This window comes from Mustela lutreola, chromosome 4 (genome assembly GCF_030435805.1).
Source record: "Mustela lutreola isolate mMusLut2 chromosome 4, mMusLut2.pri, whole genome shotgun sequence".
Taxonomy (NCBI): domain Eukaryota; kingdom Metazoa; phylum Chordata; class Mammalia; order Carnivora; family Mustelidae; genus Mustela; species Mustela lutreola.
Genome location: NC_081293.1, coordinates 99,535,317 through 99,607,405, shown reverse-complemented (window position 1 = coordinate 99,607,405; position 72,089 = coordinate 99,535,317). Strand labels below are relative to the sequence as shown.

Genomic DNA, 72,089 nt, shown 5'->3' with positions numbered 1-72,089 from the left:
CTTAGGACTGTTATTATTGAAGAGTTTTTGATTGTTGTGCTCTGAAAAGGGAAATTTATTTCTTTGAAAAATCTGTTTTATTACTGTTAGGGTGGGAGGGCTGGATTAACATTCCGGAGTGTATCAGGCCTGGAAAGCGAGCGCTCTTCTGACATCTCGGGTTTGTTTTAACCCGAATCGGCCACACGGGGGAGCTCTCGGCCTTTTCTGCTTAGCCCTGCCGTCTGGATGTTAACGGGGTGGGCACCAGAGCCACAGCCACATTTAGACCAAATGGGTAATTCCTCTTCTGGCAGGACCACCAAATCTGGTCATCCGAGGTGGCCTTGTCACTAAAATTAGTGTCAATTTAAAGTTATGTAGGAACACAGTGCAGGCATTTTGTTCCCTTGTGGGAATGGCTTGTGCGTAACTTGTCATCTTTGTAGCCAAAGACAGATTTAAATTTATATAATTAATAATTATATAAATGTATATATATTATTTAAATTTACATAAGTTCCAATGACTTAAAAAAGACAAGACACATGGTTGAGGCTTTCTTTTTATTTGCCAGTTGTCTCAAGTGTGTTGATTCCCTAGCATCTACTAATGGTGATCAATAAGGATTTTGTTATTGTATCATTAGGAATTCATGGGTTTGAACACATTTGATGTGTTTCAACACCTTGCAATTATTCTGCAGTCTTCCAAGTGGGGGCTTATTCGTGTTGACTTCGGAGCCCCTTTGTGATGATCCTAGTCCCTGGTTCCTTTGGTGAGATGGTGTTTACAGACCACAAGCTGGGTGTACCACACATTTTTGGGAAGAGAAGCTATTTTTTCATCTCCTTGCAGTCATAAAGAGAAGGGGACTGGCATCATCAACCACGTGTAGACTTCCTGGTAAGGTCGAGCGACCGCGTGCCTTTTGCTGTCCTTCCATTTCTTTCTTTGTGTAGCTAGCCAATAGCACTGACATGGTGCAGTCAATGAGGGATGGGGGAGGGCTGCTGCTCAGCTCTGCCCAAGACATTGGGTACACTTGTCTCTTCCTGGAAGCTAGGCCAAGTCAGCTGTAGACAGTAGCAGGACATGGTGGGAAGAGCGAGAGCCACTGGGCTCACTAACATGTAAATTCAGATCATGGCCAGCCACTTACTAGCTCTGCATTGTGGCCACGTTGTGTAAGCTCTCTGGATCTCAGTTTCTTAGTCTATAAAATGGCATTAATAGCATCTCTCTAATACATTTTTTATGGGGATTAAAATAGATGATCCTTTCTAGCTTAATGAATTTAACCTGGCAGGAACCTGGACACACATTGTTTAAGGCTTTTTACCTCACACCTCAAATAGTAACTTGGGAATGATTATCTTAGTCTTAAATAGGAATCAGGTACCGTACTCCAAACAAAATCAAGCATAGTGTGGTTGTGAAAGCAAACAAATAATGAAGAAGTCTGGACAAGGAAGCAGGCAAGCCGTGGACTGGTCTGGTGTTAACCATTAGAAAAGTTCTAAAACATTTTCTGTCTTTGAGAAATTTGTTGAGGGGTACCTTCCCATTTCTCATCTCCCCAAAATTAGTGGCAAATGTATACTACACCTTCAATTTATGAAATCAGGCAGGAGTCTATTGCATAAATATTAAGCTAAAAAGGCCATGTCTGAAGGGAAGGGCACCAGAGACCCCCCCAGGTCTCCTAGACTCTCTGACCTGGCACCGTCTCTGTTCTGGTTCAGTGATCTGGGAAGCCACCTTCTTCCACCCCTGCTTTACCTCTGCCCAGGGACAGCAATTCCTTACTTTCCAGTCTTATTCTTCGACCCTATTTCTCATATTCAGAAAAATACCGAGAAATTGGGCTGAGACCATTGCCCAAGTCAATATCTCTATGTGAAATCAAGCCAGTGACTAGCTCTCTTATGCCTTTTGGGTAAAAAAAAAATCATTAGACATAATGCAGATAGAAGTATTCTTGTGTGTTGATGATTCAACGTGCAGAAAATCTCTTCCGAGACTCATTATTATTTATTACAACATCCTTACAATTGTCAGAAGCACTCCCCTCAGTGGCGAGTCCCCACATATGTCCCTATACCCTGCACACATCTGTTCCCTCACTGTATCCTTTGTTCAGTTGACTGAGGGTAAAGACAATTTTTCTCTTAATGTTAAGTGCCGAGGGTAGTGGCTGTTACATGCAAGTTTAGAGATACTTGTTTAATGGCAACCACTAGTTTTAAGATTCCTTCAAAAAGACTTGGTTTCATTTTAAAATACCATTCAAACTACTCAAAATTTAGAAATAGGACAAGAAAATATAAATTATCATCTTGTCACCTATGTAACTATTGTGTGCTTTTTGCCTTCTTTCTCTACATAATGACATTTTAGAAAGTATAGTTTGCACATTTTTTAGAAGGGGGAGGGGCCGTGGGAGAGGGAGAGAGAGAATCCCAAGCAGGGTCCATGCCCAGGACAGAGCCTGATACGGGGCTCGATCCATGACCCTGAGATCATGACCTGAACCGAAATCAAGAGTCGCATGCCCAGCCGACTTAGTCACCCACGTACCCCTAGTGTGCACATTTTCTCTATTATATTTTTCTTAATCTAACATGATGTCATAAGCATTATGTTATTATATAGTATTATAATCATTTAATTCCACTATTTTGAACATTTAGATTGTTTTCATTTTTCTGATATAATAAATAGCACTATAGTAAATATGTGGGTACATAGAATTGTTAAATGAATTTCAAATTAGTTCTCTATGAGAAAGTTAAAGATATGGCATATCTATATAAAAGGATATTAATATTCTTATGGATTGTGATGCCTATTATGCACTTACTCTGAAAAACATGGTATATCATCTTATAACCCTATCACACATAAGCATGACTAACTTTTTATCACACCTTAATGAGACGTGGGTACTTAAAAAATATTAAAAAAATTTTTTTATTTTATAAATAAAAATGTATTTAAAAATACTTTTTATTGGGGCACCTGGGTGGCTCAGTTGGTTCAGGTCATGATCCGGAGTCCTGGGCTCTAGCCCCACATTGGATTCTCTTTTTCAACAGGGAGTCTGCTTCTCCCCCTGCCCCACACCCTGCTCATGTTCTCTCTCACTCTCTCTCTCTCAAATAAAAAAATGCTTTTTATAATAATATCGTGAGAAAAATGAAATTGTGTTTGATTATTGTTGAGGGCAAGCATTTTTCCAAATTTCATTACTATTTGCGTTTCTGTAGGTTATGTGTAGCATAATGAATCTTGACTAGATCTTGGCAATCTGATCCAGTGTTCTTCAAATTTGTTTTTTGCATTTTTCAAATGAAATTTTACACACTCTAATTTCTAGAACAGATACAAATACAAGTTATCTGGTTCGAGTGGGAATGGAGCGTCCCTTGAGCCCTACAACTCAATTTTCCCTCTGTCCATGAGACGGCTCAACAGAACCCTAGTCCTCTGTGAAATGGTCTGCAAACCACCCATTTGCCTCTGGTGGGGTCTCACCCCCTTGGCAGATATCCCTGCTGAATCCCTGTGAGGAATCATAGTGATGGGTAGAGCCACGTCTGTACGTGGTCTGGGAGGGACCAAAGTGTTATGTGGACACCCAAGCGCCATCCACAAAATCCTTGTGGATGTGCGTGCAGGGGTGTGTGCTGGGAATATTTCTGCTGAGAAGGTATGACTTTCTCTAATAGGATAGCCTTCTACATGACTGAGCAGTATACCTAACAGCAGGAGCGAAACATCTCTCTCACAAGTGACACAAATAAAGGACCATAGGGTCTCTTTATGTGCGATCTTCTCAGGAGCTTATTTGCAGATCGTTAAATTCTTAATAGAGGGAGAAAGAAATAATTGATGTGTTCTGGGCTGCTGGTGTTTAAGTAGCGATCAGATATGAAAACAAAGCAGATCTGAAGTTACACTGATGTATGCGTCTGATTTGGGAATTTTGCTTTTTACTGGCCAGGGAGCTAAGGGATGAAACCAGGCAACTCAATATGTAGGAGTTACCAATTAAAAGTTGTCTCTCCAATCCACACGTGTGTGCTGGTTTTGCCTCTGCAGTGCACACTAGTCTCCTGGGGATCTTGTTAGACCGTGTATTCTGATTCAAAGGCTCTGGGCTGGGAGTGGGACATTTTCACTTCTAACGAACTCCCAGTGCTGCCATTGGCGTTGGTTTTCAGACCACACTTCAAGCAGTGAGGGTCTAGGGAACATTTCAACAAATTAGTGAGAGAGTCAAAATTTCCTCCATCTTTCCTCTTTTAGAACAAAAGAGGACTACTTTCCCCCCCCCCCCCCCCCCATACAGAGAATAGCATTCAGAAATTAGAATCACTTGCTCCAGTTAAAGGGAGAGATACCGCTGACCAATTAATCAAGACACCAGCCAAAAACCGACATCCCGGGAAGCCTTTGCGCACCTTGGAACGCTCTCGTGCTCGTCTCCCCGTCCCTTCCGACTTGTTACCTCTTCACCTCGAGGTGGAAGAAAAGCAACTCACAGTCAGCAGATAGGAGCACCTTATGTGCTTCTGGGGTTTCTTGACCTTGGCACCACTGGTGTTTTGGACCAGATCAATAAATCTCAGCTGTGGAAGGACATCGTGTAGGATGTTGAAGAGCCTCTCTGGTCTCGACTCACCAGATGGCAGTCACAGTCCACCGGTACCTCTGCTTCTCCTGCGACATGCTGGCTCCTGACCGTCAAAAATGTCTCCAGGTACTAACAACTGTTGGCTGGGGAATCACCCCTGATTGAGAACCGCTATTTTAGGCTGTGCAGGGCTTGGGAAACAAACAGAAGAAACTCTGGACTAGAGCAAGGAAGAAAGCAACGTTTTTTGATTGCTGATTCTCAACAACAAAGTCAGGGACTGGGCACAGGGAGCCCTGCTTCAGCCTCGGCGGGGAAAGGGCTACCACACTCCGGCTCTTCACTGGCAGGTTCCAAACTTCGCATGCGTGCATCCAGTGGAACCAAATCACTGCTGAACCCTAGTTATAAGGGCGTTCAGGTAATGTGGGGGTTAGATTTCCCCTCTGCAGTGAAGGAAGTCTCTCTAGGCACATGTGGCTTGGACGTAGGGTGTGCGGTTCCACTGGTTCACCTCCCTCCTGAGCCTCAGACTTCTCCATAGTGACCAAGTCCGGAGAAACTGAGCTTTGGCTAAGAGAAAGCCTCATTAAAGCTTTTTATAAATAGGAGGTCTGGGGTTCCTGGTTGGCTCATTTGGCTAAGCGTCTGCCCTCAGCTCAGGTTATGACCCCAGGGTCCTGGGATAGAGCCCTGCACTGTGCTTCTTGCTGGGGAGGGAGGCTGCTTCTCCTTTTCCTCCCCACTTGTGCTCTCTGTCGCTATCTCTCTCTCTCTCAAATAAATAAATAAAATCATTTTACAAAAATAAATAAAATAAACAGCAGGGCAAGTCTCCTGAAAAGCTTTAACATGATTATTTTCTTTTCTACAAAAATAATTACAGCTCAGTAAGATTAGAATTAGTAGAGAACTATAGAAGCCGTCCCTCACCAGGTCCATCTTATGGCTGATTCTCTATGATTACAAGACAGGCAGACGTCCCATCAATAAAATAATCTTCCTCATGAAAGATTAATGGTCATTGTTAATGTTTATAGAATTCTTCTTATGTGCCAGGAGCTTTTAAGAGCTTTTTCCAGATCAACTTAGATAAACCCCATAATAATCCCCAAATTATAACTTTTACAGATAAGAAAGTGAGGCTCTCCCTGAGAACTGAAGTGTTCTACCCAAGGTCACCCAGCCATGCAGTGGTAGGGCTGGAACTCCAAATCATGGAAATCTGGTTGCCAAGTCTGTTTTTGGTAACTAGGATTCAGTTGGACATCATCTCATTTTTTTAAAAAAAGATTTTATTTATTTATTTGACACAGAGAGAGAGATCACAAGTAGGCAGAGAAAAAAGGGGAAGCATATTCCCTGCTGAGCAGAGAGCATGATGTGGGGCTCCATCCCAGGACCCCGAGATCATGACCTGAGCCTAAGGCAGAGGGCCAACCCACTGAGCCACCCAGGTGCCCAGACATCATCTCATTTTTTATAAAGGTTATGTGGTCCTATCAGGGAGAATATGAAAAAAAAATGTAAATGTGTCAAGTTCAAGGTCTTTACATTTGTGAAGAGACATTTAAATAGTTGTATGAAAGAAATCAATGGGAAATCCAGCTAAGTGATACAGCGACATGAATGAAGGTAGCAGATTTTCATACAGAATTCTGTTGGATACAACTTGAACTTGAGAGACGTGGGCTCTCTGTGATGCCAACCCATTCACCATGTTTTGGAGCCCCCGTGGCAATCTGTATGATGGTGGAAGGGAGACTTTTGGTGTCCTTAACTAGACTTTAATCAGCTTCTTGCCTGATAACTCTAGCTTCAAGAACTGCTAGTTATCCCCTAAATTTTGGAGAATGATATAATTAAATTTTAGTTGGTTAGCATGTTTTAACCTCAAAAAGACTGAGATTAAATTTAAAAATATTAACAGAATTAAGATGATTGAGTTAATATTTTTATATTAAGAGAATACGTTTATAAGAGTTGGTCTGTTAGAATAGTAGCCAGCCTTGTTAATAAATTAAAAATGTATGATTGACTAATTTAGGCCTTTAATTTCTAGGTTGAAATTGTTCTAAGATTGTAAGTGATATTAGATCAGTTAAGATTTAAGATTAAGATTAAAGATTTAAAATCATTTAAGATTTAAGTTTAAGATTTAAGGTTTAAGTTTAAGATTTAAATTCCCATTTATAAGTTTAATTTATTAAATACATACTCCTATATTTATACAGTAAGGAAAAGGTTGGGGGCATAGATATTTACAATTGTTACATCTTCTTGTTGGATGGTTTACTTAAGTATGATATAGTGTCCCTTTATATTTCTTCCCACAGTCTTTCATTTAGAATCTGATTTGTCTGATATGAGAATTGCTACCCCAGATTTCTTTTGAGGTCTGATGACACAGTGAATGTTTCTCCATCCCCTCACTTTCTTTCATTTTTAAAATATTTTGTTTATTTATTTGACAGACAGAGATCACAAGAAGGCAGAGAGGCAGGCAGAGAGAGGGGGAAGCAGTCTCCCTGCTGAGCAGAGAGGCTGATGTGGTGCTCGATCCTAGGACCCTGAGACCATGACCTGAGCTGAAGGCAGAGGCTTAACCCACTGAGCTACCCAGGTACCCCTCCATCCCCTCACTTTCAATTCAGAGGTGTCTTTAGGTTCAAAATGAGTCTTTTGTGGACAGCATATGGATGGGTCCTGCTTTTTTATCCAGTCTGAAACCCTGTGTCTCTTTATGGGAGCATTCAGCCCTTTCACATTGAGAGTAACTATTGAAAGTTACGAATTTAGTGCCATCATATTGCCTGTAAAGTCCCTGTTTCTATAGATTGTCTCTCTCTTTTTTTAAAAATTTTTAATTTTTTATAAACATATATTTTTATCCCCAGGGGTACAGGTCTGTGAATCACCAGGTTTACACACTTCACAGCACTCACCAAAGCACATACCCTCCCCAATGTCCATAATCCCACCCCCTTCTCCCAAACCCCCTCCCCCCAGCAACCCTCAATTTGTTTTGTGAGATTAAGAGTCACTTATGGTTTGTCTCCCTCCCAATCCCATCTTGTTTCATTTATTCTTCTCCTACCCACTTAAGCCCCCATGTTGCATCACCACTTCCTCATATCAGGGAGATCATATGATAGTTGTCTTTCTCTGCTTGACTTATTTCGCTTAGCATGATACGCTCTAGTTCCATCCATGTTGTCGCAAATGGCAAGATTTCATTTCTTTTGATGGCTGCATAGTATTCCATTGTGTATATATACCACTTCTTCTTGATCCATTCATCTGTTGATGGACATCTAGGTTCTTTCCATAGTTTGGCTATTGTGGACATTGCTGCTATAAACATTCGGGTGCATGTGCTCCTTTGGATAGCTACGTTTGTATCTTTAGGGTAAATACCCAATAGTGCAATTGCTGGGTCATAGGGCAGTTCTATTTTCAACATTTTGAGGAACCTCCATGCTGTTTTCCAGAGTGGCTGCACCAGCTTGCATTCCCACCAACAGTGTAGGAGGGTTCCCCTTTCTCCGCATCCTCGCCAGCATCTGTCATTTCCTGACTTGTTGATTTTAGCCATTCTGACTGGTGTGAGGTGATATCTCATTGTGGTTTTGATTTGTATTTCCCTGATGCCGAGTGATATGGAGCACTTTTTCATGTGTCTGTTGGCCATCTGGATGTCTTCTTTGCAGAAATGTCTGTTCATGTCCTCTGCCCATTTCTCGATTGGATTATTTGTTCTTTGGGTGTTGAGTTTGCTAAGTTCTTTATAGATTCTGGACACTAGTCCTTTATCTGATATGTCGTTTGCAAATATCTTCTCCCATTCTGTCAGTTGTCTTTTGATTTTGTTAACTGTTTCCTTTGCTGTGCAAAAGCTTTTGATCTTGATGAAATCCCAATAGTTCATTTTTGCCCTTGCTTCCCTTGCCTTTTGAGTTGTTTCTAGGAAGATGTTGCTGTGGCAGAGGTCGAAGAGGTTGCTGCCTGTGTTCTCCTCAAGGATTTTGATGGATTCCTTTCTCACATTGAGGTCCTTCATCCATTCTGAGTCTATTTTTGTGTGTGGTGTAAGGAAATGGTCCAATTTCATTTTTCTGCATGTGGCTGTCCAATTTTCCTGACACCATGCATCGAAGAGGCTATCTCTTTTTCCATTGGACATTCTTTCCTGCTTTGTCGAAGATGAGTTGACCATAGATTTGAGGGTCTATTTCTGGGCTCTCTATTCTGTTCCATTGATCTATTTTGTCTGTTTTTGTGCCAGTACCATGCTGTCATGATGATGACAGCTTTGTAATAGAGCTTGAAGTCCGGAATTGTGATGCCACTAACGTTGGCTTTCTTTTTCAATATCCCTTTGGCTATTCGAGGTCTTCTCTGGTTCCATATAAATTTTAGAATTATTTGTTCCATTTCTTTGAAAAAGATGGATGGTACTTTGATAGGAATTGCATTAAATGTGTAGATTGCTTTAGGTAGCATAGACATTTTCACAATATTTATTCTTCCAATCCAGGAGCATGGAATATTTTTCCATTTCTTTGTGTCTTCCTTAATTTCTTTCATGAGTACTTTATAGTTTTCTGAGTATAGATTCTGTGCCTCTTTGGTTAGGTTTATTCCTAGGTATCTTATGGTTTTGGGTGCAATTGTAAATGGGATGGACTCCTTAATTTCTCTTTCTTCTGTCTTGCTGTTGGTGTAGAGAAATGCAACTGATTTCTGTGCATTGATTTTATATCCTGACACTTTACTGAATTCCTGTATAAGTTCTAGCAGTTTTGGAGTGGAGTCTTTTGGGTTTTCCACATATAGTATCATATCATCTGCGAAGAGTGATAATTTGACTTCTTCTTTGCCAATTTGGATGCCTTTAATTTCCTTTTGTTGTCTGATTGCTGAGGCTAGGACCTCTAGTACTATGTTGAATAGCAGTGGTGATAATGGACATCCCTGCCGTGTTCCTGACCTTAGCGGAAAACTTTCAGTTTTTCTCCATTGAGAATGATATTTGTGGTGGGATTTTCATAGATGGCTTTGATGATATTGAGGTATGTGCCCTCTATCCCTACACTTTGAAGAGTTTTGATCAGGAAGGGATGCTGTACTTTGTCAAATGCTTTTGCAGCATCTATGGAGAGTATCATATGGTTCTTGTTCTTTCTTTTATTGATGTGTTGTATCACATTGACTGATATGTGGATGTTGAACCAACCTTGCAGCTCTGGAATAAATCCCACTTGGTCGTGGTGAATAATCTTTTTAATGTACTGTTGAATTCTATTGGCTAGTATTTTGTTGAGTATTTTCGCATCTGTGTTCATCAAGGATATTGGTCTATAGCTCTCTTTTTTGATGGGATCCTTGTCTGGTTTGGGGATCAAGGTGATGCTGGCCTCATAAAATGAGTTTGGAAGTTTTCCTTCCATTTCAATTTTTTGGAACAGTTTCAGGAGAATAGGAATTAGTTCTTCTTTAAATGTTTCGTAGAATTCCCCCGGGAAGCCGTCTGGCCCTGGGCTTTTGTTTGTTTGAAGATTTTATGACTGTTTCAATCTCCTTACTGGTTATGGGTCTGTTCAGGCTTTCTATTTCTTCCTGGTTCAGTTGTGGTAGTTTATGTGTTTCTAGGAATGCATCCATTTCTTCCAGATTGTCAAATTTATTGGCGTAGAGTTGCTCATAGTATGTTCTTATAATAGTTTGTATTTCTTTGGTGTTAGTTGTGATCTCTCCTCTTTCATTCATGATTTTATTTATTTGGGTCCTTTCTCTTTTCTTTTTGATAAGTCGGGCCAGGGGTTTATCAATTTTATTAATTCTTTCAAAGAACCAGCTCCTAGTTTCATTGATTTGTTTTATTGTTTTTTTGGTTTCTATTTCATTGATTTCTGCTCTGATCTTTATGATTTCTCTTCTCCTGCTGGGCTTAGGGTTTCTTCCTTGTTCTTTCTCCAGCTCCTTTAGGTGTAGGGTTAGGTTGTGTACCTGAGACCTTTCTTGTTTCTTGAGAAAGGCTTGTACCGCTATATATTTTCCTCTCAGGACTGCCTTTGTTGTGTCCCACATATTTTGAACCGTTGTTTTCTTTCTTTCTTTCTTTTTTTAATATTTTTATTTATTTATTTGACAGACAGAGATCACAAGTAGGCAGAAAGGCAGGAAGAGAGAGAGAGGAGGAGGAAGGTGCCCTGCTGAGCAGAGAGCCCGACGTGGGGCTCGATCCCAGAACCCTGAGATGATGACCTGAGCTGAAGGCAGAGGCTTTAACCCACTGAGCCACCCAGGCGCCCCTAAAGGTTGTGTTTTCATTATCATTTGTTTCCATGATCTTTTTCAATTCTTCTTTAATTTCCTGGTTGACCCATTCATTCTTTAGAAGGATGCTATTTAGTCTCCATGTATTTGGGTTCTTTCCAAACTTCCTCTTGTGGTTGAGTTCTAGCTTCAGAGCATTGTGGTCTGAAAATATGCAGGTTATGATTCCAATCTTTTGGTACCATTTGAATCCTGATTTAGGACCGAGGATATGATCTATTCTGGAGAATGTTCCGTGTGTGCTAGAGAAGAATTTGTATTCTGTTGCTTTGGGATGAAATGTTCTGAATATATCTGTGATGTCCATCTGGTCCAAGGTGTCATTTAAGGCCTTTATTTCCTTGTTGATCTTTTGCTTGGATGATCTATCTGTCCATTTCAGTGAGGGGAGTGTTAAAGTCCCCTACTATTATTGTATTATTGTTGATGTGTTTCTTTGATTTTGTTATTAATTGGTTTATATAGTTGGCTGCTCCCACGTTGGGGGCATAGATATTTAAAATTGTTAGATCTTCTTGTTGGACAGACCCTTTGAGTATGATATAGTGTCCTTCCTCATCTCTTATTATAGTCTTTGGCTTAAAATCTAATTGATCTGATATAAGGATTGCCACTCCTGCTTTCTTCTGATGTCCATTAGCATGGTAAATTCTTTTCCACCCCCTCACTTTAAATCTGGAGGTGTCTTCGGGCTTAAAATGAATGTCTTGTAGGCAACATATAGATGGGTTTTGGTTTTTTATCCATTCTGATACCCTGTGTCTTTTGAATGGGACATTGAGCCCATTAACATTCAGGGTAACTATTGAGAGATATGAATTTAGTGCCATTGTATTGCCTGTAAGGTGACTGTTACTGTATATTGTCTCTATTGCTTTCTGATCTACCACTTGTAGGCTCTCTCTTTGCTTAGAGGACCCCTTTCAATATTTCCTGTAGAGCTGGTTTGGTCTTTGCAAATTCTTTCAGTTTTTGTTTGTCCTGGAAGATTTAATCTCTCCTTCTATTTTCAATGATAGCCTAGCTGGATATAGTATTCTTGGTTGCATGTTTTTCTTGTTTAGTGCTCTGAAAATATCATGCCAGCTCTTTCTGGCCTGCCAGGTCTCTGTGGATAAGTCTGCTGCTAATCTAATATTTTTACCATTGTATGTTACAGACTTCTTTTCCCGGGCTGCTTTCAGGATTTTCTCTTTGTCAGTAAGACTTGTAAATTTTACTATTAGGTGACGGGGTGTGGGCCTATTCTTATTGATTTGGAGGGGCGTTCTCTGCACATCCTGAACAGACTTTTAAAAGTCCTGATTTTGTGTGCGGTTGCTCCGCCACTTGCCGGGAGCCGCCCCCTCCCCCCAGGGTCTATCTTCCCGTCGCTTTGGATTCACTTCTCCGCTGGTCCTACCTTTCAGAAAGTGGTTGTTTTTCTGTTTCCAGAATTGCTGTTCTTCTTCTCTTCGATCTGCCGATGGATTTTCAGGTGTTTGCAATCTTTAGATAAGCTATCTAGCTGATCTCCGGCTAGCTGAAGTAGTCTCAGCCTGCTACTTCTCCGCCATCTTGACTCCTCCCCACCTATAGATTGTTTCTTAATTTCTGGTCTTTGTTGCTCTCCAGGAACCTAACTGAGGATTACAGAAGGGAGGAGAGTGGGAGGGTGGGGTAACTGGGTGATGGGTATTAAAGAGAGCACAGGATGCAATGAGCACTGGTTTTGTACACAACCAATGAATCATTGAACACTACATCAGGAACTAAGGATGTTGGCTGATTAAACATAATAAAAAATATTTAAAAAGGGAAGTGTTGTTTGTTCAATGAGACAACTGATTTAAAAGGGACTCACTTGTCTGAAATTCATAAATGCCGATGCACATATTTGAAGTTTAAAAATTAAGTTTGTAACTAAAAGCAAATATGAACCAAAGACCCCTTAAAAGTGATTGTTGAAGTGTTGGTGAGGATGTGGAGAAAAGGGAACTCTCACGTGCTGTTTGTGGGAATGTGAAGTGGTACAAATACTGTGAAAAACAGTGTGGAGGCACCTAAAAAAATTAAAAATATAAATAACATATGACCCAGTAACCCCACTACTGGGTATTTACCGAAAGAAAATGAGAAGACTTGGGACACCTGGGTGGCTCAGTTGGTTAAGCAGCTGCCTTCGGCTCAGGTCATGATCCCAGCGTCCTGGGATTGAGTCCCACATCGGGCTCCTTGCTCGGCAGGGAGCCTGCTTCTCCCTCTGCCTCTGCCTGCCATTCTGTCTGTCTGTGCTTGCTCTCTCTCCCTCTCTCTCTCTGATAAATAAATAAAATCTTAAAAAAAAAAAGAAAATGAGAAGACTTAATAAAAAAGGTATATATACCTTTATGTTATTGCAGCATTATTTATAATCATCAAGAGAAGGAGGCAACCTAACTGTCCATCAGGAGACAAATGGGCAAAGATTGATAACACACATACACACCCACAATGGAATATTACTCATCCATAAAAAATAATGCGATCTTGGCATCTTGTAAAACGTGGATGGACCTAGAGGGTATTATGCTAAGTGAAATAAGTGAGACTGAGAAAGACAAATGCTATATGGCTGTACTTATTGTATGTGGAATCTAAAAAACAAAACAAATGAACAAGCAAACAAAAAATCAGACTTTTTAATACAGAGAGCAAACTGGTAGTTGCCAGAATGCAGGTGTATGGGTGGGGATGGGTGAAACAGATAAAGGGTATGAAGATTACAAGCTTCTTATAAAATAAATAAGTCATGGAGATGAAGAGCACAGCATAGGGAATATAGTCAATAATATTGAAACAGTGTTTTGTGGTGACAGACGGTGACTATTAATGTGGTGAACAGTGAGTAATGTATAGAATGGTTGAATCCATTCAATAATTTTTGTACACCTGAAACTAACAGCATTCTATGTCAATTACACTTCTATAATTTAAAAAAAGGTGATTGTTAAAACTTCTGAGACCTACATAGTGAATAAGATGCATAGGTTGAACTTGAAATTTGAAGGAAGAACTAAATGTTTTGAGTTGGTGACTTTAACAACTTGAATATTGATTTTTAAATACCAAAATCAACCTCTGAATAATCCTCTCTCTCTCAGGCTCTCTTCTTGAAAACTTTATACCCCGACCCCCTACCAGTCCCCGACGAAACCTCAAATGCAAAGTCACTGAAATATCAGCAAAAAGTTTCTCAGGGTAACCAACAGGAAGGCAGATGAATTTAGTAAAGGACAAGACAAACATTCTCTAATTTAGGAGTCCAAGGTTTCGATACGAAAGAGAAAAATCATATGGAATATTTTGATCCGTAAAGTATTTCAACACTTTTGCATTTCATATTCTGTGCTCTTCTTTTAGAAATATCTGAACGCGTTTCACCATTCAAAGATCAAAACAGTGAAGCAACTCTTAATAGCAATTAGGAAGCGAGTATATTTCACAACAGACTCTTCAGTGCTGGCTGCAAGTGCTTTTCAGATTATTTCCTAATCTACTCATGCAAAGCAAGGCCTTCTACTTTGAAAACTTAAGTCTGGAGGATGGGGATAAATCAATATATTACTCATGAAAAATTCAGAGTCCGATTTGATCCATTTGATCCTTTGGCTTACAATAGAATTGTTTTATTATAATTGACCCATATCTATTTTATAAATTCTGTAAACTTCTAACTATAGAGCTGGTTTTCATTACCCAAATTAGCAAATGTGCTCAGTGAAAAAACTGAACAATATAATGAAAATGTCAATATATGAATATTGTTCAGTTATATGAATTACTGTAATTATAGACACACTTGTACCTAGTTCCTCACTGAAATTGTAGGAGCTCATGTCTTTAGTGCATGTGCATTTTGGTTTCTTTTCTAGAATCAGGACTGGCTCTTGGTCCAGCCTTCATAAGAGGTGGGGTGGGCTGGTGCATCAGACGAGGGCTTCATTTTCTTTTTCTTTTTTAAAGATTTACTTATTTATTTATTTGATAGAGACAGGGAGAGAGATCACAAGTAGGCAGAGAGGCAGGCAGAGAGAGAGGGGGAAGCAGGCTCCCTGCAGAACAGAGAGACGGATGTGCGGCTCGATCCCAGGATCCTGAGATCATGACCTAAACCCAAGGCAAAGGCTTAACCCACTGAGCCACACAGGCGCCCCCAGATGAGGGCTTCAGATTCATCATCTTTGAAGGGAGAGGATTTGAGATGATCCAGGAGGGGGTCTTCCACCCATAGGGTATTGCTTTGGGCTTTAAAATCTGATTTGCTGTTCAGAAATAGTTTGGTGGCAAAAGTAGTGGAAAAAATTATAACCACTCCATTTCTGGTCATTTCAGTAGCTCGCATGAAGGGCATTTAGAAGGCACAGGCTTTTCCCAGAGCAAAGCTACTTAGTCCCGGGTAAGATGCCCACCTTGTTTTCTATTTGTGAGATGGCAGGGTTCATCGCTCCTCACACGGTTCAGTGATTGGGAACTTAGCTCACTGGCTGACTCACGGGAAAGAAGTGCCACCACTAGTTGTCATTAACAGAACACCATGTTCCTGCTCAGCAAGACTGTAAGATGACCCAGGGCTCTGGTTGGCCATTTTAAGACCCTCCTTTCTAGAAATCTCCCACTTGCTGTTGTCACCCCTCCCCCAACTCCTCTTTACATTAGATGCCCAATATCTTAAGGCTCATTCCTTCCCTTGTCCCCCCTCCGTCCTCTCTCTCTTAAGAGTCTCATAGTTTTGTCCTTTGCTCTAAGGGACTAAACTAAACTATTTTTAGCTATAGGCCCGTAACAGATTCATCTAGGGTACTTAAGAAATTGAGACACCTCTGCCTCAGCTAACACTTGGGTCAGGTTCTTAATTTTGACAAACACTTGAGCTTTTTTTTTTTGTGCCCCAAACTTTGAGATTTCATTCGGTAGGTATGAAGGATTCACTACTTAAAATATAAAAAACTGCTTAAGAGGGATACATGGCTTTAGGCCAAAAAGAGTGGAGCTTAAATTCTGCATTTCAGGCATTAGGAAGGGTGTTTGAAACATGTGTCCGGACTTTGGAAAATCGCACCCAAGTCATTATTCACCGTTGCTGCCACCTTGCAAAATCGGCCTCACCCGACCAAGCGATTTCTGGCACCTTTCTGCCTCCAGGGCCCATTTCTGAGGTTAGAGTGAGCTCCTGGGGGATGAGTTACTCAGTAATGACACTCTTTCTCGAGAGGCATAATTCAAAATCTTCAGGCAAGGGCAGGGTGTGGAGTAATTACCAAACCGAATCCTAATTTAAAAAAAAATATTTTAGCATGGAGGACATAGGGAGTTAGAGAGGAGAAGGGAGTTGGGGGAAATTGGAAGGGGAAGTGAACCATGAGAGACTATGGACTCTGAAAAACAATCTGAGGATTTTGAAGGGGCGGGGGGCGGGAGGTCCGGGTACCAGGTGGTGGGTGTTATAGAGGGCATGGATTGCATGGAGCACTGGGTGTGGTGCAAAAATAATGAATACTGTTATGCTGAAAATAAATTTTAAAAAAAGAAAAAATATTTTATTTATTTATTTTTGTGTGTATGTTCATCAGGGATATCGGCTTGTAGTTTTCACGTGTTTTGGAGTCCCTCCTATTTTTTGGAAGAGTTTGAGAAGAATTATTTATTTTTCATTAAATGTTTGGTAGATATTCCATGGAATCTATTTGGTCCTGGACTTTTGTTTGTTAGGAGATTCTTTCTTACTGGTTCAGTCTCCTTATTAGTAATCTGTTCAAATGTTGTGTTTCTTCATGATTTAGTCTTGGTAGGTTATACCTTTCTAGGAATTATTCATTTTTTCTAGGTTGTCCAAATTTTTGGTGTATAATTGTTCATAGGAATCTCTTACAATCCCATGTATTTCTGTGGTATCATTTGTAATGTTTCCTCTTTCCTTTCTGATTTTATTTGAGTCCTCTATTTTTTTCTGGGAGACTCTAGCTAAAGTATGCATGTTTTGTTTATCTTAAACACACACACACACACACACACCTCTTAGTTTCATTGATCTTTTCTGTCTCTATTTCATTTATTTCCATTCTGGGTTTTTTTTTTTTTTTTTTTTTTTTAATTTTCTTCTTTCTATTAACTTTGGGCTTAGTTTGTTCTTCTTTTTTCTAGTCCCCTAAGGTGTAAAGTTATATTGTTCATTTGAGATGTTTTTTGTTTCTTAACATAGACATTTATCATGATGCAATTCCCTCTCAGAACTGCTTTTGCTACATCCCATAAATTTTGCCATGCTGCATTTTCATTTTCATTTGTCTAAAGGTGTTTTTTTTAAATTTCTGTTTTTATTTGACTAATGGGTTGTTCAGTAGCATGTTGTTTAACTTGCACATACTTGTGAATTTTCCATTTGTCTCCTTGTAATTGATCTCTAGTTTCATACCTATGTGGTCAGAAAAGATGTTTGATATGATGTCAGTTTTCTTAAATTTATTAAAACTTTTTTTCTGGCCTAACATATAATCTATCTTCAAGAATGTTTTGTGTCTGCTTGAGAAGAATGTATATTTTGTGTCTTTTGAATGGAATGTCTTATAAATGTCTAAATCCATCTGGTCTAATGTGTCATTTAAGGCCAATATTTCTTAATGATTTTATGTTTGGATGATATATCTATTGATGAAAGGGGGGTATTAAGTTCCCTACAATTATTGTATTCTTGTTTATTTCTCCTTTTAGATCTATTAATGTTTGCTTCTTAGGTGTTCTTAGGTGAGATGCATAAATATTTATAATTGTTATATCTCTTATGGATTGACCACTTCATTTTTATATAATGACCTACTTTTTCTTTTACTATAGTCTTTGTCTTAGAATCTGTTTTGTCTGATGTTAAGTGTAGATACTCCAGCTTTCTTGTCATTTACATAAAATTTTTTTTCAATCCCTTCACTTTCAGTCTGTGTGTATCCTTACCTCTGAAATGAGTCTCTTGCAGGTAGCTTTAATTGGCTCCTGTTTTTTCATTTATTCAGCCATTTTATGTATTTTGACTGGAGAATTTAATCCATTTATATGTAAAGTAATTATTGAAAAGTATGTACTTACTGAAATTTTGTTAATTTTTTGGGGGGGCCATTTTGTAATTCCTTTGAAGAAAGGATTCTTCTTTTCTTGCTCCCTTCCTTTGTGATTTGATGATTTTCGGTAGTGGCATGCTTAGATTACTTTCTCTTTATCTTTTGTGTATCTATTATAGGTTTTCGCTTTGTGATTACCATGAGGCTTATACAAAGCAACTTATATTTATGGCAGTTTATCTTAAGTTGATAACAATTTAGGCTTGAATGCATTCTAAAACTACATTTTAATCCCCTCTATTATATTTTATGTTTTTGATGTCACAATTTATATGTTTTTATCATATATATTAGGTAGTTACAGTATTATGTTTTTACTAATTTTGTCTTTTAATCTTTCTGCTAACTTTGTAACTGATTAAATCATCACCTTTACATTAGAGTATTCATAGATCTACAGAATTCATAAATATATATTACCAGTGAGATTTATACTTTCATGTTTTCCTAGTACTAGTCAATGTCCTTTTGTTTCAAGTTAAAGAGCGCCTTTAACATTTCTTGTAAGAGCTGTCTAGTGATGATGATGAACACCTTTAGCTTTTGTTTGTCTGGAAATTTTCTTTTCTTTTTTTTTTTTTTTTTCTTTTTTTTAGCTCTGTTTCAATTCTGGATGGCAGTTTTGTTGGTTAGAGTATTCTTGGTTGGCAGTTTTTTTTCTTTGAACACTTTGACTATACCATGTTTCTCTCTTTTGGCCTGAAAAGTTTTTACTGACAAATATGCTGACAATTTTATGGGGGTTTCTTTGTACATAACACATTATTTTTAAACCTCTCTCCCTGCCTTTAACGTTCTCTTCTTGTCTTTAAAGTTTAACATTTTAATTATAATGTATCTTGGCGTGGAGCTCTCTGGGTTTCTCTTATTTGGAACTCTCTGGGCTTCTGTATGGATCTATATGTTTTTTCCTTTTTCAGGTTATGGAGGTTTTTAGCCATTAGTTTTTCAAATAAGTTTTATGTCCCTTTCTTTCTCTCTTCTCTTTCTGGGACCCCTATAATGTGAATGTTGGTCTGCTTGTTCCATAAGTCCCTTTAGATCTCTTCACTCCTTTTTATTATTTTTTTCTTTTTGCTATTCTTATTGGATAAGTTCTACTGTCCTCTCTTTGAGTTCACTTATTCTTTCTTCTGTTTCATTTAGTATGCTTTGAGACATTCTGGTTTTTTTTTTTTTTTTTTCCCAAAGATTTTATTTATTTATCAGAGAGAGAGATGGGGAGAGAGCGAGCACAGGCAGACAGAATGGCAGGCAGAGGCAGAGGGAGAAGCAGGCTCCCTGCAGAGCAAGGAGCCCGATGTGGGACTCGATCCCAGGATGCTGGGATCATGACCTGAGCCGAAGGCAGCTGCTTAACCAACTGAGCCACTCAGGCATCCCGACATTCTGGTTTTTTGTTTTTTGTTTTTTCAGTTCAGTTATTGTACTGTTCAGCTTTGTGACTGTTTGGTACTTTCTTATATTTTTTATTTATCAAAATTCTCACTTTCTTCATGTATTGTTCTCCTGTGCTTGGTGAACATCTCTATGGCTGTTATTTTGCACTCTTTATAAGTCTCTCATTTCTGTTTCATTAAAGCCTTTTTTTCCTGTAGTTTTAACTTGTTCTTTCTTTAAGAATGTATTTCTCTTTCTTTATTTAACTTGATTCTTGGTAATGGTTTCTATGCATTGCATAAAATAGCCACTTCTCACAGTCTTGCAGGACTGACCTTTGTAGAAGATGAAACTTATTTTTTAACCCTGCTTCAGCTCTTGTTTATCTCTTAAACTTTTGTGACTATCCAAACAGTCTACTTTATTCTTAGTGGCTCCTCGTAGTTGAGGGTGTCTAAGACCTGTCTTTTCTCAAAAAGGAGGGTCTCAGTTAGCTCCTAGATTCAGACTGATTTGAAGCCATGCCTTCAGGCAGCAGCTTTTAAGGTTTGCAAATGTACCTCTTTTGGGGAGGTTCTTTTTGTCCTGAGCCCTGGGGTGACAGCCAGTTGAGAACTGCTTCTTTGTTTACTACTGTCTCAAACAGCCCATCAACAGAAACTCCACAAGACAACCAGAGCCAGGTTACCAAGGGATGTGTCCTCTGGGCCACAGCCACAAAAGCTGGGCCACAAAAGCTCCTTTCTCAGAAACACTGGGGGACCAGAGATGGGACAGAAGGAGAATGTGGAGGCAACACCTTCTGGCCTCCCTGGTCTCTGCAGAGAATTGTAGTCAGCCCCTAAATGTGTGTTTAATTAGAATTCTGTCTTTGGCCCACAGCTGGGCAGAAAAACTAATAAGCACCTTCCACAGAAAGACTAGGGGTATGTTTCAGTCCACTCTCTCTGGGCTGTGCCAAAGTGCAGGGTAGCCAGTTAAGATCTGTTTCTCTATTTGTTACAGTCCTATAGAATCCAGGAATATAATAACCCCATTGGCCACTAGGGCCAGAAAGGAAGTCAAGAAGCATCCCTGGGCAACAAATACAAAAACCAGAGTACCAGATATATGCACAAACTCCTTTTTAAGAAGTGACGTAGAGGGGGATGACAATGATAGCATCTACTCTCTGAGGTCTCTGTGGAGAAGCTTACCATGTGCCTTTAGTTGTGTATTCAATCAGAAGCTGCCTCTCAAGTTGCAACTGTGAATAAAAACTAATAAGCCTCTTTCACAGAAAGACGGGGAGTTTCAATCTGCTGTCTTTCCATTGTTCCCTGGGGTGTAGGCAGTTAAGAATGCTTTTTCCATTTGTTAAGTCTTATGAGACCCACAAATGTAAGCCTGCTGACCACCAAAGCCAGGAGGTCAGGGGTGGTAGCTGCAAAAACTGGGTGCCAAACTTTTACACAACCTAGGTGATATAGGACCTGGAGTGAAGTAGAGAGAGAACACCAAGGTAATGCCTGCTGGCCTCTGTTTTCAGAGAGTATTTCAGGAGTCCCTCAGCTGTGTGTTAAATTAGATGTCTGGCCATCAGGCCAAAGATTTAAGATAAGCTAGCAAGTCTCTTTCACAGAAAGACTGGGGTTATTTTCAATTGGCTGCCTCTGTACTGGGCCACAGGATGAGTGAGTCCATATGAGCCCTCTAGGAACAGACCCCCTTGTGGGTCTCTTGGATATAAGCCTTGTTGGCTTTCAAAGCCAGATGCTTACAGTTTTGTCTCTCAGGAGCAGGTCTTAGAATGTGAGATGTCAGATGTGGGTTTCAAACTCCCCTGCTTAGGAAGAAACTGGAATTCTGAGTTCCCTCCAAATTGTGGGTTGTTGCACTGGGGGTGGGGTTTATGGCAAAATTGTGCCTTGGCTTCTCTTACCTATTTCATATGAGGATTTTTTGTTCACTTATTGTGTAGGAGTCACTTAGCTAGTTTTTGGATTATTATTATTTTTTTTTTTTCAGAAGAAATGACTCTGGGTATAGTTGTAGACTAGGTGTTTCTATGGGAAGAGGTGAGTTCAGGATCTTTTTACATCACCTTCTTCAATCAGGATTTCTAGTTTTTTTTTTCTATATAATTTATATTCTGGAACAGATCCACTCTTTCCTAAAGAGTGATGTATATTTTCCTCTTTTTGTCTTGTTTTTCTCTTTTTTTTTATTCTTATGCATCTTCTGTTAAATTCTTTTTTACAAAGAATTTGTTTATTTATTTATTTGAGAGAGAGAGAGAGCGAGCGAGAAAGAGAGCACAAGGCGGAGGGAGAGGTAGAGGGAGAAGCAAACTCTCACTGAGCAGGGACCTTAATGTGGGACTCGATCCCACAACCCTGGGATCATGCCCTGAGCCAAATGAGCCACCCAGGCACTGGCCACCTTCTGTTAAATTCTTGAGGGGAACTTTGAAAGACCTTAATATCACTTATAGTTCATTCTTGTAGACAACAGAAACTTACTTTTTGTATCTTAAAAATAAAAGAATAAATCTATTGGGATCTCAGAGAATTTATGACTGTCTAGGAGTAAAACAAGAAAGCAGGAATCAGGGAACATAGCAACTGTCTCCCTAGGAGGAACAACTTGGGTAGGATCCCATTGATATTTACTGTTCCTGACACGACTGGGAAGAAAATGAGCTCCAAGAGTTTGTTTAGTCTTTGTGTCCATGATTCAATGAGGAGTCATTTTAGTTGACTAGACCATGGACCTATTCTATAGCATATACCATGTGGCAATTACAGGAAGGATTATCCCTCAGATTTTTTTCTTAACCCCAAAATATCTTCTGTTTAATTTTTAAATATAATGATGTTATATCCAATAGTATATGCATAAAAAAACAACAAAGTATTTTCATTAGTTAAAAATTTACTTATCAATAGAATACATAATAAAGTATAATTTGTAGCATAAATACAAATTAGCCAATTTATCTCCATTACTTATGTTATCATTTATCTTCATTTTATGGTTATAGTGTTGCAGATCATCAAAAGATGTAGAAATAGGTGATATATTTACAGGGTATTCTAAAAATAAAAATTCCATTCATTTGTTACTATAATACTTTCTCAACATTTAGTCTGTAATCTGAATCCAACATCAGGAGATAGACTTACTCGTGGATGGCTGTTCAGAAGTAATAATATTTGTGAAGTGTTTTTGATAGATGGATTTTTGCAAATGATTTCCTGAACATTTCATATAAATGGTACGAAGCAGTGTTTGTCCTCTGTCACTGGCCTATTCATTTACTTTAATGTCCTTAGGGATTACCCATATTATCACATATGGCAGAATTTCTCTTTTTAATGCTGCATGGTATTCAATTGTATATATAAACCACAGTTTCTTTTTCTATTCATTCAGTGATAGACACTTAGGTGTTTCCACATGTTAGTTATTATGAATAAGTTGCAATGAACATAGGAATGCAAATATCTCTTTGAGCTCCTGATTTCAATTCTGCATAGACACCCAGAAGTGGGATTGCTGGATCACAGGGTAGTTCTATTTTTAATTTTTGAGAAACCTTCTTATTGTTTTCCATGATCCTGTGCCATCTTGCATTCTCACCAAGGAGTACAAGGGCTCTAATTTCTCCAGATCTTTGTTAACATTTGTTATCTTTAGTTTTTTTAACAATAGCCATCTTAACAATAGCAGGTATTATGTCATTGTGGTTTTGATTTGCATTTCCCTGATGATGAGTGATGTTGAGCATCTTTTCATGTGTCTCTTGGCCATTTATATGTCTTCTTTAGAGGAGCCCCTAGACATTAGTAACAGTGAGTAAGTAGTGAGGGATAGAAGTCAGGAATTTCCTCCTATTAAGATTACATGTAACAGGAGAAAGGTAAAGTTCTGTAGGGATACTGAGATCCTATTTGGAAGAAAGTCGAGTGCTGGGCAGTCCAAATCTGACAAACCCAGTAACCACTACATGGTCTATTCTTTACTCATACTTGATTGACTGTCTTGAAGGCTGAGGATGACTTGTGGAAGGCATTGATCCATCATCTGTTGACACTCAGTGTGCTGCTGAGAAGCCTAACATTTGTTCCTTGGTGGATGAGGTTTTATTTTTTAAACTCTAGGGAAGTTTATATATCCTCTTCTTTCTCTTCAGTTGTTCTGAGATTTCGCACCATGTGTCTAGGTTAGCACCTCTATTCATTTACTGTCTTGAGCACTTAGGTCTTTCAATCTAAAGATCTTTACCTCTGAAGAATTCTCTTCTCTTATTATTTGATAGTTTCATTTCTCTCCATTCTTTGACTCTTTCAGAAACATTTATCAGGAGAATGTTGGACTTGCTAGATTTCTTCTCTGTGTCCTTTGTTTTCTCCCCCTTTTCTCCTGATTTAGTGATTATTTTTAGTGGGTTTACTTTATTTCACACCACACCTTATCTCTTAAATTGTTTCAGCCTCTTAATGTCTTATACTTATTTCATGGATAAATAAATTTTCACTTTTTGAGAATACTAATTAGACTATTTTAAACTATGTGTCATATCATTCCTTGGATATCTCTTTTTTTTTTTTTTTTTTTTTTTGGCCACTTTTTGTATCTCAGAATGAGCATTAGTTGAAAAAAAAATCATTCTGTCTTTTTAACAGCTTTCTCAAGATATAATTCTCATACCATGCAATTCATCCATTTAAAGTACATAAGTACATGGTTTAAATTTATTGACAAATGTGTGCAATCATCAGCACAATCAATTTTAGGACATTTTCATCACCTGAAAAAGAAACTCCATACCAGTTAGCTATCAGTCCACTGCTTTCCACCTCCTCCAGCCCTGAGCAACCACTAATCTGCTTTGCATCTCTCTGTATTTCTCTATTCTGAACATTTCATATAATAGAGTCATATAATATGTAGTCTTTTGTGACTGGCTTCTTCCCTTTTGCATGTTTTCAAGGTTAACTCATGTTGTAGAATGTATTCATATTTCATTTCTTTTTAAGACTGAATAATGTTCCATTGTATGGGTATACTATACATTGCTCATCTATACATCAGTTGATGGACATTTTAATTTTTTTCCACATTTGATTATTATGAATAATGCTGCAATACACATTGATGTAAAATTTTTTTTGTGTATTTTTATTTTTCTTGGGCATATACCTGGGAATAGAGTGTGTGAATTATACGCCAACTTTATGTTTAATTATTTGAGGAATTTCTAGACTGTTTTCCAAAACAGGTACACCATTTTACATTCCTATCAGCAGGGCATAAGTATCTCAATTTCTCCATACCCTCCTTAACATTTGTTATAATCTGGTTCTTGATTCTAGTCATCTCTACTGCAATTGGACTGGTATTTCACTGTGTTTTTGACTTACATTTGTCTGATAACTAATAACATAGAACACCTTTTATGTATCTATTGGCCATTTGTACTATTTCCCTGAACATCTATCCAGAATCTTTTTATTTTTTTGAATGGGTTATTTGTCTTTTTATTATTGAGTGCAAGATTCTTTACATATTCCATATGTAATTTCCTTATCAGATATCAGATACATATCCTTATCAGATATCAGATACATATTCCATATGTAATTTCCTTAGCAGATATATAATTCATGAATATTTTTCCCCATTCTTTGCATTATCTTTTCACTTTCTTGGTTGTGTCCTTTGAAGTACAAAGATTTTTAGTTTTGATGTAGTCCAAATTGTATAGTTTTCCTTTTGTTGTTCATGGTTTTGATGTATCTAAGAATCTTTTGCCATGTCTGAGGTGTTGGAGATTTATTTGCCCCTCTGTTTTCTTTTAAGAGTTTTATAGTTTGAGTTTTTATGTTTTGGTCTTTGATCTATTTTAAGTTAATTTTTGTACATGGTGTAAAGTAACCATTCAAATTCATACTTTCTAGTTGTTTGAGCATATTTTGTTGAAAAGACTACTCTTTCCCCATTTAATGATTTGGCACTCTCAACTCTATTCCATTGATCTGTATGTCTATCTGGGTGTCAGTAGCATACTGTTGGGTATTATTGCTTTATAGAACGTTTTTGAGAATTCATCACCCACAGTAACTTCCCTAATTTTTCTGAGAAATTTCATTTAAAAAAAAAAAAACACAACTTTTTTTGTAGAAAAAAACACAGACCTAAAAAACCATATAAAGTAAACGTATATCGTAAGTAGTGAAAAAGCAAATGCTCTTGCAACTACCACTCAGTAAGGGAATAAAACTTTACTAATCACATGGAAGTCCCTTCATGTGTGGTTGGAAATTACATCCTTCTACCCACAGTAACTAACTATTATCCTGCCTTTACATTAATCACTTCCTTACTTTTCCTCATAGTTACATTACACTCATATGCAACCCTGGGAATTACCACACAGCATTGCATTAAATAAATGGATATGTCTTTAAGTCTTCTTTTAATCCCAAGTCACTCCTCTATCCCTTTATTTTCCTTACAATTTGTCTCTTGAACCATGAGAGTATTTAATAGAAGAGTTTGTCACTGATTGTATTCGCTAATTGTATTCTCTTGATGCAGGTTAAAAGGCTCCTCTGTTCTATTTCTCCTAAATTGGAAATTGGATCCAGAGTCTTGATCATCTTCAAGCTTGATCCCTTTGGCAACACAGTAGGTATTATTGTGTATTTTCACCATGAGGCACAGAATATGTTGTTGTTTCTCTTTTTCTGACGTTAGTAACTATTGGTGTTCAGTGCCTAACTTCATTAATTCACTGGATAGTACAAAATGGTGATATTCTAATTCTATCACTATTTGTTATTATTTGAATAGCTTTATAAATAAGATGAAAATAGAGAGGTAGGCAATAAGAGATATTGAACTCTAGGAAACAAACAGGGTTGCTAGAGGGGAGGTGGTTGGGGGATGAGGGGCATTAAAGGGGGTGCTTGAGGTAATGAACACTGGGTTTATATGTAACTGAACTCTACCTCTGAAACTAATGATACACCATATTTAACTAAATTGAATTTAAAGAATTTAAAAGAAAAAGAATATATATGCTCTATAAAGAGTAAACTACTCTAACTCTATATAGAGTATGCTCTATAAAGAGTATACTACTGCATCTACTATTTTGCTACTCTGATATAATTCTTAGGGAGAAGAAAGGATAAATGCTAGGTTTTTTCCCCTTTGTTTTTATTTATTTATTTATTTTTTACAAATTTTTAAAATATTGAATTTATTCCTTATCTTCTTCTAAGGAAACTACTTTGATTATCTTATTATTGTAATAATATTATGATAAGCTTACAGATTTAATCATATTCTCCATTTCAACCAACCGTAATTGTCCTTTTTGAAATATTTCCATGTTTTGCTTGGGAGAACCTCTTCAAGCTGATTTCTAAGTATGTTTAATGACCCTAATGATCTTTAATAACTTGTTCACTGTCTGGTATGACAAGATGTTTGAGGGCTGTCTTGTACATTTCCTTCCCTAACATGGAATCAGCCAAAAAGTTCTGCTTTCTTTTAGTGGGAAGTGTTATTTTAAGACAAAATGTGAATTCTATGAAGAATCACTGCTTTTTGGTTGGTCAGTGTATTGTGGCCTCTTTGATAGAAAGGACTAAAAAGCTTTTATTCTCTGTGTGAGCATGTGTCAAAGGTAAACTTAGAATTACTTCTACAAGAAACTGTATATTTAATGTTCCCACCAATCCTCATGTCAATGTCTTTCTAGTATTTGGTCTTCTGAAACTTATACTCAGTGGATTTCTCAAAGGGATCTTGGGAACATTTTCCTTGAGTACTTATATTTTGATAAAAGTTTACATGTGCCCTTTAAACTTGAAAGTGAGGTTTTGAGAGATCCTTGACTCATGTTTTTTTCTTCTCGACTATTCTAAGTATATTACTCAATTTTCTCTGTCATAAAATATTACTTTTGAAAAAATCTGATAATAATCTAATTCTTCATTTATTAGGCCCTTGCTTTGTGGCCTACCTGTCCAAAAGATTTTTTGTTCTTTTAAAAGTACAGTTATTTTACTAGACTTTCTTGGTTTTGGGCATTCTGGGTCAGTATTCTTAGTAGTCTCAGTGATCTGCTCTTTTGTATGTAGTTTCAAATAACTTAAGTTCAGAAGAGTTTTCTTGATTTAGACATTTTGTTGTTTGCTCTTTTCTCTTGATTTGGTTTTCTTCTTCAGGGACACATATTATCTGTGTGCTGATTCTTCTGTGCCTTTAATATTTGTCACTTAAAAAATCCTGTTGTTCTTTTTATTTTTATTTTTTATTTTTAATTTTTTCTCCCTACTCTTTACTTCTCTTGAGGAATGGTCTGTATGTTTTCAATTATGGTATGATCCTTTTCTATCCTGAATTCTGTTTCTGAATTTTAAGTACTTCTAATTCTGATTTATGTTGCTTTACTTCTCATCTAGATGCCAGGAATACAAATATGAAAAGAGATAGTCCTTGCCTTTAATAAGTCCACCCTTATCAGAGTGTAATACATGCAATACACAGACAGAGTATACAAATAGTACAAAAAAAGGGATGAGTAATTCAAAGAAATTTAAGTTTTTGAGTCCTATGTTTAAATCACTAAAATATAGTGTTTTATACTCTGTATAACAAATTACAACCAGGTTAAATTGTCCTTATTATCTCTCAATAATCCATTTCAGCATAAAGCTATTAGTATATTTACTGTGTTTTGCTTTAAATGGTGTTTCAAAATATAAATATACAAATTTTGGCTTGAGCACCAAGATTCAATAAATGCCACAGCTCATTGATATGTAATGCTATTGTTATTGTTTTTGTTCTCCAGGAAGTTAACTTTGACCTAGAGGTTAGTCGTGTTCAGGATATTGTTAAGAAGTGCCCTTAACATCAATGTCTATAAAAGATAGAAGGAAAAAGCAGGATTGGGCACAGGAAGAAGCTGAGCTCTGATGCAGGCCTAACAACCTCAGCTAGCCTCATGGGGAATTGAAATGGCCTATCAAAGTTGTCTATGTTATGTCAAATTGGTCTCCTTGATACCTCTGTCTCAATTAGTCATTGGATGTTGGCTGTCCACAGAAAAGTGTGACCAGGGGCGAGACAGTTTTCTGTTGCTGAATTATTCCTGAAGGGGCTGTGGACCTACAAAACTCCCAGAAACTGGAGAAGTATGTTCCATCTTGAAGGGGAATGTGGGTGGCACAATTCCACGTGAACACACAGCACCACAAAGGACTTACCAAGGGGGCAATCTTCATATGATCTTGTGTCTCTTACATATCCACCATATCAAGGGTATAAAACAGTTGAAAATGAAAGATTATGAGTTCCATGTTCCATTACAGATACAGTGAATTTTTGCTCACATCCTCATGGACAATCTATATGTTGAGATATGAGCCAACAAGTCAGTTTAATGGCTTCTGTGGGTAATCTGAACTCAGAGTGACTGGGAAAGTGTTTCCCAGTTATGGGATGACTGTAATGGAGAGTCAGTGTGGGCTTTCTAAAGATTTTCATGAGGAACAACTCATGAAAGTTGACTTGTCTGCTAGGAGAAAAAGAGAACTTAGCAGAAAGAAGTTCCATTTTGGCTAAAGAAGGAGATATATGTGACTAACTGGGGAAAATGTACCCACATCTCAGAAATAGCTGATTAAGGATTTCCATGGAAAGCCCCATGTAAACCCATGTAAAGCCTGGTTTAGGCACCTGCAAAGACAAGACAATAGGAAATAAATAGCCACTGTGATAGTTAAGTAAAAACTTCCTTTTCCTCTCTTTTCCTTTCTTCCTCTGCTCCAAAGCTGGAGAGGCCATAATTGAGCTTAACAGTTGGGCGGAAAATACATGACATGGTGTAGAAAATGTATACTAGGAAACAGTGAGTATCTCAACAGCCAGCTTTCTTGACTTTTGGACTTTATCTGCAATTGTCCTGAGCTTGAGGAAGGAGGGAAGATTTAATTTAACTCCAAAATAAGATCACTTCCTATTTATGGAGCTGGAAAATTTAAATTACTAAGATAAGACTTTTTTTAAATTGAAAGATACTGGTGACTCTGTTGGTTGGGTGCTAGACTCTTGATTTCTGTCAAGTTGTGATCTCAGGGTTGTGAGATGGAGCCCCATGTCAAGCTTCATAGCGAGCCCTATGTCAGGCTTTGCATTCAGCATGGAGTCTATTTGTCCTTCTCCCTCTGCTCCTCCCCTGCTCATGCTTACTCTTTTTCTCATAAATGAATAAATAAAATATTTAAAAAATATGTATAAAATTGAAAGTTACCTAAGATTCATCCAAGTGAAGACCTGGACCCAGAAAAAAAAATTAAAGTTATAATGGAAAATAATAAAACTGCCTTATCTATATATCCCATAGTATACATTCCTAGCTAAATTTGTTGACTCTTTAGAGTTGTTTCTAACAACTAAGTTGTTTTAATTTTTTATTATCTAATTTATATAATGTATTATTAGCCCCAGGGGTACAAGTCTGTGAATCGCCAGGTTTACACACTTCACTGCACTCACCATAGCACATATCCTCCCCAATGTCCATAACACACTCTCCCTACCCTCCTCCTCCAGCCATCCTCAGTTTGTTTTGTGAGATTAAGAGTCTCTTATGGTTTGTCTCCCTCCTGATCCCATCTTGTTTCATTTATTCTTCTCCTACCCCCAAACCCCCCACACTGCATCTCCATCTCCTCATATCAGGGAGATCATATGATAGTTGTCTTTCTCCGATTGACTTATTTCGCTCAGCATAATACCCTCTAGTTCCATCCACGTCATCGCAAATGGCAATATTTCATTTCTTTTAATGGCTGCATAGTATTCCATTGTATTTTTTTAGGTAAATTCAATTCAAGGGCTTTCTGAATCCTCAAAGAAAAATTACATGCTATTTGATACAATTAATTGGAATAGACTTTCATATTTTTTTAGGGAAGCCCAGTTTCATTTTATTCTCTCATTTTCTGAATGTGCCATAATATTGAGTGTTAGTTCATCTTGGAAGCAGGACAATTCTAGGCCAGAAATTTCCTCAATGTTACAGAAATGAAAAAAGATGTTGGAAAAAGCTCCAAAAAAGTTGGGTCTGGAAATGTCACTAAACATTCAGGACTGTAAGCTGTCATGGGTTTATCTTTCCTGGAAAACACATATAACCTGGTAATATCAATTCCCAACAATCTACTATCACTTGTTACCATATTTTAGGGTTCAATTTAAATTATATCTTGGCTTCTGAAGCCCAGACATGTCAGGCATGCTCTGATTTTTCTTCTATTGAATAATCCCATTATGTAGTACTTATATAACCCTTAACATAGATGGAGGTACACTTAAAGTTAGAATTTTAAGTTAAACCTTATTTTTAAAGTCAAAGTATACATGTATATAGTTTAAAGAGTCAAACAACACTATAGTGCTAATAATAAAAACATTCTTTTGCTCCATCTTTTCCAACATTTTGCATCCCTGAATACCTCTCCCCAGATATAAACACGTTCATTTCTTTTTAAAAAAATTTTTATTTATTTATTTGACAGAGAAAGAGAGAGGGAACACACAGTAGAGGGAGAGGGAGAAGCAGACTCCCCACTGAGCAGGGAGCCCGATGTGGGACTCCCTGTGGGACTCGATCCCAGGCCCCTGGGACCTGAGCCGAAGGCAGACACTTAACTGACTGAGCCACCCCGGTACCCCAACAATTTCTGTTCTTTTAAATGTTTTCTCTTGTGGTTATTTTCATATTTGTATGTAATATATATATATAAGGTTATTTTTGGATTTTTTCAATGTTAGACTATAATTTGACTTCCTACTATGGAAGATGGGGATTTAGCTTTCATACTAACACCACACCTTACCTCTAATCTAATCTAATCTAATCTAAGACTTCCTCCCATCCTACCTATATAGCATGTATATAAGACTTTCTGCTAAATAAATATTCAAATATTCAGTGTTTACTTAATATGACCTTGTAAGTATTGTTTGTAGCTATAGTTGCAAAGTATTATTCAGGAGAGAAGAAGCTGTTCTAGGTTTTTTTTTAAATAGAAAAAATGTAATCTAGAAAGATAAAGAAATAAAAAAAAATCATTGGAAATGTATGTACTGCAGAAATTCTGCTTCCAATTAGCTGCCTGCAGTTCCTGAAGTTGATGATTCTTAGAGAACACCTCTCTGGAAGTTGCTGCTGCTGCTGCTGCCAACAATTGTAGATGTGTATACACTTAGTAGTTCCAGAATACACAAGACAGAAATTGACAGATCCAATAGGAGAAATAGACAATTCCACAATCATAGCTGGAAATTAAAACATCCCTTTCTTAACAATTGAAAAAATTATGCAAGGATGCAGCAAAGACAGAAGATCTGAACAACTATCAACTGTCTTGACTTCGTTGATATTTATAGGATACTACACTAACAGAAAGCACAACTTTTTGTCATTAGACTGATCAAATAAGAAAGAGAGAAGACAGAAATTATTCATATCATCAGTGGAAGAGTGGACATCATTACAGAATTTATAGATAATGAAAGAATAAAAGGAAATATCAACAACTTAATGCCAGTAAATATAACAATATAGAAGAAAAGGATACATTCTTTAAAAAAACTAAATTATTATAAAAGAATTAGAAATAAGAAAGATGAATTACCAAATAGGAGTAGCTCTCTCTACATATTACAGTATATATATATTTGAATATATGTATATTCAAAACTTGAATAACTCAAGTAAAGAAACAGAATTTATAATTTAAATTGCCCACATAGAAAACTCTAGTCCTAAATGCCTCTTGTCAAATACTTAAAAGAAGAAAATGGAGTTACTTTTAATAAAACTTTTTCAGAAATTAGAGGAGTAAAAAGTTCTTTTCAACTTATTTTATGAAGCCAGTATTACCCTGTTACAGAAAGCAGATAAAAATGTCATAAAAGAGAAAACTGTAGAGAAGTATTCCTCATGAACATAGACCAAGAGTCCTTCACAAAATTAGTAAATTGATTATAATAGTACTTCCATCTCAGGAATGCAAGATCGCTTTAATATTTGAAAGTCAATATAATTCACCATCTTAATAGAAAACAAGGAGAAGAAAACAGGCAATCACTTCAAAAGTGAAGAAAAGTATTTGATAAAGTGTAACACTTATTCATGCTTTAAAGAAATCTCAACAAATGATGACTAGAAAGATAATTTCTCAACCTGATTAAGACTATCTTCAAAAAAAAAAAAAAAGCTACTGCAAACATCATATGCAATGATGAAAGGTTTTCTACCTAAGATCAAACATAGGCAAGCAATTCTCTTTCAACAGTTCTGTTTATCACCAATTCCAATCATGTAAAATATATTCAGTGATGATTCATTTAGCTTTTCTTCACTCACCAGCATGTATTTGTGGAGAACATACTGTCGTTGGGTGCTAGATCAGGCATAGAGGATGCAAGTGTGAATAAGACATGAACTTGGCCCTCAATCACACACAGACCCTTATGTAAACACAAAATCACTATATGCAGTGGGATAAAGATGCACATAAAGTTGTATGCATGTTTCAGTAGTGGCACAGGGGAGGAGTGGCTAGCTTGGTGTGAGTAGAATGTTGGGTTTTCAGACGGCTTGATTTTGAACCATGTTCCAGGTGGTCTGGCAGAGGAAGAAATGTCCAGCATGGGGGTTGACATATCTCAAAGCAGAGAGTTATACCGGTAGCCTGGTTTGTTCTAAACTGGTGATACCTAGTATGGCTGAAGTAAGGTAGAGGTCGTCATTGGCACGATATGAAACCAGAGCATCAGCAAGAGAGTACTACTCAAAAAGATTAAATATACTTTTCAAGGTAATGAAGATTTTAGAATAGGAAAATAACAAGGTCATATTTGTGTTTTATTAAGACACTTTGGGATATGGTGTTGAAGATGGATTGCAGAGGGAGAGATATTGGAACCTTCTGCAGGAGCCCCAGGGTGATGGAGAAGAGCATATTTGGAAGAGTGGGGAAGGAGAGGCGGGGATGCATTCATTTGGCAGGACCTCTGGAAACATGAAATTTAGCAAGTAGGAAGAAAAAGCATTAAATGTTGGCTCCTAGACTTTTGACTTGGGTCACCAGATGGATAATGGACCCATTAACCAACATTGGGTATACAGGAGAACATCTGGTTAGATGGATGACAGAGATGCTGAGTTAAGTTTTAGAAATGTTGAATTTGAGTTGCCCATGGGGCATCCAGAGAAAAATACCCAGAATGCCAATAAAAATACTGGTCCCTCACGCAAGAACAAAATCATGACCGGGGATATCTTTTTTAAAAGTCATCATCATATATGTAGTGCTTAAAATTACTGAATCAGATGAATAGGTCCAGTGTGAGCATGAGAAGTGAGAGGTTCAGTGCATAGAAATGGAACTGTGAGTAGTAACATGCAGAGTCGATACAGAGCTTCTGTGCACAGTCCTGCAGTCTGTACGTGGCACAGTTCTAGGCACTGATCATATCAATGTCTAGGTAAAGGGCAAACTCCAGAGTTGTGCAGTGCACAGCCGATGTGGCTGTATGTGGCTACTGGTTGAGGAGAATACTGTGTAAGGCTAAGCAAGTATTGAAGACAGGAGTAGAACGAGGAAGAATGTGACACAGAAACTGCAGGTGCAGAAACATTTCTCTAGGAGGAGGGAGCAAGAAACTGTCTGAAAGCTCTGAAGAAATCTAGTGGTTTTGTCTTCAGGGTTTTCTTGATAGGAGCTCTTTGGTGACTGTAGGGAGAGAAGTTTTCATGCACTGGTGGGGATGAAAGTTCTGAGTCCACGGGTGGCCATGTGGTTGAGGGCGTGACCATGGAGATCAAGATGCAGGTCAGTTAATGGTGTAGAGTCTGAGAAAGAGAGGGGTGAGAACCCAGCACCAAGGGAGGCTTTTTTCTGTCTTGGTTGTAATTTAGAATGTACCACAAGAGGAGCCAAGGTCAGGGGACTGCTTGGTAAGAAAGGAAGAAGGGTACTTTGGCAGGAAAACTAAGAAGGATGGAGGAGAATTGAGGTACAAACAAAAAACTAATGGAAACACCGTCACCACCATAATCCCAAATAAGGTCTTTTCCCTCTAACCCTGGGAAGTTGGGGAAGGCTGGCTTATTTCAATGGCATATGTAGAGTGTGTGTGTGTGTGTGTGTGTGTGTGTGTTTAGCCCGTTGTGGTGTGGGCACAAGGGGGTGGGGCAGAATACCTTACATGTCAGCCTTGACAAGCAGCTGACCCAGGAGAGCACTGCTGACCACATGTGAGAAGCAGGCCCCCCATAGCAAATAAGTGGTCTACAGGGCTCTCCTGCCTCTAAGACTTTGTCATCTAGTTCCACATCAGTTCCCACCTACCTTGTCCCCTCCCTCCACTGTGCCCTCCTTGCTTGTATGCTGGAGCCCTACGGCTCTCTGGCTGGGAGTCCACAGTTTGTCAAGAATTTCTGAAGTACCCATCTTACAGGCATGACTCTAGGCCCTGGGGTTACCTCCAGAATACAGGAGACAATGTTCCTTCTCATATTCTAGAGAGAGTTGGCTCTTGGTAACACCAGTATAAAGTGTGGCAGGTAGTGATAAGAGCTAGGAACAAAATACAGTAAAAGGAGGTGGGAGGGATAGAGGAATGTGGGGGTGGGGGGTGGGCTTCTCTGATTGGTGACATTTGAACAGTGACCTGGGAAGGAATAAAGTGAACCAAGAGGAAATGGGCCCACACAGAGGACACAGGAAGTGCAAAGGCCGTGGGGCGCACACCTGTTTGGACTTGAGGGAAAGACCAGCAGCTCCTCAGTGGCTGGTCAGTGTTGGGGGCTTGAGTGAGGAGTATGGATTTGATCCAGATGGTTGGGAAGCCGTTAGAGGGGGTTTTCTTTAACGGCTGTCTGTGCTGTGAAAGTAGCCTGACCAGTTACCATTGACAGCAAGCAAAAAGCCATTATTTGTTTAATTCCCTCACTGTAGCCCTCCTGCTTTGGCTCAGCACTTTGTTAATGTAAGATTTTAAGTTTATTTTTACATTTTTTTCTGTCTGTGGTCAAGAGGTACTGAAGTCATCTGGCAGTATCCAAAAGTGCTTCATGAGGGAAGATTAGAACTCAGGACTCTACTGGAAGAAACCAGTAGGGAATATGACACCAGGTTATAACATGAAGATTAAAATCTTGCTTCCAAAGCAGTGATGAGTGCAAAGAGCAAAGCTCGAAATAATTTAAATGCTAACAAAGCTTAATACTCCCTCAGACTATCTGACTGAAATTCAGTCTGCATCTCTGGTTTGACGTACAAAAATACAGGATTTCAACTATTGCATGTTACAAAGTACATATGTTAAAAAAATATTCATTGTTTATCTCAAATTCAAATGCAACTGGGAATCCTCTTATTTCTGGAGATAAAGTTGAATCAGGTGACCTTATCTCCAGAAGTAGGAACCCCAAGAGGGATAGTAATCTTCTGGGGGGTAAGGGAGCATATTTTTTTTAGACAAAACTCTCTTTTGCATTGGAGATTAGTGTAATGCTTTCAGAGAAAGAAGAGCTAACTTTTGGTAATGTTTCCTTAGGCCTGCCTGAAAAGATATTTGTTGCTTCAAAATCTCACATTTCTGATCAAACAGGGTTATGGTGACACCATCTCTTTCTAGCTGGTTGCCCTTGAATATGTCAGTTTTCTCAGCTCTAACTGCTTTGAGGCCTGAATTGTGATTTATAAAGGAAAGTACTTCATAAAATTGCAAAATGTTCTACAGATACAAATTATTATTATTTCTTTACTATTTTTTTTATCTCTTCTTCTCCCAGAATGATAAAACATGCTGTATTTTTAATCTACTATAACCCTCCAGATTTTTCAGAAAAATGTTGTATTCTTTCACAGGAAAAGATGTCCCACTGGGCACCACTTACCACGTGTTCCAAATTTACTTGCCTCCAGGAAGTCCTATCTCCCATTCCCCCGAAAAATCACAGACATTTGGGCTTCAGATAAACACAGAAAATGCTTCCAAAACATTTCTTACTCCTCTGACCCAAGTGCAAAACTGCATGAATTTTCCAGGCCCCACTATTTCCTATTGACCTCACACTCCAGAAGGCCAGCTGGCTATCTAACATGGCTTCATCAACACTTTGTGGAGGGCAAACAGTCAGCAGATTGAGGGGTTCCTGTAAATCTTCTCTTTAAGCTGCCAGCCAGTAGACTATGGCCAACCCCAACCTCACCAAGATCTTCCATCACCCCTTTCAAACAAAAACCTGAAGAACATTGTGGGTTAAATGTAGAAGTTGTTCAAAATGCAAAAAAGTATGATTAAGGACTTAAAAGTAATCCTCAAGCTCACTCCCCAAACTGGTGGCCTATTGATATAGTTATAAAAATTGTTAGAGAGCTGGGATCATACACTACAGAGTCGAATTTTGAGTCGTACTTTCCCCCCATACCATCTTAATGATTTTCTAGACTGTTCCATAGCCTTCAAAATGGGGAAGTGAAATGAAATAAGTGAAATTATCTTCATACTGCCCCATCGTATGGATGACTATGACTTAGTCAAGAATTTTCTGTATTGTAAGGCATTTTAAAGTGTAGTACATTCGTTAAGTAGGTACTATTCTGGGGATGTAATCCTAGGACACATTTATTTTTGTGTCTCAAATCTTTCCCCGCCATATGGCAGGACCCATGACTTCTCTGTTATCGCCTAGGTGATTGAAGGTCCTCAGACTTTCCATTTGATAATTACTATGCTTAGCCAGGTAGATATTTCAGTACCCTTGCATTGGACTTAAGAGTTAAATCTCCTTTACCAGCTGATTGCTGGCAAAAACCACAGTGTGGAAAGTGAGGGTGGCATCTCCTTGTCATATGTTGTGGGCCTGGCTATTGTTGAAAGCTGGTGATTTTCCTCAGGAGCACTTCTCGGTGTCATCAGAAGGTACCTGCTTTGCAGGGTCTTTCTGAGTCTGCCCTGCAATTTGAATCTATGCCCTGCCATGCCCCCTCCCACCTAGACTTTCTTCATCCTCTCATCCTGTGACAGGTGTCCTCCTGGGCAGGATCCCCAGGTCCACAGTCCTTTTCAGGATGCCACATTTGAACTTTGGGCCTCCAACAGCTCAGATGAGATATCACTCCCTGTTCAAGTCTTTGCATTGCATGCACTCAGCTCTCACTGGAAAATACTTAGCAAGGGAACCCTGGGTTCGTTCAATTTTACATTCCCACCAGACGTGGAGGAGAGTTTACTGTTAATCTGTCTACCTGCCAACACTTGCTGTGGTGTCTTTTTAATTTTGATCATTCTAATAGATATGTAATAGTATCACACTGTGATTTTTAATTTTCATTTCCCTAATGAATAATGATGTGGCAATTTTTTGTTACAGCCATTGGGCAGATGGTTAGGGTTGCAGAAGCTTTGTGTGTGTCTTCTTTAGGACAAGAGGGGCACAGAAGTTCTGAAGGAGCTTCATCATATTTTATTTTTCCCTCCTTTTCTCTGTGAAATATATATATATATATATATGTAGGAATATTACTCAGCCATCAAAAATGAAATCTTGCCAATTGCAATGATGTGGATGAAACTAGAGGGTATTATGCTCAGTGAAATAAGTCAGCTAGAGAAAGACAATTATCATATGATTTTACTCATACGTGGAATTTAAGAAACAAAACAGAGGATCATAGGGGAAGGGAGGGGGAAAATAAAACAAGATAAAATCAGAGATGGAGACAAACTGTAAAAGACTTTTAACTATAGGAAACAAACAGGGTTGCTGGAGGAAAGGTGGGTGGGTGGATGGGGTAACTGAGTGATGGGCATTGAGCAGGGCACGTGATGTGATGAGCATTGGGTGTTAAATGCAGCTGAAGAGTCACTAAATTCTACCCCTGGAAACTAATAATACACTATATGTTAACTAAATTGAATTTAAGTGAATAATTTTTAAACATTATTAAGAATTTCAAAATAGCGAGAGCAGAGTGTTAAACCAAGTGTGGGCTATTCTGATTTTGGAAGCCTGTGTGACTGAGCAGGTTGGAGACCATAGAGCAGACCCCTAATGTGTACACAGTGTTGCAAACTCAGTGATTCTTCAACTGGTGGCATCAGAATAAATTGGAGAGGCTGCTAACACACACACTGCTGAGCCTTGCCTTCAGTTTCTGATTCAGTGGGTCTGGGGCCGAGCCCTAAATTCTGCATTTCTAATAAGATTGCTAGTGATGCTGCTGCTGCTACTCTAAGAACCACACCCAGAGAACCACTGACCCAACAGATGAAGTCCTTGCATGGCCTGAGTTGTCTTTACCATCTAACCTTGGCCATAGCGTAAGCCATGTAGAGCTCCTCACCACTGCTCAGTTTTCTCAGGCTTTTGTAGGCCTCCATGCAAGAGCTCTAGTGCTTGTGTCTGCAGGAAAATTTCTGATTCTCCCTTCAAGATTCCTTTTACCAGTCCCTCTCACCCTGTTCTCAAGCAGAGAGGCTCTGCTGTACATCAGCAATCATTCTGCTGACGGGCCACTTGGCTGCATCTTGGAGAGCAGATGACTGTCTTTCATCTGTGTCTTCTCAGGGCCTAGCACACTGTGAACATCCAACAGTCTGTTGAGAGAATACATTCATTATTCATTCTGAATAAACACATGATTGTTCATCATGATTACTATTATCTGGATAGAGTTTCAGAATGAGTGAAGGAGGTTTTCTTCCAACCCCTACAAGATGTCTTAAAAATGCATGCTGTTGGTCCCACAGAGAACCGGGCTAGAGACAGAGATAAATCATTGTAGATCAGTTCCTGCAGCTGGAAAAACAACTCAAAACATTCTCTCCTGAGTCAGCATTTTGATTTTTGCCTTTAGTGAACCACTCTTTCAGGGACATTTTCTGTGCTAAAACTAGTACCATTATTTTTCTATGGAATGAGAGAGCCTTTTGCAAACAGCAAGAAAAAGGTCCATCAGTATTTGCTACTTTGTTTTTCCACTTGATTGCATATGATCGAACCCTAAATGGATTGGAAAAATGATGTGAAAATAAGAATATAAACATATATGTGTAGGTGAAAGATTAATGAATAAATATCCAAAGTTTCTGACCCTTTGTTGGTCCACAGAGACCTGCTTTGGAGTGAGTGTGTGTGTTGTGTGTGCGTGTGTGCTGCATTATGGGGCTGTGTGTGTGTGGGGGGTATGGTGCATGTATGTGGGTGGTATGGGGGGCTGTGTGTGTGGGGTGTGGAGCTGTGTGTAAGGCTGTGTGTGGTGTGTGGTGCTTGTGTGTAGGGGGTGTGTGTGTGGGGGGAGGTGGTGAGCAGAGTACAGGTTCCTTGAGGTTTCTCCCTTGAGGGATCACGCACACCCACATAAAATCCAAATATAATAAATTTTGGAATGCAAGCACAAATTATCCATCTAACTGCAGAGGTGGAAGGCTGCCTTCAGACATGGAAAATGACAGATAATTATCCAGTCTTTTGACAGCAAGTCTGCTACCTAATAATTCAAACTACTGGTATGAAGAAGAAAGCCAAGAATCTTGACGAAGTTGGAAGAGACACCTAACAATCGGCTTCTACCTCCTACCCTGGGGTCAATTCTTCTATATTCAGCTGCAGGAGGGGTACAAGGTGGTCAGAGTGGCAGAGAAAAGCACGAGACTCAAGGGAGCTGGGCTTTATCTTTTGGTTCATGTGCAGGCCCCTTTCCTGCAAGTGGTAAGACACGGTGTAATTCCAGGGGGAAAAAAAAAAAAACAAAAAAACTGAACAATAACCCCTTGCATTTGCAGAGTGCTTCCAAAATTAAAAGAGATCTCATTTATTTCTTAGAACAATCCTGTAGGGGAGGTGGGATGGGCATCATTGTTCTGTCTTTATAGGCGAGGACCTACAAGGCATGGCTAGTGCAGTCCACATCTCTGGTTTCCTGTCCACATATTCCATCTTCAGATTAAAATGAAGTGCTACTTTCATATTCATGGGGTTGGGTTTTTAATAAGGGCCCTTAAAACAGTGCCCGAACAATTTTATTTGGAATTTAACTTGATCAGTGTAGATTGATTTCACCAATTCCCTTTCAACAAAGGAATATTTAAAGAGAGAATTACGTGGGTAGTTGTCTCAAAACTTCACTTGATTTTGCTTCCATTTACTCACACATTTTTATTACCTTCCTTTCCTGCGTATGAATTGCTTTAACAAAGTTCGAGTGATACATAAGCTCCTGCAAACCATCCAGGGGGCACAGATCAATTGTGACATTCTTTTTTCTTTAGCAACCTGATTTATCTACATCTCCAGAAAGAAATTTATCATGAGATTGTAGGATAAACGTTGTTCAAATGTATTTTCCCTAATTGTTAAAGCTCTCTCTCTCACACACACACGTGTGTGGGTGTGCGTGCACAGACACCACACACACACACACACATTTCCGAGTTACTTAAGGTGTAATCAGTTGGTACCTATACCAGGTTTCACAATACAGGAAAACTTTACAAAATGATTTCCTGGGTCCCAAGTGAACCTAACTGAAGGGTGATATGTAATTAATTAAACTCATGCCTTCTATTTTCTCTAACAGGAAAATCAAGTAATTATTTAAGAAATCAGGAAGGATTTATTATAATTACTTAGAAACTATTTTCATTTTCACCTTTTTTATTGAAATAGTGTAAGGACTTTCTACCACAATTTTGGCAGAAATGAATATAATAATAATTCCCAAGTGGATTTCTCTTTTCTCGTATTTGATGACACTGGCATTAATGTCTCTGGGGCAGATGGAAAGAAAGCACTTGGCTGAATTCTTCTCTACATTGTTCCCTTTAAGCCAGGTTTGAATTAGCTCACACGGGTGTTCTTGAGCTTTGAGAAATAGCAGAGATTTTTGGTAAAGCCATTAGGCATCGCTGCTGGGGTTGCGGCTGTGTCTTGGGAGTCCCGGGTCAGCCTCTCTGGGCCCATCATTCTTTGGAGGTGAAACCAGTGCAGAAAGGGGGTTCCCTTTTATCTTTCCTTTTCCAGGACACGAGGACAGAGAGCTCTCAGCAACTCTGTGCACTCACACAGTTCTAAGATCACCCCACCAGTGTCCAGTAGTACAGCGATCCTGGAGAAAAATGAGGGTTTCAGGAGGGCAAAGCAAAGCAGGATCATGTACCCACAATGGTGACCATGGTCTAAGTGGGCTTGGCTCTTTCTTTCCTTCATGCTTTTTGGCTTATCTCTCTGAAATTCCATTCTTCTCAACCTTCCTCTAAGAGGCAGCTTGTGATATTCCCTTCACAGGTCCTGCTGACTAAACATTATCTTCATTCACACATCTGGGAAATGGTTTTCCCACGGGACCATTAATAGCTTATTCCGGTTGGAACCAGGGCAAAGGCCAATCTGCTATAACCATCATTTAATGAGACAAACTGAGGCCTATAGGGGCACCAACTTCTCTCAACCCCAAATTCCATTTGGAAGTGCAATCCAGTAAATCCTGCAGACCCCAAATCCTGTCAGACTTGGCCTCTGCTCTGAAGACCCACTGATCATTTAGCTTCTCCTAATGCTCTAGACTCCCTTTCAAATCCTGTCTCTCATTCTCTCCTTGCCTCCAAACTCTCCCTGGTCCCATCTATCCACCCCCTCCTACCCCTGTTCTAATAGAATTAAATTCCCTTGCTGTCTGCTGACTCTTCATAGGACATCAACCATTATCCTCATTGCAATCTTGCTCTCCCAGAGGACATTTGCAGGAGGTCTCACTTTCCCACACCTAGTGCAGTAAAAGGTCAGTAGAGAGATGTTATAGATCTCCTTCTGCTCTTGAAGCTGTAATGTATCCCTGTAGATTCCTCCCTCTTCTCTCTCAACTAATGGCTTGGTCATCCACCCTCCATCGTGAACACTGTCCTCAGTCAGGGCAACTCCAAAGGTCAGTGGGTGACCTCAGCAACCACCTAGCCTCAGAGTACCTTAACTAAGGTGGCTGTGTTGAACTTTGCCTCTCCATTTTGGCAACCCATAACCATGACCTTGTCCTGGGACTTGGGCAGCATATAAATCTTTAATATTAAGAATCCACACTTAGGACACAGTGTCTTAATTTTAAAACTCTCCCTGCTGCCTAATTCCCATCATCTCCCTGGGACAACTTCATGAGCAATTCCCCTTTAATCCTGCTTTTCTTAAACTTTAATGAATCTGATAATCACTTTGAGGGGTGTGAAAAATGCAGGCTCCTAAAGCCTTACTCAGAGATTCTAATCATCTACATATGAAGGCAGTGCCTGGAAATCTGCCTTTCACAAACATCCTCGGTGACTCTAGGGCATGTTCTGCAGACAACTCTGAGAAACTGTTCTTGAGTTTCTTGAGCCTTTCATTGTTCCCCTCGGGGTGTCAGGCTTCTCCTGCTGTATTTTTACTTGTGATCAGTGTAGGCTTTTATCTATAATATGAATCACTCTCTTTCTATCACCATTGTAATGGTTAATTTATCAACTTGGGTAGGTCACATATCAGATATTTGGTCCAACAATAGACAGGATGTTGTGAAGGTATTTTTTTTAGATGATATTAACATTTAAATTAGTCATGGACTTTGAGTAAAGCACATTACTCTCCATAATGAGGGTGGGTCTCACTCAATCAGTTGAAGGTCTTAAGAGAAAAAGACCGAGGTCCCCAAAGGAAGAGGGAATTTTGCCTCCAGCTTGCCTTCAGACTCAAGTTACAACATTAGCTTTTCCCTGAGTCTCTAGTCTGCTAGCTTATCCTACAGAATTTGGACCCTACATAAACATGTACACACATGTACACACACGTACACACACATACACACTATTGACTCTGTTTCTCTGGAGAACCCTGAGTAGCATAACCATATAGTTCTAGGTCTATTTGAATAAACACAGTGTTTAGGCTTCTAGGCTTCTGTCTCTAAGCTGCTGAACCACACCTCAGGGACTAAGCACACCACAGCATCGTCTTCTTCAGTTTTGCAGGGGCCTCCGTATTCCCTGGCCATCCTTCTATGTGTCTGTACATTCCACAGCACTGAGTTCCACAGCTGCTTTTTCACACCTCACCACTGTCCTCAAAGCTCCATTCCTTCTCATCTCGGCTATCGATATTGACTAATGACTGGTCTCCTGCTTTACAGAGAAAATAGAAGTCAAGTTAGGAACTTTCTCTATTTCTTACCTACCGTAAAGTTTTTCACTGTACATTTATCACTGGCCTGTTTTTTTGTGGACAAGGTAAGCCAAGATGGATGGCTTCCACTTGGGATTCTATCCTTTCACTCTTCCTCCAAGGTCTTTTCAACTCTATGACTTGCCCATACTTCTCTACTGGCACCATTTCTACTGCCCATTTCTTCAGCACACTCAGTCCATGCCATCTTCAACAAATTATAAAACCTCCCTCCTTGTTCCATGTTCTTTTCAGCTACTACCATTTCTCCTCCATTTATCACCGCCTCCTCTTTTCTACTCACAATCACATAACAGCTCCTAAAATTTGACTACTACTCCCACCATTTCACTGAAAATGTTCTTGTCAAAGTCATCTTCTAGCTGCTAAATTCAGAGAAATATTTCCAGTCCTTATCTGGCTCACTATCTCTGCACTGTTTTGCACTGTTGGTCAATTTCTTCAAGAAATTCTCTCCTTCCTCTTGATTTTCCCCCAAGACATCAGACTGTTTTGATTTTCTCCTACCTTGCTGCTCTTTCCTTCTATCTTAGTTTAGTTTTCTCCTCCAAGACTCTGACAGGTAAATTTTGGTAGTGGTGGTGGTGGTGGGAGGGGGTGGGGACAGGGAATACAGGTAATTTATTTGGGAAGTGATCTGGGAAGAGCAAAGAAATGGGAAGAGTGAAATAGGGATAGGAAAACAATATGATAAAGGGCAAGTTAAAGGTAATGTGAGTGTGGTAGATGCTCTGGGAATTCTGATGACCCCTGTACCAGACACCCCAGAATTGACCTACTAAGGATGGGGAGCTGTATTATTTCTCTGACTGAACTCACTAAATTCTCAGTACCTGTGGGATACCCTTTTGCTTGCTGAATAGGTTCCCTTGGCACCAGAGAAAGTCCTCAGACAACGAAGCAGAGAGGAGGGAAGTTGTCAAGTTTCCAGAAAAGTCTCCAGCACAGTTGCCAATGAACCCAGTGTTGGCCAGGTCAGGGGAAGAGCTGGCATCTACAGTCTCAGAATCCTTTATTAGATATTCTCTCTTCCCTTCCTTTTAATGCTGGTTTCTCAGTGTTTTGTCCTTGCTCCATTTTTCTCTGTGTCTACATGTACTTCCCAGGAGTGCTTACCTACATTCATGTCTTCAATTAGGACTTGATTATGAAGTGTATATTTTCTATCCAAATCAGCCTTCCAAGTTCTAAGCATATACATCCAGTTGGGTGTGGTACTCTCCTCCTTTGTGTCCCATGGGCATCTCAACCTATACTAAGTTGAATCTACCTGTCCATGAGAAGCTCCCTCCCTGTTCCTAGACTCCCGATTCACTCCTGCTCCACGGTTCTCTCTTGGAGAGTGGTGCAACCAGGTACCCAGCAACCACAGTGGGAAAACCCAGAGATGTGTTACCCATGAAGCCATGCTCTCCATTAGCATCATATTAATTGCTGAATTTGCATCGAGGTTGGCTCTCTTTAGCCTGACTGCTCCTCATCTCTTCCATTAGTTCAGGCTCTCATCAATAATGCCCCAAGGCTCCCTCCTGCAGTCTTACTTACTCCTTACATAAGTATGACTTATTTCCCAGGCAAAGTATAATAGGCTTCATAGTAGAGACCAGGTATTAACTGACCCTCACCCATATAGGACATTTTGCAAGGTTAAAATATTTTCAATTCCCTTTTCCTCTTCCCCTCCTCCATGCTGCCAATGATCAGGTCCAGAGTTATTTAGCAAAGACTGCATTCGTGAAGTTGAACTTCAGAACCTAGATTCTATTGTCCTATTACAATGTCAGATGATCTGACCCCAAATATGGAAAGAGCACATTTACTAAATCCTCGAATAGTTTGAAGATTGTTTACTCTTGTCTTGATTCCAAAAAGGGTTTGAGGACAATTATGGATTTTTTTTTTTTTTTTTTTTGTAGAAGAGCAATAAATAGCAAATGTTAAAAGATAATATACAGAGTCTTGTGACTGATCTCCCAAGATTAAATGAATAAGTAACATGAGCATTGTTGGTTATGGACAGAGCACGCCACTCCATGCATTATCAATATTTGTTTCCTATCTTAATAAGTAGCTTAACATTTATAAAATGAAATAGAAAACAGACTAAGTCCATAAATCCAGGTGAGCCAAATGAATTCCTAGGAGGCAGTGCACTCCACTTGTAAATAATTCTCATTTAAATCTTGTAACTTGGAAAGGCTGAAGCCCACAATCATTAAAATGACATTTCCTGTATTTTTATCGTTTTAGTAGGAATGTCAGTAATCACCATATTAAAGGTCTCTAGGGAAGAGGATTAGTAGGAGGATTGACAGATCCTAAAATATTCAGGAAGCATAAATCCAAAATGCAGCTTTATATCCTTGGATTTGTTAAGGAGAATACTTTTTGGAAAACTCAGTTTCATGTTCAGTTGTTTTGAGAAATTTGACAAGACTCTCACTACATATATAAAATTTAACTAATGTTAAAACAAATGAATAAACCTGAAAACATTGTTAGAACAGGGCATCTAATTTTTCTCCCCCCCAAAAAATTCCAAAGGTTTTCACTGATCATTAGGCACAGTTTTGCATTCAGTAAACAGTAACTGCCTTAACATTCTTCCTATCAGATATGAGGTGGTCAGTAAATGTCTGCTCACTGAATACACAGTTTTTCCACACTAAAATTTCCAAAGCACTTCCCTAATTATATTGGTTCCTTGCTCAGAAATCTTTCATGACTCCCTCTTGTTTGGAGCTGTGCTGTAAATATGGTAGCCAAAAGCCACATGTGCTTATGAGTACCTGAAATGCGGCTGGTCCAAAATGAAGGGTGTTATAAATGTCAAACATACACTGGAAGGGGGGTGGGGTTATGGACATTGGGGAGGGTATGTGCTATGGTGAGTGCTGTGAAGTGTGTAAACCTGGCGATTCACAGACCTGTACCCCTGGGGATAAAAATACATTATATGTTTATTAAAAAAAATTTAATTAAAAAAAACACACACACTGAAATTTGAAGACTTAGTCTAAGAAAAAGAATGTAAAATAGTTTAGTATCTGTTATATTATCATTTAAAATATTTTACATATCCTGAAATAAAATACTTCATTTGTCTGTGTCACTTTACTTTTTGTTTTAAATGTGCCTATTAGATAATTTAAGACTACTTTCATTGCTTGAATTTGTGGCTCACTGTCAATTTTCAGTGGGCAGTGCTGGTATAGAGACCAGATTCTGAGTTTTTTGGTTTGTATACTTAACTTCCAAACCTTATTTCTTATTATATTTTCTTTATTGCTTTTCTCTTGTTGCTCCCTCTTCTTAGAATGCTATTCCTATAAAGAATTACCACTCTTTAGGATCTAGCTAAAATCCTCCTTTCTCTAGGAAGACTTTCTGGTTCTCCAAGCCAGAAGCACTTTTTCCTCTTCTAAATTCCTAAAACCAATTATGTATACCTTTTTTATAGCCCCATTTGATATCTGTATTATAGCTGTTTGTAAATATGTAGTATTTCCTCACTGAGTTGTGAGTCTTTGAAGGAAAGAAGAATTTTTAGTTCTGTTTCAAATCCCTCAAACTGGGCAAATCTATTGGCGTATGAGTCAGAAGCCACCCTAGTTGTTTTAGCAGAAACTGTTTCATATAGGGAACTGGTTAAATGGGTATGGGAGGCTGGAGAAGTAAAAAAAAGAGTACCAAGGTAACATAGAGTTAGCTACAAGAAGCAGTTCCCACACTTAGGGCAGCAGGATCCCAGAGAAATAGTGCAACGATTAGGCATGAGGGGCTGGGAGAAAGTTCTGTAGAAGCCTCTGAAGAGGCTGCTCTCAGGCTGGTGAGTGTGGGAGGGTCCTCGTGGAGTTGCATGCCAGGCTCCTGCTGGCGTTGCTGTCTCTGAGGAGGTGTGATGAGACTGGCTCTGGGAATGTGGAAAGTTCTGGAGACTGTTAACTAACTGCTACTCTTTCCAACTTCTACTTCCAAATGAAGAACCGTAACAGGAGTGACACTAATAGGAATAGTGGGAGATACAGAATGCCAGGTTCTCTCCCTCTTCCTGCCTTCTGACTTCCTCTAGGGCCTTATATTGATGGACTTCGACAGAAACCAACTGAGGATGAGTAAGTGTAGATTCCCACCATCCTGGTTTTCCTCCCCTTGAGCACGGGCCAGACCTGGTGACTTGCTAGAATATGGCAAAAGTTAAAAGATCTCATTTCTGTGTGACATATTCCATCTATTGTCTTGGTGTTTGTGCATCGATGAAAGCGAACTATCATTTGGAGAAATCCAGATGTCAAGTATCTGTGAGTGGTTTCCAGCCAAGAGCAGGTGAGGACCTGAGATCTGTAGTTCAATAGCCTATGAGGAAGAGAATCCTGTCAAATGCCACTGACTGAACTTGGAAGTGGATCCTTCCCCAACTGATCCTTAAGATGAGACCACAGACCCTGAGTTGGACACAGTGATTATAGTTTGTGAGAGGCTCTGAAGCAAGGGAGATAGCTAAGCTATGCCTGGATTTTTGGTCCATAAAAATTGGGAGATAATGGATGTGTGTTGTTTAAAATGGCTAAATCTTCCAAGTGATTTGTTACATGTGAATAGCTAACTAATACATAGCTTTAAAGTCACAGACCAAGATAGAGGAAGATGGATTTAAAAATAAGAGATAATAGCTTAATAATGGGTAAATCTAGCATCTAGAATGAATATGTATATCTATCAAGATATTTGTATCTATCTATCCATCTATCAATCAATCATCTGTCTTGCCTATGAATTAATTAGTAGTAAGTACCAACAACTCAAGAGAAAAATAAAAGATTGAACAAATCCTTAACAAAAGAGGAAATATTTGACCAATAAATATATGACAAGAAACCCTATGTCATTAGTAATCAGACAAATGAAAATTAAAACCAAAATCAGAGGATTAGATAAATTGTACTCTTTCCAGATAATGGAATAAATATGACAACAAAAATGAATGAATATGCATTGGTGGTATAGTGGTGAGCATAGCTGCCTTCCAAAAATGAATGAATACAACTATACATATAAATAAAATAAAAATCTTAGAAATATAAGACTGAGCAAAAGAAGCAATAGTATAACTCTTTGTACATAATATCCAAATCAGGCAAACCTAAACAACTAATGTTTCAGGATGCTTCCCTATACAGTAAAAGTACTAAGCACAGCAAGAAAATTATTATTGTGCAGATAATTGAGAGGAAGTGAGTGTGATCTGGGAAGACCCATGGAGAGTTTTTAATTTCCAAACCTGGGTGATATCACATGGACATCTATATTAATTCTTTTAAACATAAGATTAATTTTATACATTTCAGTTTCAAAAATTTCTCTGAGACTCAGCAATTCCTTTAGATCATTTTAGTTCCCCTGTTTTCTGTTAAATTTGAGGAAATTAAATAAAATATCACACACACATGAAAATAGCCTGTGATTTGGTCATTATTTCCTCCTTTTATTCATCCATCCATTTACCTTTGGCAGGTATCTAGAAGGATGCTCACCAACGTTTTTTTATTAGCATAAAATTATTTTAGTACAATTAAAAACATTTTGATATTACTAGATTGATCAAGGGTAACAATAAAATGTTAATATTTAGATGTTATGATTGCAAGTTTCTGTCATAGAGTATTTTAATATTCACAGTTGAGGGGGTTAGAAACTGTTGAGAAGATTTGACCTCACACAAGATGGCTAAAGAAATTACACTACTTTCAACCACTCACCCCCAGTCTCAAGGTGTCCTTTACTCATTAGACAGTGACAGCAGAAGTAACTTCACTCCTTAGTCTTTGGAAAATCAAGTTAATTTATATACACGGGAACAGGTAGATATCTCTAAGTTGCGTTTATTAAACGGCAGTTCTAAAAAAATTGAAAAATCTTTAAAAAGTGAAATTTGAATCAAATATTTGTGAAAGTACTTCAGCGGAAATTCAGGCTTGGCAGGGGCACTACTTTTACTGGGTATTGTGTCAGATTTTCCTCTCTCTTCTTCATGTAAGATAGCGATTAAGCAATCCCTTTGTGAACTTTATCAATATGGAACAGCCAATTAGATGAAAGCAAATGTATTGTGCTTTTCTCTGGGCAATTAATTTAGTAATTAATAATTTAAATGGGTGAGTGAAAACTTTAAACTGTTAGTATAGGCATAGAATATTCACAGAATTTTAACAGATTATTTTTATACAATAACAATTTGGGTCATATGTTGCTTTACTTTTCAAGTTTTCTACATTGCTTGAGATGTATGGAACAAGCCTGCATAATTTTACACAAATAATAATGTTTTATGTATTTAGTAAAAACTAAGAAAAAAAAGTGGTTTCCTTCATTGCCTAAGTACAACCTCAGGATAACCATATGAAAATGGCACTAGATAAGCTAACTTGCCCAAGGTCATGCATTTAGAAACTAGCAGAATTAGAGGGCAGATCTGGAATTTCTTTGGTCAGATACCTGAGCTCTATCTAGTGCTGACATTATGTAGTTTGATGTCCTGCCCATGAGCCTTACTCGCGAAAAGCTCAGAACCCTTCCATCCCCCAAAGTCCCTGATGTAAGGCAGCCGCTCTGCTAGTCATTTGCTTCCTACCTTGACGTTTACGGAACACTCCATAAACATTTAATGCTATGGCCGAGCACACGTGCACCAATTACTTCTCTGTCTGATAATTTCTTCCATTCCATCATGCAGTGACGGGGCTTTGTGAAACCCGCAGCTCAGCCCTCTTAATGAATGATGTAATGGAAGCAGGACGCACAAGCCTTCTCATTTGACTTGAATAAACCCCTCTCTTCCCTCCATCCCTTGCAGGTGTCTCAACTCTCACAAGTGAGATCAGATTTTCCATGTTTGGACCAGATTTCTCAAGTTTCTTACTGGCAGGGAGTAAAGCTCTAATTAGTTCACGTGTGCCAGCTAATTAGGTAAGAAATTATTTTGCTACGAATCTCCTGCAAGCCTTAACTGGGGTCAGCCTGACTGTATTTGAATGAGAGGTGACGTATTCATGTCCCTGCTCTATAGACAAAGTGAGGAAATGATAATTTACTTTAGAAAGAAGAGACAAATGGAGAGTATGATTTTCTCTATGATTCAAAGAACCCTCAGGCAAAACTCTGCCAAGGCCAAGTTTTTTCCCAGGTCACTCCAGTATACTCCATACCCTCCCCTGTGGGCTTTTCTCTGACCCGGAAAGTTCTCTCTTGATTTTTTTCTCTCTAGAGTTTCTCTTAGCAAATGACTGTTTATCTTATTCATTCTCATGGGGATATATTTACTTCGTAATGGCATGAATTCTTGAGCCAAATAGATCTTTTTCTAATAATGATTTCAGATTTGAGCCAAATTTATAAGATGAAATTAATTTCTAGGTAATCTTTTGTGAATTTCATGTGTTTCCATATTATCCGTTTCTATATGAAGGACAATAAGAACATCCCACTCACTTTCTTACACAGGAAACACTTAGACAAATATTTTTACACCAACATCTAAGATGGCTTAATTGACCACAGACTCAGTTAATTTTGTCTCTGTCCTTATTAAGAACTAATTAATCACATGTGCATACAATTATCTAAACAACCACAGATCATTAGCTCCAGAGGTGTTATTCATGGCTCTTCCTCTGTATCTTAAGAGAGGAAGAAACTGATGTCCAGAAGAGCAAACGTGACAAGCCCCAGAACACAGCTGGCTAGAGGTCCAACAGGCACTAGAACTCAGCTCAGCCAGTCAACAGCTAAAAGAAGGAGATGGATGCCCAGCCTCCCCTTACACACAGAGGGGGGGTCTTCATGTGTACCCCGTCTGAGCTCTTCAGTAATGAGCCAAAGGAGAGGAGCCCCAGTTCAGAGGGGAGCTGGATGTCTTCAACGATTCAAAAGATTATTTCATATCCATTGTAGAAGTCTGACCCTGATACTGAGCATCTAATACTAAAAGACGAAGTGACACACACATTTGAAATGTACTATTACCCTGGGCTCCGGCCAAAGTTGAAAGGAGCCGTGTTGCTATTTATTCTGTCCAAAAGTGCGTGCATCAGAGGCGACCACTGTTTTTTCCTCTGTTTTTTTTTTTTTTTTTTTTTTTTTTCTAGTGCAAATAGAAGTCACTCGTTGGCCACACAAAGCTGATCTCAGATCCCTATGATTTCAGAGAAACACAAGAAAGATTTCCAGAAGAACAGCAATTTTCCCGATCTACAAGGGATATTTTTCCTTTTCCTGGCTTCACATTTTGGTGGCCATTGAAAGAAGAGAGAAGGGTAACCGTTATTCACATAACTTTTCTTTAAATAAGTCTTTACTGTTTGGGAAGTATTATCATGTGCCATCTTGTCTGGAGTATAAAAGAAAGTTGTGCACACTAAAACTAGTGAGATGAGCTCTTTATTCCAAAATGATGTGTAGATTTGAGACATCTACCTTTTCATAAAATCCCGTGCAAGAATAAACTTACAGCAGGCTGAGAGAGCTCAGGCTTGTTTCTCTGATCTGTGGTCATTTCTTACGTTATATAGGATACTACTTTCTGTGATTGTGAGTGGGCAATAAGTGGTGATACGTGTAAGCCTTGTTTTCCTATTTCCTGGACTTTTGAGGTACACACTTTGTAATCTTTATGAGGAAGGCTATTTCTGTGAATTTCAGAACTTCGGGTACTAAAAAAAAAGCTGCAATGTCTCCATCTAACGTGCGTAAAGTACATTAATACTCATTTTAGGAAGGCATAAACATTTTAAAAGTAAATATTAAAATTGGAACGATGGTGTTAGTCAATGCCCCATACAAGGCTGTACTTGAGATTTAAACTCAAGTAGGGTTTTTGAGATTTAAACTCAAGCAGGGTCTTTGCCTGGTCAGAGTTAATGACAAGGGTCAAGGATGCCAGGCATCCTGGCAGTTCCTCATACTGAGGGTGACAATTGTTATTAACAAAAGTCATCTGCAGAAAGTCCTCTCCTCTGCTGCAAGAACAGAGAGCGGATGTGTGTGGGGAGTGGGTCATAGGGACTGAGTTCTGGAATTCATTCTCCTTAGAAATAGGTCAATTCTGTTTTTCCTAGGAAGTCCCCTGGGCAAAGACCCCATCTCCTGCACTCTTTCGAATATAAATTGACCCTGACAGTGAAACAACCTCCAACTTTTGCTACTCCCTTTGGGGAAGAGCTTTAAATACAAGTTCAGAAATGACCTTGGGGCTCTGGGGAGCTTGGGCTCAAGGTCGTAACCTCCCTTCGGCCCTGGGGCTTAGAAATCCAGAGGCCAAAAGACCCAAGAAAGTATGCTCCCTGGCTTGCATTTCCTTTACTAAAAGGGTTGAAAGCGAACAATTTTTTTGCACCCTGCAGAGTCTTTTCCTTCCGTGGGCCTAGAGTTTTGCATACCTGATGATATCCAGACAGTGCTAACCTCTGGACTCCATGAGAAGCCTTTTAGCTAATCATTCCACCCTTCATAGTCAAAGCTGCCCAGAAGATGCAGATTGAACTGATGTGAGTGACTTTGGTTTGGGTTTCTTTGAGGCTTTTTTTGTTGTTGTTCCTTTGAGGAAAATTGAGCTCTTCTAAATAGATTTTCCTTTATTGTTGAGAATTATGGGGATGGGGAAGAGAAAGAAATAATTCATCCTTATGTTGATGAAGGAACATGCTCAGAATCTCAGAAACAAGAATGCACTGTTGGAAAATATTACTTAATAAATGCAAATTGTCTCCTTATAACAGAAACTTGCCTCACTCCACACTTCACAGTTGTGGTTAAAAGACACACTATGTTCAAATTTGATTATTTACAGAATCAAAGGACACATGTCCAATTCAGATTGGGCAAAGGCCCTGCTGTTTGTGTTTTTAAACCAGATCAAAGGGGCCCTTTATTTAAAACAATGACTGTAATGCTCAGCTTGCATCCAGACACTAGTGATCCAGCCTCTTGGGAAGGGAGAAAGAAATGGTCTTTAAACCCTCTGGTCTGCTTTGCAGCCTTTTTTTTTTTTTTTTTTTTTTTTTTAAACAGATAAAGGGAGACTCATTTGCATGGTTCTGACAGCCCGGTGAGGTTAGGGCTAATTCTCCAGGCCTGTCTCAGAGGGGATTTTGGGTGGGTGAGAGAATGTCTTCTGAGCTTACCCCTTTTCTTTGGCTGGCCTGGGTCTATATACAAAAGAGAATCTGCGTACATATAAAAGCCAAGAAAAATTGCTAAGATGCTTATTTTAAAAAATTACCATTAATACTGTTCAAAAGATTGTATTAAGACCCTCTCTCTACTGATCAAGTTGAAAGCCATAATCCTTGCCTTAAAAACATCTTACTATCTAAATATACAATATTGGCAGAGTCAAAAACAGAACTAAAAAAAAAAGAAAGAAAATATACAGAGACCTACAAAATGAGTTTAGTAATGGGATGACCATGGATGAATTTTGGCGAAAGTCTTAGTAAAGGCCAAACTAAATATATCTTAGAGATTTTTGGATTTAAGGGAAGTAGGTGCATTTATCTCTTCCACATTTTCTAGCAGAAATGTTGAAAAGGATTCCGGGATTCACTCCTAGGCCCTTGGGGTCCCAGGATTCATTCCCTTATTTGATTTGACAATATTGATTGAGAACTTGTTATATGCCAGGCACTGTACTAAGTACTTGTGAACCACACACTAATTCCCTGTTCTGGTGGAGCTTATATTCCAGTGAATATGGTGGGCCAGATAATAAAATAAATACATAGTATGTTGGAAGAGGATGAGAACCATGAAGAACACTGAATGGGGAAATGGGAATGTGGAGTGCAAGACTGTGGGGTGGGGGGTAGAATGTGCCAGGGCAACCCTCACCGAGAGGGTGACAACAGAGCAAAGACTTGAAGAGGGGAAATTAGCCATGCAGATATCCAGACATTTTAGGAGGAAGGAACAGCCAGCGCAAAGGCCCTAAAGTCGGGGGTGGAGAGGTAAGAAGAGGGGTAAGGTTGGCGACATAATATGGGTGAGCAGACGTGAAGGGCTTTGGAGGCCAAGGTGAGAATATTGACTCTGAAGCTCACTCACTCTGAGTGCAGTGGGACAAGTCACCATTTGACCCATATCTAACACGATTACTCTGACCGGTTTGGAGATGAGATTATGATGGAGCAAGGAGGAAGCAACAAAACTAGTAAGGAATCTGTTGTCATCCTTAAGCCCAGCCATGGTGGAGGCTGGGACCACCATGGAAGCCATAGAGGTGGTGGTAAGTAGTTACATTTGCAATATTTTAAAGGCAGAGAGAAGAGACTTTCCTAGGTGGGTGGATATGCAGTATCAGCAGGGTTGGGTCTAGGATTTAAAGGGCCAGAGTTTATATAATTTGAGGGCAGAGACCGTCGAGATGTTTAATCATTGCTCTCTCCTTCTTGAGTATACAGAAAGATTCAGTTTCCCACCTTTTCTTGCAGTTCTATTGGACAATGTGGCTGAGTTAGGCCAATGGGGTATGCGCCCAAGTGGGGAGCTATTTCAGGTCTCCGGTCATTAAGAGCTCGTGTGTATTCTCTGCCCTCTTTCTCACCAGTGTGGCTGCAAGTGAAGGACTCTAAGATCGCTGAATAATAAAACGGAAACAACCTGAGCAGCTGAATTGCCACTTGGGGGTAAGCAGGGTAGAAAGCCACCAGGGCAACAACAGACTGTGGTGTGAAAAAGAAGCAAACTTTTGTCATTAAGCCCTTGAGATTTAGGGATTTATTCATTGTTGTGGAACGGTATAATGCTATCCTTACTGATATGGTCTAAATCTGAAAAGATGTAGCACAGTCTAATAAGGAGGAAATACATATGCCTAATATGCGTATCTCCATGACCTGAGTAGTTCATGACCAACACGGAGGGATATTTTTGATACTAGCAACCTGGCATCCCACAAATATTTCCAGTTTGGGTCCCTGGAGGTCATGAGAAAGTTAATATTGAGGCCAAAAGAACAAAGATAGTTTAAAAAGATCTAAAGTTGATGTAATTAAGGTTGACCTAAAATGCTCAAATTATTGGAAGGAATTGTTTTTCTAGTCTGGAAATTGCAGGATATAGGTATAGGATCAGTAATGAGAGAGAATAGAGCATTGGGCTTGAGTATGGACAGGGAGAGAGGTAATAATAACTTCTGAGCCAGCATATCAGCCACTCCAAGAGATGGAGGGATCAGAATGTTTTGGAATCTCAGTTATGCCATGCATAACAGAGCACCTGTATAAGATGGTGGCCACAGATGAGTCCAGAACCATCCATCGCCTTATAGGTTCCATAGGTCTCCACAGCTCAAATGGACATAGGCAACTGGTTAATGGAAGGATCACATCATCTAACAGTGTTATAGCACAGTGAGCACAAGCTTTGGAATTAGGTCACCAGGTTAATTATCTTTCCAGCTGTAAGTCTCAGTTTCAGTTTCTGTAACAGGAGGTTAATACTTAGAACATGGGCTGGCTCATAGTATATGGTCAATAATTATAGCTACTGTTGTTATCATCGTCTTCTTGCCATTATTGTCATTTTTCATATAGTGAGAGCTGGAAGTATTAATGTGACAGGTCTGCCCCATGGAGTGTTGGCGAGCATGTTGTGATGTGCTAGGGAACCCACACAGGAGTACTGATCAATCAGCTCTGCTAAGTACCCTGCGATTGAGGGTGCAGCGTAGGTGGATCTTGGGAGGACTTTGAGCTGGGAACTCCACTGCAGTCTTTCTAAGGTCCATCTGCACAGCCGTGGTGTAGTCCTTCAGGGCTAGCTGAGGGGTCCATCTTTCTCACTTCTGGATATCACTCTACAGTATCTCCTCCCACCATGATTTAACTCCAAGAGGTCTCTGAACTGATCTGTTCTGCCAGAGCTTTTTACTTATGAAGAATTCCCTTTACTGCTCTGGAGCTGTTTCCTCACATATAAAATGAGAGCATTGCTCTGTACTATTCCACTGGCACTGGCTGATATGACAAAAGCTTATAAACTCAGGGGTATCTAGGTTCCATGACACTGCATTGGCACATATGCTCTTCACAATCATCGCTGATGATGTAGCTGAAAAGAAACCTGATATTTATTGCCACAGTCAGAGAGAGTCCAACTTATGACTGGAATGGAGTTAGCCTTTCTGTGATCCTCAGAATGGCCAACACGGAGAAACGATTTTAGAACTTATTCTTGGCTTGCAAAGAAATCTAACTTGTCGCGTTGGTAGAAGCATGGGGAGCAGGATGTTTTCTGAACATTTTAGCCTGTGATCTGTCATAGAGATCACAATTGCACCATGAGAAGACCATCCCTTTTGGGGCACCTGGGTGGCTCAGTTGGTTAAGCATCTGTCTTCGGCTCAGGTCATGTTCTCGGGCTCCCTGCTCACTGGGGAGCCTGCTTCTCCCTTTCCCTCTGTTCCTCCCTCCTGCTCATAATCTGTCTCTCAAATAAATTAAAAATCTTAAAAAAAGATTTTCTTTTGAAGCCTTTCTAGCCTTTAAGAGAGTCTTTACAAAAACTCAGCACAGCAAAGAATGGCATTGGAGTCACGGGAAAGGAAAGACACTGGAGAGAGTTAGATTGTTTAAGACATTCATATTTGTTGTTCCATAAGGGGAAACTGCTTCTGCGTAATACTCTGTGTTTTGTGAAGTCCCTCCTCTTGACCATGGAGATGGATGATACGAAGGTTGCATTAAATCATCAATCGGTAGAAACACCTGCTCAGTCTTTTTCCATTCCTGATGGTACCATCTGATGCCTGCCTGATCTAGGTTCTGTGCCCTAGATCTTTTGGACTATGTAATTTCCACAGCTCCTGATTTGCATTATTTCCTCTCCGTGCTTCTCCTCCTGTGCACTAGGGAGATCTCTTCAGTAGGGCTCTGAGGGTTGATATTTGACAAAAGTCAAAGGGGTCCTCTACTTTGATTTTCCCTCTCTGACTTAGAGTAGATGACTCTCCAAACTTAGAAAATTGTGGTTAATTTTTGAGAGTGATTAGAACGAAGGTAAATTTGCTGGCTGCCAACAGTCCAGGGTCAGATCTGTTAATCCTAGGGTAAAGTGAATGGAATAAAATCTGCGTAGCTTTTATTCATGGCTTTTATTCAGCAGAGATGTTTTTAAAAAATGATAAAATAAGAGCAAATGAACTAGAAATATAAAAATGAAAAGTAACAGAATAAAATAATAACATATTCCAGTGTGGGATTTGGAAGCAAGCTCATATAAAATATTGTACGGTACAATAAAATAATAAAATAAAATATTAATTTCTATGAAGGTCTTATCTTGGTATGCAGGGTCATCCTTAGGTGTTTAGGAAAGATGTCTTTCAGTTCTTTAACTCCCACTTACTATTTACATCACAGTCAATAAACTTTTATTCTGTCCTCTGCCTCTCTACTTCTCTCAGCTTTCAGTTAATTATTTCTACTTTGTCAAAACATGTAATGTTTACATAAAATTTTTCCACTCTTCTTCTCCATCTTTGTTTTGTTCTAAGCTCCACTAAATATATTGTGCTCTTAGCGCTAGACTCTTTGCCAGTTTCTCCAGTCATCTCTCAGTTGGAAGAAACTTATCTGTTAGTAGGTTGTCAGGAAGGGACTATAAGTGCTGTATTCTCTTGAGTTCTTGCAGATTAAAACTGTTTTTCTGTACCATTGGTGTTTGAAGGAAAGCTTGCATAGGTATAAGATCATGCCGCTTACGCTTTCTCACCTTGAATTTTCAAAAATGTTGCTGCGGTGTTGTGTTACGTACACATGCTGTCAAGAATTCTGAGACCCCCCTGATCTTCTTTCCTTTGTAATGATGGGACCTTTTCTTCCTGAAGGTTTTTTTTTTTTTTTTTTAATAAATGTTCAATAAAAAATAGAGTTCAAAGTCTTATTTTGCAAAAATATGCTTTGTAGTTGGCAATAATGTAGGCATTTTCAATATGTAGAGTCAAGCCTTTTATTTTTAGAAAGTAGTTTTAGATGTGATTTCAAGTATGTTCAAATTAAATATATGTTGAATTTTCTTTGTAATTTTCTCTCTCAATTTTTAAAATCTCTTTATACACTTTATACACTTTCTTCACCATTCCTCTCTTCGATGTCTCTAACTACATTTTCATCCAAATGTCTTTTCCTTTGGGAAACTTGTAATTTAGCATTCATTTCTGAGATGAATTCTTTTTTTTAAAAAAATTCAATTGCTTTATCAAGTTCAATCAACTGGTTTCACATCTTTTGTTGTTGTTCATTTCTTCACTGAGTTTTGAATCTCTGACTTGAGATATCCCTTCGTTAAACATACTATTAAAAATTGTATTTAATTCATGTTGGGATGTAATGTTAAATTTTTAATATTTTTTAATATTTTTCCTGTTTAGTTATTACACATATTTGTAGTAGGCAGGGGAGCAGGAGCTGGGTAGTTTACTAAGTTTCTTAGTCTAAAAGCCTGTTAGTGGAGGAAGGGGATATTTCTTGAAGAAATGATGCCTTTTGGGGTGAGGGGGTGGGATATTTGGTGTGTGTCTTTGTTTTGATTTTTGATTTTTCTTTTCTTTCTTCTTATCCTTCTCCACCATTCCCCCAAGGGCTGCCTCTTCCATCCAGGTCTTCCTCCCTCCCAGAATCTTTTCCTTTCCACGACCACCCTCTCTGGTCAAGCACTCCTGTAAGTGGCCTCCTTTCAGACTGTTAATATCCACATCTTGGCTTTACCACCAGTGATCGATCTGTTTTCATTATTTTTCAGGGTGGACTATTTTGGGGGTGATTGTGTCTATATGCTCTTTTCTTCTGTTATGGACTGAATGTCTGTGTCCTCCCCAACTTCATGTCTTCAAGTCCTCACCTCCAATGTATTTAGAGGTGGGGCTTTTGGGGGATGATTAGGTCCTTAAGGTGGAGACTTCATGAATGGAATTCATGTCCTTTTGGAAGAGATTTCTGAGAGCTCCCTTGCCCCTTCCTCATTGTGAGGACAGAGTCATCTGTGAACCAGGAGCAGACAGACATCTGCAAACCAGGAAGCAGTTCCCATCAGATGATGAATCTGCTGATGCCTTGATCTTGGACATCTCAGCCTCCGGAACTGTGGAAAATAAATTTCTGTTGTTTATAAACCAACTGATCTGTGCTTTTTTGCTACAAAGGTCCACATGGACTCAGACACTCCCTGTCCTGCTTTCTGCAGGAGTCCCAGTCAGTCCTTGCTTGCCTCTCCATTCCAGTGTGGGATTTAGAAGCAAGCTCATTTAGTCTGGAGTATCTATGACTCCACTGTCATGAAAGTAAAATCTGTAGTAGCCTTGGTCTTTGGGCATGGCAGAGAAGTAAGGCTAGGTAACTTGACTTGTATAGTAACTCTTTTTTGACCTCACTAATTTTGTAGTGCCATAAGAATTTTCTCTAGAGAGCCTCCATTATCCCATGGGAACTTGGCTGCCCAAGGATGGCCTTGGCTCTAAAGGTTTTTATTAAACTGGGAAAAGGCAGAGAGTAATGGATACTGCTATTTAGCACCTACTGTGTCTGTCATTTAATCCCACATTTCCAAATGTCTTGAGTGCAATCTGGTTCATGCTGGATGTTTATTAAATACCAATGAGTTAAAGTGAAACAGTTTATGTATGTATTCTATCTGATCTCACCTGGTAGGTACTAGTATCACCAGTGGATAGAGGAGGAAGCAAGGCTAAGGAAAGGTGAATGCTCTCTTCTTGGTTACACAGTTAGTAAGTACCAGAGCGAGTCAGAGCCCAAGTCCGTCTGCCCCACCATACACATTTTTTCATTCTTACTAGGCTGCCCTGGACTCCTTAAGAAAGGAGTGCTGAAAGGAAATGAGGAAGAGGTGCGTGGGAGTGCAGAGAAAGGAGCAGAAGAAAAGGAAGGAGCAAGAGTCATCAAGAGAACAACACAGATAAAATTTAATCAGGAGGTAATTTCTCTTTTCTTCATCTTCTTCTTAATTATGCCAGGAAAGGGGATTCTGCAGAAAGAGTGGAGTTACTACATTATGCGTTGATGTTGTCAAATCTTAAGTTAATCTCATCAAAGTCTGTAAACTCCTAGATTGCACCATCATATAGTACTGAAGGAAAATCATTCTTCTGGAGACCATATTGAAAGGAGAGCAAGGACAAGAGGGAGGGGAATGAGGACTGCAGATGCAGAAAGTGATCAAACTTGAACCTGAACTTGCAATTGCAGTGTCTTGTCTTTGCTACATGCTTTACAGTGTACAAAACACCTTCCCATAAGTCATTGCTATAGGACCAATGTTATTAGCATAATTTTAAATACAGGGAGACTAAAGTTTAGAGAAGTGAGGGGCGACCTAAAAGTCGCAAAGTAGAAAGCAATGCTGGGGCTAGAATTTAGATATTCTGATCCCTTCAGCAGGACTTTTTCCTTAGAGATATATTCAAATACAGACTGACATGGGCAATGAAGGATCTATCATCTCTTTATTAATAAACTTGATTTTTCAAAAATTTGGTGGGTCTATTTGACCCTTTCCTTTAGCTAAACATTCATCCCTCTTGCTTGAGAGAGACTTGATCTCTCTTTGTATTTTATAAGATCAATCAGTTCCTGAAATAAGACAAAAAGTATTTTCTACAAGAATGACAGTAAGTAGGTGAATTTTATTTTCACTCTTGAAGCTGATTAATGTCAATATTTGATTTATTCATTTTATTATGAACACTGTGATCTCCAGGATAATAAAAAGAGCAAATCTAAACATGTGAAATTTGATTCATGGTGATCTGGGTGGTATCCAGCTGTTTGCCTCGATTATAAAGACCAATCATTATTCTAGAACACAAGACACAATTGGCTAAATAGGGGTCATAATAACAGCACCGGGTGGTCTGTTTCTGTGGCTTTCGCCTAATCTGCTATTGTAGAACTTTACTATGCCCTTGTAAGTAAGTCCAGACTCCATATTCCTTATAGTCTTGACACTACCTTGGATGTACCCACCAATGCATCCTTTTAGCTATCACTTAGAAGACATCATTTTCTTCCTGCTTTTCTGAGATCTATACTTAAGGCTCTGAGCCCTGTGAAGCAGCCAATGTCCACCAGGGGCGCTAGACTTTGGGTACTAGACAAAGGTGTCCCTGTTCTCTGTCATACTCAATGGGTATCTGAGTTTGGTGACTGATACTTGCTGTCCAGGGCACTGGTGCCTGCCCAATGGGGTTACCAAGAACTCCAAGGGGGCACAACAAGCCCACAGTGGCTGAGTCTCTCTCTGACCTTTCTGCTATAAGATTCCAAAGCAGAACTTCATGATGCCTCCAAAGTCTTCTAGACCCTCAGGTGACATACTTGTCCCTGTTATCACTCCTGGGGGGGGGCAATAAATGAGTCCTTGGGGAGTGGGCCAGACACATACCCATGTGTGCCCTAATCGCCCCTCCTCCCCCCTGGGGAGACACTGCTCTCACCCATGTTCTCTCTGTTCTCTGCCGGGAAGCTTCTCAGGTCCTCAGGCAAATACCCTCCCCGAGCCCCACTTCCTCAGCCTGACTCTGTGTCTTTTCTCTTCGAGACTTTGAATCGAAACATTTTTATAAAGTCAAATTTGTACCAATGTCTGCTCCTTTTCAGTCACTTCCTGTTAACCGCGATCAAGTTATCAGCATTGTCCATATTTATCCCCCACCGTTGTTAAAAAAAATTAAGTTTTTACTACCCCTGAGATCGCAGCCTAGGGAGTTCAGTGGTTAGTGTACGACTCCTCTGGGGGAACAAAAGGCTCCTTTCCAATTAAAGTTAATAGTGGGATAACTTCAGACACACAAAGGGAGAGAAAGGCACTTACGAGTCATGGTGAGTTCAAAAGGAAAGCGTTAAGGTGGAATCAGAGCATCACGGGAAGGGCTATTCAAGCCACCACGTCAAAAAGGCTGATTAACAGCCGTTCCCAGTCGGCCTGATCACCAGGGAGTCTTACTGATAAAATTATTTCCCCTCCAGAGAGAATCTCCCCGAACCGAATAAACGGTTCACTTCTGAATAGGATTCATGAAAAGGCAGGGGGGATGGGGGCGGCGAGAATAAAGACCCGTGTTCACTGAGCGATTTGCAGTGTGGAACCGGATCTTGTGTATCAGTCCCCCCCCCCCCCCCAGTGGAGTCGAGATCTATACTTCGTCTCAAGTCATTAGAGTGCCGCGTTTCAAGTGACTTTTTGCTACAACAAACTTAATAATGCTCGAATGTAGGGAAAGGTCCTTCCAGATTATTTAAAAATATTAGTTGATTGTCTCACAACTTTCGAGTTAACATTTTAAATGACACGTTGCTAAATCCTGCTATGTATGAAGGTTTCAACAGCTGAATGTTTGTAGTAACTTCAAACGTTTTGAAAGTCCTATTGTAAATATTCCCTCTTCCTTGGATCCTCTTGTTTTAAGACGTTTATATTGCCTTATTTCTTTTAAATATGCTCTCATTTCTTTTCTCTGTGAGAAACATGCAAACGGCACGCAGCATATATAGGAAATGATGCAAACCATAAGGCAAAAACTGCACAGGGAGGAAAAATGGCATTTTGTGCCACATAAGAGCACATTATTTAAAGGGGCTGTGTGCTATTCCCAAGTCCTATAAATATGTCAGCACTCTAATGAAATGATCCTGAAGTATTTGTGACTGCGTATTTGTTACCCAGGCAACAAACCATGACATCATAAGCTCACATGTTGGACAGAATTGTGGGCAGCAGCTGGACAAAGAAGGAAGGAATCTCATACATACCTATTTCTGACCACAACAGCTGAAATAACTCCTCCTAAAATTAAATCAAGAAAATGACATAGAAGAAAATACAATGATGGTAGATGGTTGCAGGTGAAGCAAAGGACTTCGCAAATCTTTACCTCATATGGAATCCCTTTCCGAAGAAGTGCTTTAACAGACTTTTTTTTTTTTTTTTTGCCAAGAAGTCCAATTAAAAACCTGCAAATAAATGACCTGGGGGGGGGACACCTGTGTTTAGGGACTGTCCAGAGAAGGAATTGGGGAATTTGAGCAGGAGCCTGGAAGGTAGATGTGAGAGAGATCGGCGGCTGTGGGTCTCAGCCGGCAAGGCCAGGAGCACTGTAGGTTGTCTTGGGATGGCTAGCGTGGCTCCGTCCTGCTCAGAGAAGTTAATGGAGAAAGACAGTAGAACCTGGCTAGAGAGCGGGAACGCTGCGGAAGGGCGGCAGTAGAGGGAAAAGAGCCACAGAACAAGAGGGTGGAAAGGATGTGGATGTAGACCTCTGCTAAGAGTTCATTTTGAACACTGATATTTGTTTTTTTTATTTTTTTTTAAAGATTTTATTTATTTGACAGAGAGAAATCACAAGTAGATGGAGAGGCAGGCAGAGAGAGAGAGAGAGGGAAGCAGGCTCCCTGCTGAGCAGAGAGCCCGATGCGGGACTCGATCCCAGGACCCTGAGACCATGACCTGAGCTGAAGGCAGCGGCTTAACCCACTGAGCCACCCAGGCGCCCTGAACACTGATATTTGAATTTTCTAGATTGTTACTCTTCTTCCTCGGTGCAAGTTCTTCCTGCCTCTCCTCAAAATCTTCACCAGGTGTTTCTCTGAGCCGCAGAGAGGAGTGTCACCTGGGCTCAGAAATAATTGTGTTCCCATTCTTCTTGAAGCCCCTGGTTGCTTGCAGCATTTGCTATCTGCAAATTATTGGAGGGAAGGACGTCGACAGCAAGTCTGGCTGTGATCAGGGCTCCCGCCAGCACTTGCACTCGCCACAGGGCATGTGGGCTTGCCACACGTGTTTCCCACTGTGCATGGCAGAGCTATGGGGTGGGGAGGAAAGTGGCCTCCCCTCTGCTCTGGATCTCACAAAGTCTCTCAAGAAAATGATCTCCAGGGGCGCCTGGGTTAAGCCGCTGCCTTCGGCTCAGGTCATGATCTCAGGGTTCCTGGATCGAGTCCCGCATCGGGCTCTCTGCTCAGCAGGGAGCCTGCTTCCTCCTCTCTCTCTGCCTGCCTCTCTGCCTACTTGTGATCTCTCTCTGTCAAATAAATAAAATCTAAAAAAAAAAAAAAAGAAAATGATCTCCATCTTACCAAGGTGTTCAGTACAGTACAAAGTTGGGACAGACAGTAGGTCACCTTACATTACACTTCTCTCTTCTACCTGTCTCTCAAGTACCACATACAGACCTCTTTCCATGTCATCTAGGCAAAAAAAAAAAAAAATCCATCATACATATCGACTGTATGTAGAGACCTGGGGGTGTGTGGACAGAAGGCTATGGGGGACTGGCCCCTTAACCCATAAACTCAATTTCCATTTAAACATAGCTCTCCCCGTGACTGCTTCCATATTTCAAGCTTCATCATCAAAGCAGCTGATTTCTTCCCTAGTTCAAATCCTCACTTGAAATTTGCCATTAATTCTCTCGAATTCTATCCCCAGTCTCTGTCCAAAGAAACTGTTGTTCATTTCTGGAAAGCACCACACTTTTCTTCCTTGGTCCTAGAGTTAGTAAGTAAGGCAGCCACATGGACAGTGGATCCCCTGCTGTCTCCGCACGGTGCTTTCTGATAGCTTGGGAAATTACTTTCTCCTAATTTGGAAGGCAGAATAACCACAGAATTTCTTTCCTCAGCCAATAATCATGATTAGGTTGAACCAATGGCCATTTAAAGTGTACTTAGAAAAATTTTAGTAACCATCAGAATTCTACTCATTAGTTTGAAACAGACTTGTCAGTTTTCTCCAGACAGTAGACCCTATGCCCAGACAAAGTTTATGGAGTCTCCCATTCTTTGGTGAGCTGATTTTGTTTGTGGATGTCTTTTTCTTAATTGATTCATTGAAGAGAGCACAAGTTTGCCTTACTAAAGGCAAACTGATTTCCTTAAAAAAAAAAAAAAATCCTCTACCCTAAACCCGATGCTCTCACAGATTTCTTCATTTTACCTCAGAGCTCCCAGCTTCCTAAGGATTACTCAACTCACCTCTTCATTTTTAAAAGCCACCTACCTCAACCTTCATGTTAGGCATGTAGGCTGGGCTTCGAACATGAGACTAATGTGTCTCTCCCCTGTGGGAGGCATACATTCCAGTTCCCACCCGCCATTATCTGTTTTAAAGTCATAGTGACGGGGTGGGGGGAATTCGTCTGATATGTGACAGTTGACCTCTTCACCTCCACGGGCTACCTTCAAATGGGTGTTATCTTTGGAAGGCTTTGCCCTTTTCTCAAGTTCTTCCTAGACAAAGAATTTTTTGTATTGATTTCATAGATTTGCTTAAAGTCATAGACTTCTTTGAGAATTATGACTTATTTCTTCAGAAAAACACACGTATTCTCATATTCTTATAATACAGCATTGGATTTGACAACCCCCTGAAGCCCCTTCTTGGGATACACATTAATCATCCCCAGAACTGGATTTGGAGTTTAAATTAGGTTGCTGATCAAAATCACTGCTTCCCCAAGAAGAGTGGTGAGTGCTGGGTTAGACCCTCCTTTACACGTATTAGGTAAAGTAAATACCACTGGAGCAAATATTTGCAAAAAGAAAGAAAAATTACCAAGTTGATACACTGGATTCTCTTAATGTTGTAGCAGATAATAACTTAGGTTGCATAACAGAGCTTGCCTTGGGTAAAACTTTCAGTGATAATGAGTAAATAGAAATGGGGCTGAATTTCTGGAAGTTTAAATTTCAAACACATGGCTAAGTAGAAACAAGGTTCAAATAGCATTTTCACATGCTGATAATTTAGCAAGATCTTAGACTCAGTACAAACATTAGGGTAAATGTGGAATTATAATTTATGAATTTGCCAGTTCTCCTTCCTTACTGGGAGGCTCGGGTATCTTTTCTGGTTCAGGACCTGGAGCCAACTTGTGTTCTTGTTGCAGAATCATTGAACATGTGTATTCAATGTAGTCAAATCCTAGCATGTACTGAATCTCCCACTGTGAACCCCACTGGGCTTGGTTTGTGAATTCTGGCCCAAACAGTAACGTGTACTCAACCAGAATGGACTGAAGAAAAGTGCAGTGCGATAGTCCTCCTTTCTGAGTCGTTTCTGGGATTAATGTCTAAAATTGATTTAACGTCTTTATCCCAGAAAACAATTCAAGAAGAATCTTTTAGCCTGAAATAATGACCTTTGTTAGTTTGGGGAAGAAGTCTACTTCTATGTGGGTTTTAAATTTCCCTTAGAAATGCATATAGTATAGGAAAAGACTATTGTTCTCTCTCAGGGTCCCTACAGATTAAAAAGGCAATGGCCCAGCTATCAAAGTCATCTTCTCCAGAGGCCTCAATTCAAGGCTGGCTTCTTCTAGCTTGAGACTTTGGGGTAGAAGTTTCAAGAATTTCTTACTGTTTGCCCTGCTCTTTGCACCTAGTAGACTGGGTCTCTTGGAAGCTCAGCTTTTTGAGTGGATTCTTTCAACATTGTTGTCCAACTCTTTTCTTCTTTTTTAAAGATTTTGTTTATTTATTTGACAGAGATCACAAGTAGGCAGAGAGGCAGGCAGAGAGAGCAAGAGGAAGTAGGATCCCTGCTGAGCAGAGAGCCCAATGTGGGGCTCGATCCCAGGAACCTGGGATCATGACTTGAGCCTAAGGCAGAGGCTTTAACCCACTGAGCCACCCAGGCACTCCTCCAACTCTCTTCTTACAGCTGAGAAAACAGTCTCAGTGCCTCGTTCTGACTGAATCTCTACCTTCTTAGCTTCTCTTTTATTCCTCTTCTCTGGCTGTACTCATCATCCCCCCCAACCCCCAACCAGCACACACAAACAGATCAAAACTTACTTTCCTTTGAATACTTTCTCCCCCTCCCCCCTACCCCCCAGCAAGAGTAGAGTATTTATAACAAAAAATTTACTCCACTGGTGCATAGCAAAGATATTCTCCAGTAAGCTAAATATATAGTTTATCTGAAATTTTTGTTGTTATTTTTCTGTTTGTGAAAGGGTGGGAATCAGTGGAATGGTCACTTTAAGGAGCCAAGTTAAGAATATTTAAAAAACAACCAAATAAAACATTTTAAAAAATCAAGTTTTTCAGCCATTGACATTATTTAAAAAAAATCAATATGCAGAGTCTTGTGAATAATTACATCGTGTCTCGAGGTTAACTAAGTGTTAGATGACCAAAGTCACCAAAAAAAAAAAAAAAATGCTTTCACCAGCTGCCAAAGTCAGCAAGGGCACCAGCGGGCATATGTGGCTCTGTCCTTTGGAAAATATGTTTCAGACAGTGATGAAAACGTAAACCACATAAACCACTCCGTTTCTAAGAGAACAAGTTTTGGGAAACCATGTTTTGGAATAGAGCCTCAATTTTCCATTTCACAACAAAACTCTCCAAAGAAATGTTTTTAAATTATAAGGGACACAGAGGAGAACATGCCTAAAGAAGCCTTAAAAAAAAGAAAAAGAAAAAGAAAATACAAGCCTTGGTTAATCACGAAAGGCTCAATTGCCCACCCAACAGAACTGGTGTTATAAAGTCCCTCTCTCCTACCACACAAAACCCCAACAGCCAGCCATCACTTTCAGCCCAAAGCTCTCTGAAATTTCATTCTTAGAGATGAAGCTCCAGAATTTCATTAAAAGCTGAAATCCTGGTGGAAGAAGAAACACTGGGATGTATGCTAATACTTACTGAGTTTTAAGCAGAGTTGTTGCTAAGAAATTAGTGTGGGAGGTGAGGACACTCAGAAGAGTCAAAGGGAAAAGTTACAGAACAGAGAGCTTGGAGGCCTGGGAACATTTTGCCCATTTGAGCAGGACCTGTGAGATTACTGGGGTCACCCCACCTCCATCCTTCCTACTGCAAGGACCGGGTGGGGAACAGAGTGGAAACTGGGACTCTGAGCAACCACAGAACAACCCTGGTCAAAGCACGTAGCTTCTCAGTTTCTTTCTATGTAAAGTGAAGTTATACCTGTCTTCAACCTAAAAGCATTATTAGGAGTCACAGACATGTAAGAAATGGGAACATGCTCTTAATAAATTATTAAGTGCTATTCAGTCTCAAGGATGAGCTTACACACAATTTTGTTCTTTGCGCTTTGTAAATAGAATTTATATTTTGAAAGATTAAAAGAAACAGAATGAGCTGTAAGTGGTTTGTATGTACTCCTTTGCAGCAGTTAAATGCTTTTCTCTTGTGTTATTTTAAATAGACAGTGAATCACTAGAAGGGATTGAAACTCAGTATCTCTTCAATGTTAATATATAAAAGCGATGTAGAGGAAAATCTGAAAGTTCATCCGGAAATGTGACAATGAAACAAAAGGTCATTACTTTAAAAGTGTTACAATGAAGTGTAGTTACAGTGCTCTGTGTGTGTGTGTGTGTGTTCACATTAACTTGATTACCATCAAATTTGAAAACAAATCACTCAGGCATACAACAGATCCATTTCATAGCATTTGTTCAAGTGTGCACGAACTTTTCCCCCTGTAAATGCAAATATACAATAGAAGACATGGGAGTACATGCTCAGCTCAGAGGACATACACTAAGCTGTCCCCTGTATGGATTGGTAACCTCCCCAAATTCTGCAGTATATGCTCCTCTAAATAGCATGGGTATGATTCGCGGGGTCGAAAGCCAAATTTCGTCATGCTCTCTTGCCCAGACCAACACTTGTGTAGGCAGAAGACAACTGATAGAGAGGATTTGGGGCACATGCATGTACATGAACGACAAAGAAGGGATCTGATTGTTTCATAACACACATCCCCAGAGCAAAGCCAAAGGACTATGAACGGCAGAACCTGATTCTGTCTCATATTGTGCTTCTATTCCCTCCCCCCGCCAGTTCTGATTTCCCAGGGGTGAACTTCTATCTTGAACCAGAGTCATTTGCAAACTGAGAGCCTGTCCGAGCATGTTCAAATCTACCTCAAGGATTCCCAGGAAATTCTGTGAGTCACAAGTTTTCCTAAGGTCAAGAACTCATCCCCAAGGTCAAGAACATTTGCAGTCTGGCACACTTGATCAATTTTTCCAAATTCTCTGTGGTTGATTAAGGTCTGCTTTAGTCAGTTCTCGGTTTTCTCTGGTTAGTGTCCCAGGTCAATTGCAGGCAGTGTTCATGATAATTACAGCCTTCCATTCAATAATTCGTTTTTGTTTCCTGAGACTTTCTGTAAGTGAACTGTGTGTTGACATTTAAAATTTGAGTTGGGGAGAAGTGGATATTTGCAGCTGTCCCCTGCTTTGGTGTAGATTTCTTTTATGAAATGTTTAAGGAAAGGCACAACCATCGCCAGGGTGCGTGTCCTAAAAACCCATGAAAAGCAGTGCGTCTGAAGTGGAGCAATTTTAGAGTTTATTTGGTCCAACTTCTCAGATTGGAAATGGAGCTCAGACAAGTGTTTGGCTCAAGAATTCAATGCTGTGTGGTAAATAAAGGTCATGAACCCAGATTGCCAGTTCTTGGTCCTATAATTCTATTATACCCCTCCTAACAGGAGGATGAAGAATTCATCTATTGCTTCATCTTACTAAATTGTTTCTTTGTGTGAGAGGTGCTGTTGGTAGCTCACCAAGATTTCTTCAGTAATCATGTTTCACAGGCTTGCTGGGCTATCACTTTGTTCTAGAAGCTTCTTCTTCCCTTTTTTTTTTTTTTTTTTTTTTTAAAGAGAGAGAGAGAATATGAGTATGAGCAGTGGGGAAGGGGCAGAGGGCCAGGGAGAGACAGAATCTTAAGCAGGCCCCACACTCATTGTGGAGCCTGACTTGAAGCTCAATCTCATGACCCTGAGATCATGACCTGAGTCAAAATAAAGAGTCAGACACTTAACTGACTGAGCCACCCAGGCACCCCCCCTCCCGGGAGCTTCTAGGATTCTTGACATGAGGACTTCCAGGAAATGCCCTCAGCAGCAGTCCCTCAGCCAATGGTAGACTGAAGTCCTTCAGATTAGGACAACTCTGAGGGGAGTTCTAAACCATCTCCCAGATGATTCCAGTGGGATGGATCCCCAGGGACCTGGTCATAGATGCACTCTGTAGGCTTTTTTTTGCTGTCTCGCTCCGTGCTATCTGTGGTAGGTAAGACGCTCCCTGGTGGTCTAGTGGTTAGGATTCGGCGCTCTTACCTGTGGTAGCTAAGAATAATGGCCCCAAAGAAATCCACACCCTACTCCCTAGAACCTGTGAGTGCGTTACTTTATGGGGCAGAGGGGACTGTGTAGATGAGGTCCAGCTTTTGGGACTTAAAATGGAGAGATAAAGCCAGATTATCTAGGTAGGCTTGATCTGATGGCATGAGCCTTCAAAAGCTGAGAACATTTCCCAACTGTAGTGAGAGAGAAGGATGACAGAGGGAGGTCAGAGACATGAGATATTCTGGCTTTGAAGATGGGGGTCACCATCTCCGACTGGAAGAAGGGGGCCATGAACCAGAGAACACAAGTGGTCTCTAGGACCTGCAAAAGGCAAGGGCTGCTGACACCTTGATTTTAGCCTAGTGAGATCTGTGTCAGACTTCTGACCTACAGAATGATGAAATAAGAAATTTGTGTTGTTCTAAGCCACCACATATGTGGTAATTTATTATGGCAGTAATGGAAAGCTAATTCATTCCTGTACTCATTCCAGAATTAGCTCTGAAATAAATCTCTTGCATTTAAACCCCTGTCTCAGGGTCTCTTTCTTGGGGTGATCCCCTCTGCAAGGTGCCATATGGAGTTTACTACCTAAGAATATGACCTATTCTTTTTATCATAGTTCTCCAGTTAGGAATTAGATTTCTGTGTTTCTTAATGTACCTCTTATGACTTTGTGTAATGTCTAGCAGTGAACAAATGTTCCATCAATATGTGTTGGTTCAATTGAAGGAACAAAAACATCCACTAATGAAGTTCACCAGCTATCTATGCAGTCACATGCTGGACTAGAAGCAGATTCTTAGGGCAATTCCATCTCAAATGCTGTAGCAGTGGCATTTGCATTTCTGGTCTGGTCATGGCAACACTTATAGTTTCTAGCACTAAGTCAGACATTTCTAGTACTAAATGTAGTACTAGGGACCAACCAAAGAGGCAACTGGTTCCGACTCAGACAGCAAGGACAACTGTAATTAGCTTAAACATGTATCTTGTATGTTGAGTTTGAATTCATAACTTCATTTGAAATAATAAGTACTCAGTAATTTTTCTTTTAGTGGAAATATGCAGTAAATAGTCTTGATCTCATTTGAAACCACAACTCTTGCAGCTTTCAGAGTAACACTGACAGAGCAGGTTCCAACTGTGGCAG

The 72,089-nt window shown here is 39.5% G+C and overlaps 1 long non-coding RNA gene across 2 annotated transcripts; it reads left to right on the top strand.

The window, feature by feature from the left end:
• Window positions 1-15,986: 15,986 nt before the first annotated feature.
• LOC131830357 (uncharacterized) lies at window positions 15,987-60,745 on the top strand. 2 transcript variants are annotated; one of them, XR_009353125.1, is made up of 6 exons: window positions 15,987-16,134; window positions 26,050-26,139; window positions 50,616-50,728; window positions 51,907-52,074; window positions 55,362-55,440; window positions 60,609-60,745. It is a non-coding gene; the product is annotated as an uncharacterized LOC131830357 (long non-coding RNA). The 2 variants fall into 2 exon arrangements; XR_009353124.1 differs by lacking the exon at window positions 55,362-55,440.
• The last annotated feature ends 11,344 nt before the right edge of the window (window positions 60,746-72,089 follow it).